Source organism: Grus americana, chromosome Z (genome assembly GCF_028858705.1).
Source record: "Grus americana isolate bGruAme1 chromosome Z, bGruAme1.mat, whole genome shotgun sequence".
In the NCBI taxonomy this organism is placed as follows: Eukaryota; Metazoa; Chordata; class Aves; order Gruiformes; family Gruidae; genus Grus; species Grus americana.
Window position 1 is genome coordinate 18519813 of NC_072891.1, and position 72089 is coordinate 18591901.

A 72089-nucleotide genomic window follows, 5' to 3' on the forward strand; every position below is an offset into this window, starting at 1 on the left:
AGGTAGCTGAAGAAAAATATTCAGAGAAAAGCCACTAAAGCAAATATTCACAGAGTGCAGAGACCACAGATAATGAAGAATTGACCTGAGAAGTACCCTTGACAATGCTAAATTGAAGGGGACCAGGAGAGAGGCTTAAGTTTTTTTGAATTTTGTTAAGTCTGTTCTAGAGGAAATGTTTCAGGCTACCAGGATTTCTGTGTTTTCATTCAGATCTGTGCTGTGGCCTCCAAAAACTCTCTTTGTCTTATGCAAGAACATAAGGAACTACAATACTCAACCTCTGTGGTCTTTGAGTCTGAGGTTGGCATCAAGTATCTCTCTCTATTTACTTTTCTGCCTTTAAAAATCTCTGCATTTTTTACAGATCAAGAATACTATATCCATGCCTACATGCTTCAAAATGTAACTGTAAAATAATGTTAAATAGGACTGAAAATGTGGTGAAAACCAACCTCCAACTGATGAAGCATTGCTTCATGGAAATCTTTTGTCCATCTAGCAGTAATTATTCCTTTGTCCTTTTGTTCCTCATTACATTCTATATAAGGAAATAGTTTCACAAGAAGCTAAGAGCAATTGCCATACTAACACTTGAAATTTGTTGTAGATTTAATGCATCTTCATTAAATAAGTAGACATCTTATTATAAAATTACATGAAGTAGGACAGCAAATGAATATATATCAGGTGCAAGTGATGGCTGTGGTACCTTTGCATATTGGAGAGCAAGGGATGCAAACTGGGTTTCCACTGATATTTCAGGGGCCTTATCGCTGTTCCTATCATTCTTGTTTCATAGGGAGAGACTAGGACCCTGCCTGTGATGCCTGCTTTGGAGCAATTCACACTTATGTACAAGGTATATCTCAATGCTACAGTACCATTATGTGAATTCTGGGCCAAAGGCATACAAATGTCCATGCACTTGCATTTAAACCCATTAGGCGATACACATGCATTATGATCATAGATGACTAAGAGATTAACAGATAACCTGACTTTGGTAGCCAGCAAAAGAGAGTGGACTTCTAGTATGACAGCTGTTTCAGGATTCAGCATCCACAGTGATTGCATTAGAATGAATACAGATCATATCTCAGGAAACCTACTTTCAAAGAGGGATTAATAATCTATGATAAAATGACATGTTATTTACACCAGAGGGAAAGTGAAGAACAGATTCAAGGCAGTTTAACATGATGTAATTCCAGTTAATCCACAGCAAACATTGCATATGAAGAAATCCTGACTTCCCTTCACTATGAGATTTCATATTCTTTGGTCTATTACAATAAACTATTCAAATCCAGCAGGAATATTCTGCAGTTGATTAATTCAGCCTACATTTTGAACTCTTAAATTTACTTCTATACTAGACTCTATTGGGTTTTGGAATTTTGTGCTGAATTTGTCTTTGATTTGCAGAGGAAGGAGTGAAGAGTGCATCACAGCACTCAAGGAAGGAGAGCTGAATACTGCTTGAGAAAGGCTAGTTAATTCCTCTTTAAACCATAAAGACTGTACCTTTACAGAAGTGCCCCCTTTTTCAGCTGTGTCTCTTTCCATTCTCTTTTTGTTTGCTGTGTACCTCTGCAGAAGGAAAAGACACACAGGATACCTGAGACACCCCAAAGTGACAGGCTGCACCTGGGCGCCTGCCTGCACTCGTGACACAGCAGTACAGCCTCATGTCTTTTTCTGCACACCAGCAGGGATTCCCAGGCTCACCACAGCACAAGAGCTGGCATCCGCTTTGTGCCACAGGAAAGAGCATTTTCTGCATTTTAATAGGTGGAAGGACTGATTCCCAGAGGAGCTCATTATAAGCTTAGGATTCAGGTGTTACTTTAGGGTTCTGCTAAATTTTCTCATTTTAAGAATTGCTGAAAACTGTATTTTCTGTTGGGAACGAGCTGAAATAGCTCCTTTCTGTGCAAAGATGCAAATAAAGCCTAAACTTTATTCCCAGATCTTTCTTTCTCCACTTCCTTCCCAGTTCTTTTATGAACCTGCTCAGAAAACTCTTACGAAGGTTATCACTGAATCAGCTAACAACTTGGTAGTCCAGCTGAAAGTTTTAGCACTACTTCCAGAGGAAAAGTTTACTCATTTAAAAGTCTAAAGAAATGGAAGTATAGTTTTAATTTATTTTGCAAATATTGAATGCACAGCCACAGTTTGCTTTGAACCATGCTTTATTTTAGGTCCATAGCTTGTAAATGAACATTGAACTTCCAAACCAGACCTTTTGCTGTCTACTCATTACTTCTGCTATACAGTACTTTGCAGTTCCTGTCTGTGCAATTTCCTTTTATTAATGTACAAACAAAACATGATGAATTAAACATGCTATTGCATGTACTTTTTGGCAAGCATCAAAGATGAGGTAATTGAAGATGGTTATTATTTCCAGCTGTACAGTGCTAGCACATAGTGACATTTAAATAATAAGAGATAAAGTAAAATAGGTGGTTTGGTTTTAACAATACTGCCTTCTAAGCATCCTAACTCACTAATCTCTACTAATTATTTCAGATTATGCTATTGTCACACAAAGCTGTGTCTCAGACTATTTAAATAATTTCTGATATGTAAAAAATAATGGAAAATGCTGTAATACTTAGATATTTTATTTTAGCTAGATACTAGAACCTAGACAAGTCACTGTACAGATCTCTAAGACATGAAGAATGACTTCTCGCAAAAATAAAATTTCTTTCTCTTTGTTAAAGAATAGATTAATCATAAGAAAGTAACTCATCTTTATTTATTATTCTGAAATCTGCAATAAACATACACGATTTTTTTTGTAAATTGCTATTTAGTAAAAGAGACTTGTCAAGGTTTCCCACACATTCTTCTGCTTAACCTTTAGTTCAAGATCATTTCCAGTAAGAAACTATTGTTTCTGTCTTGATCTGTTGTCTGGCAACCTACTGCAAGCTGCATTTTATCTGGTACAGTTTTTCTCAAAAAAATATATTTTTTTATTCCTTAACTATATAGACAGTAGCTGAACATAAAGTAGGGAATGTTTCAGCTAAACCATCCAGTGCTAGAATTGTAAGAGATTACTGGCTCTGAGAGGAGCAAGAAGCTGGTTTAATTCCTGTTCTCTCACTGTAGTTCTGTGGAATTAACCACCAAATGGAGCTTTAAAGATCTGTGGTTGATTGCCACATGTACGCTATTTTTCCATTTGAAAAATAAAACCAGCAAATGCTGGGCTTGTTTGAAGTTGATAACCATTACACATAACAATGGATTGGGCCTGCCAGCCCTTTGTTTCAGTAAATTGGGAAAATTGTAGGATGTAGATATATTTTTTTTTTAAATCTGTGTTCTGCAGAGGCTCTGTTCATAACATGCAGCCCATGGAAATTGCAGCAACTCATAGATTTTCATGTTAGGCAATATTGGTCCTCCCAGGTCTGCACATCCTCCAGCGCACTTATCGTAAGAGGACAGCACACAACTGTCTTCTTCAGTGCATTCACAGTCCTAGTACTGTTCTCAGCAGTGCTGCAGTCCTCCAGTTCCACCCTCATCACAGAAATGCTGAAACAAAGGACTGAAGCTCAGCAATTAACTGTAAAATCTTGTTTAAGACCTCATTTCAGAAATAGCAAACTGTAGAGAAGGTGGTTCCCTTAGCATATTTTGTAGGAAAAAAAACAACTTAAACAGGAAAAAAAGTGTGTGTATATACACAGAATACAGCAAAAAATCTAACTATTGAAGTTCATGAGATGGTGGAACCTATTCTACGATTTCACTAACCCAACTCCCAAGAGAGATATGTCAAGAAAAATCAAATTGCTCATCTTGCATCTCAAAAAGTGAAACATAAACAAAAAGCAAATACTTAAGGCTGGCATATATCTTCAGTGATTCTTACTTCTGTAAACATAAATACTTCTGTAAACATAAACACATAAACACATAAAGAGTTTGAGAGTTCAGGATCAGCAACCTATGTGGTCATCTAGTCCCTCTTCAAATATATCACTAGATTTTACATTTTGTTCTTTTACCACTGTGCTGAGTCTCATGAACTTGCTTGTAGCCAAAATACATCTTCTGAATATGTATCTGAAGTCATCCTGAGATCTGGGAATTAACCACATCCATCTGATGGAAGTTTAAGTGACATTGCAATTCACCATTAAAAATATGTCTTATTTCCTATTTAAATTTTTCTGGCCTCAGGTTCTTTGTGCTGAACCATGTCATTCCTTTCTTAAGAGTCTCATTTTATGAATGTATTATCTCCATGTGAAAACACCTAGACACTGTAAGCAACTCAACTCTCAGTTGTATTTTTGGTGTCCTAAACATACTGAATTGTTTTAAGCCTCCCACTGAGAAGCTTTCCACTCACTCAGTCACACAGAGGCTAATTCCTATCTCCTATTAATTTTTTTCAGCATCCTTTTTCAAATGCGAACACTAAAAGTATAAACAGCATTTCAGCATCAGCAATTTCTGTAGAACTATCATATGCATGACTTGGAATATATATCCAGTTCTTGCTGAATTAAATGGAACTTTAAAATATTCTTTAGAACTCAGAGTGTAGGAATAGTACATTGAAAAGCAAAGGCCACCAGTTTGGATTATTTTGACTTCATAGCTTTACTTTCCAGTCTTATAAAACATATTACATCAAAATAATATCTGGTGATGCCAAAAGAATTCATTAAAATCAGTAGAACTCTTAGGTACATAATTGTTTTAACTTTGGTGAATTGTAAGGGACTACATTTAACTTTTGATGAGAAGCGCTAGTGGAAAAGGTTGCACATCTTGTAGTGAACATGCCTCACTTTTGGATTCTATGCCCAAGCTGTGGGAGGTATCTTTGACATATCTGCATATTTAACAATTCTTGTAAGTATTTGTGTAGGTGACAGTAGAGGTGATCCTTGGTCTTCCAAAGCTGACTCATTTTCAAAGCATATTCTCTTATGTGTTATTTTTATCCTTTTTGACAAATCCATTTTCAACACCATTGAACTACAGTAGCTAACAAGGACTGTAAGTTCTATGCTGCAAATGAAACAATTAAAAAAAAAAAAAAGTACTTTGACTATCATCTACTTATGTATCACGAGTCCAGAGGAGGGCCACGAAGCTGATCAGAGGGCTGGAGCACCTCTCCTATGAGGACAGGCTGAGAGAGTTGGGGTTGTTCAGCCTGGAGAAGAGAAGGCTCTGGGGAGATCTAATTGCGGCCTTCCAGTACCTGAAGGGGCCTACAGGAAAGCTGGAGAGGGACTGTTTATCAGGGAGTGTAGTGACAGGACAAGGGGTGATGGGTTTAAGCTGAAGGAGGGTAGATTTAGATTAGATGTTAGACAAATTCTTTACTGTGAGGGTGGTGAGGCACTGGAACAGGTTGCCCAGAGAAGCTGTGGATGCCCCATCCCTGGAAGTGTTCAAGGCCAGGTTGGATGGGGCTTTGGGTAACCTGGTCTAGTGGATGGTGTCCCTGCCCATGGCAGGGGGGTTGGAACTAGATGATCTTTGAGGTCCCTTCCAACCCAAACCATTCTATGATTCTATGATTCTGTGAAATGTGTGAACAGATCTAACAAGATTCTTTTCCTCACGATTCAGTACATCAGGTTTTCCAAAGTAAGCATATGCTTAAGAACTGAGCTGAAAAGCAGAGGTTTATGCACATGCTCATCACTGGAAATATACAATGATTGATTCAGGAGCTGAAATCTAGCTATTTTAAGGATCTTCTTTTTCATTTGGCCTGATTCTTCTCCCTTACTTACTCAAGTTAGTGCTATAGATTTGAACCACCACTCTGGTATCACTCACGAATGTGATATTAATAAGGACTGGCGGATTCATTCCTTCTACCAGAATTTTTAGGCAAGAACATGCTGTTCATGAGGGAATATTAAAGTTTATGCCTTGAATTTCATGTGACTAATTTAAACGTCATACTTGTTAACTGTTGCAAATTTTTTGCCTATGGAACCTTTGACATTATAAAATGAAATATAATCTTATAACACTCTAAAATTCCTTCAGCCAATGGATTTTGTTTCATACGATGTGGCATTTCACATCTTGAAAGCATGGCATTCCAAGCCCTATTCTTAAGGAAAATAACAGAAGTATATTGTAAACTGATTATGCAGACACCTGTAGAGACTGACCGTAAATGAGTATGTTGTAACCAGGACTGAAAAGGACATGATACTTTTTGTCATTACTACTTGGAAGTAATGGGAAGATATTAACTCACATTTACAAAGGGAATAGACAATATATTGTATGCTGCGGCACATGTACAGCTTGCTTGAGAAGAGGTGAACACCCTGCGGTGGTATTCCTAGTTCATGATGAATAAGTAGTGTCTTGCCATTTTGATTTCTTTCTCAGAAGTCTCTTGACCTGATACTATGCTGCAGGGTTCCAGAGATCAGTTCTCATACAGCCCTAATGCCTAGGTAGACATGTAGTGGTTTTCCCTCAGTAGGTTATGGGTCCTGCATGTTTACAAAAAAATTCTACTCCATAAAAAAACAAAGTTTGTTGACACTAGGCTTAAATTTGCTACAGATCCTTATTTCCAGTCAAAAGATTTTAAGGATGTGAAAACTGCAGGCATTTGAAATTACTGTAATAGATATTTTATCTCAACAAATTTCTGCTTCTCTAAAACTATACTTGTAAAGCTTCAGCTTTTTAATCGTTGAAAATTATGCTAGTGGAGATAATATAGCTAAACACACAGGATACAGTTGGACTGGAAGGTGCCACTGTCACTGCTGTGTCAGAAGATTGCAGCCAGTCATGTCTGAAAATCTGGGACACATTCCTTCTACTCACACCCTTGTATTCTGCATTCTGGCTAGTATGCTAGCAATAATACACTAATATCTTTTAGATGACATGTTAAATCAAAGTTTTCCAGAGATTAGCGATTACATGGTACATTTTGAAAAAGAGAAGGATAATAAATCTGGTGTCCTGACAAATTTCTTCAGTAGTCTTCATAACCTCCCCCCTAAGACAAGGGCATGGTCTCTTTGGAAACAAGCATTCATGCTCAAAGAGATGTCCTGCTCAAAAAGCTGCTAAAAGATTAACAGATATCTAATGCTCTAGGACACATTGCAATATGCCATTTTTGGAATGCCACAGTTTCACGGTTGCATTAAAGCATAATTTTATTTCTATGCTCAGCCTACAGATTGCAGATGGCTCTATTTTCCACTGGTTTATTGGAACACTGGCAATTTGAAATATAGTACCAAAGGCCACACATTATATACAAAATGTATAAATAGCATATTTACATGAAATTAAAATGAGGGTTTGCATAGATTGAAGGTAATGAGACTGATTTGGGAATTTTAACGAAAGAAAATTATGTCCTTTGTTACACAGTTACTACCTACAGAAATGTTACAGTGCTAAAAAAAAAAAAAAGGCACTGCAGTGCTTGATTTCAGTAAATATATTGAAAATGTCATTTCAGTTTCTGTACAGTATTCAGTAGTAGCATTTGAATAGGATGTTTTCTAGCTGAATACGCACCTTAAAGGAAAAAAAAATGTTCTGTGAAAATATTGCCAGTTGTCAAATATAAAGGACTTTTTTTGTCTCTATTTTTGTCTTTGAAAAGTTAACTGGCTCTATCACACTGTCTTTTTCATCAAAACATAACTTATTCCTAAACAGAGGAAGTGTAGATGTTGATTTTCTTGAGTGTTTCCAACCAGCATATTGACACCTCTTTTTGAATTACAGAGGTAAGTAATCACAGACATGTTTATACCATTTAAGAAAGAGATTTTCTAACAAAGTTTTCTAACAATTTAAAAATGCACTTGCTGCATTTTTGAACATTTGGGGTTCGTTAGATGATTAACTTGCAGGTATCCTAAACACATTTCCCTGCTGTTACAGTGAAGGGTCTTTCAAACTGTTGCAGTTTAAAGTATTGTACTCACTTTGACGCTTGCTTTACCCACAGAAACCGGCAGGATTATATGTACTTATGGTCTCCTTGCTGTACCCATGGGCACCAAGTGCCAAGATCTGTAGCCCTGGAATCCCAGCCTGTGTATTGTTGTTGCTGAATAATGCAGTATATACGTTTTAACCCAGAATGTAAACACTAATATGTACTGTTAAATAAAGATATTACGTTTACATATCGGGATGGTAATGTCTGATCCATGTCCTGTGCCAGATACACATTCCTGGATCCTGAAGCCCTCTGCTTGCACCTGGTGTGCTCAGGAACCAGCAGCAATGCCGCCTGCTTTGCACTGGGTGGCCACTGCAGCACCATGACTCCTTCTCAATGATGATTCACTGCTTGTTTTCAGACAACAAGCTTGTTTTCAGAAACAAGGAACCTGTTTCTGAGATACTCTGAAAACCTTGAAGAACAGAGTTCAGGCTCCTTAAAAGGGAGCAGATTAATGTCGCTTTTAGGTCTGCAAGGAATTTGTGCGAGGGCTGCCTATCCACTTGGAAAAGGAATGGTAGATCCAATGAAGGCATTCCGATAAATTACTGAAGAGCCTAACACCATGAGCCTGTGATCCTTTAGGCATACATTGCCACTTGAGATAGATTTTGAACTCATGGACAATGCTGTCAGCCCCTGTAGAGGTCTGTGAACATACTAGATGGAATAATTTGCAGAACCAGAGTCCCAGAGCCCTTCTTTTTGCAATTATATACAGCGGTGACAGAAATGTTACAGGAGTCATTCCCCTTTGACAGCATCTGAAGCAGGTAGTCTTCTGGGAGTTGACTTTAGAATAAGATTGTTAGAAAGTTTGACTTAAACCTAAAATGTCACCAGTTCTGAAATATTCTTAAATATGAAGCACTTTAAACAGAATAATTCTATTATTCCATTCACTTTTCCATCTTCCATTCTCTATGCATGCACATAAGCTGACACTATTTTTAATGACGCATAGTGCCCACACTATGCCTGATGTCCAAAGGAATTCTACAGTACCTGGTAAGAGCTTGGCTGCCTTGGTAATGGGTGCAATGTAGCCAGATATAGATACATGTAAATGGAATGACCAAGGGGAGCAAATTCCAGTCTTTGCTCTACTAGTATAAATCTCAAGTAAATTTCCTAAATGAAATAGCTAAAGAAAGTTCAGAAATAATCAAGGTCAAGCAGTGAATGAATCAGGTAGTTTAAAATCTGTCTCTGTTAGAAATATGGCTGCATCACAAATTTTAAAAACTGCTTAATTTTGGCTAAGCTGCAAACAGATGGCAGGCTTTGGAGACCCAAATCTGTGAACAACTGGCAGCCAGGAATAAAGAGTGTGCTGATAATGTGACCAGCAGTTGTTGGATTCTACTTGGCCAAACTACTCCCCCCTTACATCCACACTGTGAAATCTAGTACAGTGGTCACTGCAAGAGCTCCAAAGCAATCCAGATTAATAAAGCAACAACTGTGGGTGGAGGTAAAAATGTGAGGATGGCTTTAAGGGTCATTCTGTCATGAAGGCCCCTCTGTTCACATGCTCAGTGCCAGTCTGAAGCCATAAGATGATTTTTGTGGAAGAGTAAGAATTTGGCAAATTGTTCTAGCTCTGGGACTTTCTGACACAGATGTGTTTTCTACAGAAGACAGAAATAACAAAGATTGCACAGAGACCATTGGTTGCCATTTGTCTCCACAGTCTGTGATAAAGTCCATGTTTGGGAGACTTTGTTCAAGGTAAATGGACTACATGAGGTCAGATTATGCCATATACTCTCATAAGATCAAAGGATCCACACATATAGGACAGCTTTTATAAAAAAACAAACCACCAATCAAAAGATAAATAATATGACAGAGCCTCTGGGAAGCAAATTACTCCATTCCCAGGAGCTTCTCGATGCCTATATGTGACCTGTACCCCCTTGCTCCTGACCCCTGGTAATGTGGTTAGCATAACTAACGCCATTTTATGAGGCAAGCAGCCATTCTCTCTGAGCAAGTGAGGCATATATTCACTGCCTTTCCCTCATTATCAGGCCCTGAAGGTCCTGTGAACAAAGTAGACAAATCAAACCAATTTCTTCTTCCCCTCCCTACCAGCCTCAAGATTCCTGGGCGCCAAGCAGATTACTCCCTTCCTCACTAGCCTTGAAGGTCCCAGGCACCTGGCCAGCCAGGTGGTGATGACCCTGTCACAGAACAGGGAAGCGTAACTGCACCCAGACCACTGTCCATAAAATCAAGCAGTTACAACTCCTAAGTGGACCAGAACCACCGCTGGACAGTGAGACCCATGAGACCCTGGTGGCCAGGGACACCTCCACTGTCCTCTGCTTCCTCCGAGGACTGAGTGACTTGTATTCTTTCACATGATTTTTGAGTCTAGATTGTGATTGTTATAGTGATACAGTAAACCATGTATAAAAATCTGACATGATCTGCAGAGGGTCTAGGTGATTAGAAATCATAAGTTGACTTGTATGACAAATTCTGTATTATGCTACTTATAGATTGTACTACATTGATTCTGCATGTAGCAATCCTGTGCCATTGTAATCATAAATTCTGTGCTATACTAATCATAAAATCCTGTGCAGAAAATAAAGCTTTAATTGTAACTACGATTTAGTGTTGTCATCATTCTGCTGAGGATCCCTAAAAGAACCTGTCCGTCCCCTCAGTGTCAGATGACACTAAAGCTGTGGAATTTCCAGCTGGAAATACAAGAGTAAAACCAAAGAGCTATTTCCTCATCAAAAAAGAAAACCTGTGGAAGTCACGTTTCACAGGAAGAATCCAGAAAGCCATCACAAAATAGTCACTTTCCTGCACCAACAGGACTCTGTTCCCTGAAGATTCCCATTATACTTAGAGATGTGGGGTGGGATCTAAGAGCTCCTCCTAGGCTCCTTCTGACTCCATGTTGGGTGACAAGGCTCAGACATTAACTGTCTATAGATCAAACTGTAGATCATCACAAAGCAGAACTGTTACAGAAGGCAGCAAGACCCTGTGGCATGTTTTAACAGCCTCCTTGGTCTGGACCGTTAGGAGCCAGGCCTGCTAGAGATGTCCTTTTCCCAAAGCATACATGACTCATGAAACTGACCATCCCTTTCCTGAGCAGGTAATATACTTCCCCCAAAACACATATCCAGGGAAAGAAGCAGTTTGGCATATAGTGATTAATGACAGTTTTGGGATTAAAGCCAGTTTTGAAGTAACTTTGAAGCAACTTAGAAGCAGGAGAAAACATGATTTGAGCCTGTCTAGAGTTGAAGGGGAGAAACAGGAGATTCATCAGCTGTAGTAAAATTGATAAAGCAAAATACTTACTCCAGTAATTGCCCACTGGGAAGGACAGAGGAACAAAATGATAACAGATGACCAGAAATTTTGATACAGACTGTAAAACTCTGTTCAACCTTCACTGTTCTGTGGGAAACAATATATTGCAAGTAACATGCCCTGGGCAATATTGTGTTTTGCCTTCCACTTGCCTCAGCTTTGACCTTTTATTTCTGGTGGCATTAAGCAGCATCAGCATGTCTTAGAATAAGAGGTTGTCTACAGGTAATAGAGATCACTGCGTGGGTGCCTCTGGAGAGGACCTCTTCAAATCCCCATAAGAGCTCAATGGGATAATTTAGACCTTTTTTTGGTATATGCAAGAAAATGGGCAGGAACATTTTGCATTCCAGAAACTTTGAGAAAGGCAGAGGCAATAATCAAGGATAAAACCAATTAGATTTACAGGAATAGATCTGAAGCAGTTTCACAGAGAGGGCATACTGTCTGGGTGACTATAGTCAGCCATAAGCCTCCTGAAACATGAGACAAGAGACACCCTCAGACAATGAAGCAAATCTGTGAGTGGCAGCCATGCAAGCAAATGGGAGGAAAAAGAAAGGGAAAGTAAAACCTAACTTTTTTAAACTCACTTTTTACCTGTCCTAAAAAACCACTTGTGTCTCAGATGTTTTTACTTCAGGAAGCTAAGACAAAACCACATTTCCAGTCAAGACAGAGTGAAAAGAACATGTGAAACTATCAAAAGGTATGTTCAGCTATGTATTATCAGTGTAAAAAAGCTACAGGTTGTTAAATGAAATAACTGAATGTTGGTTTATTTTCAGAAGCAAAGAGCTGAGAATTTAACTTTTAGGACTTTATATTCAGTTCCAATTCCTACAGCTGCAGGAACTCCACTGATATAAGACAAGCTAGGCAAACCCAGTCAAATTATGTTTGGTCCCATATGCCTTCAGGCATAATGTGTAAAGTGGTAGATCTAAAGTAGATTCTTTATAACTGAAATGGACTTCCTCGGAATTTTAGCAATGCAGAACATTTTAAGTTAGTAAATAAATTCATATTCTTCTCCCATATAAAAATGTGAGTATATTCCACTGAAATAATTGTGGTGGGTTGACCCTGGCTGGGGGCCAGGTGCCCACCAGAGCCGCTTTCTCACTCCCTTCATTCACTAGACAGGGGAGAAAAGGCATAACGAAATGCTTGTGGGTCGAGATAAGGACAGGGAGAGATCACTCACTAATTGCTGTCATGAGCAAAACAGACTGAACTCAGAGAAAACATTAATCTAATTTATTATCAAGCAGAACAGAGTAGAGGAACGAGAAATAAAATCAAATCTTAAAACACTTCCCCCCACCCCTCCCATCTTCCCAGGCTCAACTTCACTCCTGGCTTCAACTTTCCCCCCCTCAGCGGCACAGGGGGACGAGGAATGGGGGGTATGGTCAGTTCATCTCACGGTGTCTCTGCTGCGTTTTCATCCTCAGGGGGAGGACTCCTCTCATCGTTCCCCTACTCCAGAGTGGGGTCCCTCCCACAGGAGACAGTCCTCCATGAACTTCTCCAGCATGAGTCCTTCCCACAGGCTGCAGTCCTTCACAAACTGTTCCAACGTGGGTGTCTCCCACCGGGTGCAGACCTTCAGGAGCAGACTGCTCCAGCGTGGGATCCCCCACAAGGTCACAAGTCCTGCCAGCAAACCTGCTCCAGCCTGGGCTCCTCCCTCCACAGAGCCACAGGTCTGGCCAGGAGCTTGCTCCAGTGCAGGCTTCCCGCAGGGCCACAGCCTCCTTCAGGTGCCTCCACCTGCTCCGGTGTGGGGTCCTCCACGGGCTGCAGGTGGAATCTCTACACCCCCTCATCCTTCCTCCATGGGCTGCAGGGGAACAGCCTGCCTCACCATGGCCTTCACCACGGGCTGCAGGGGGATCTCCGTTACAGCGCCTGAAGCACCTCCTGCCCCTCCTGCACTGACCTTGGTGTCTGCAAAGTTTCTCACATCTTCTCACTCCTCTCTCTCTTTGAAAAAGATCTCCCTAAGTTATTTTTCCTTCTTAAATATGTTATCCCAGAGGCGCTACCACTGTTGCTGATTGGCTCAGCCTTGGCCAGCGGTGGGTCTGTCTTGGAGCCGGCTGGCATTGGCTCTATTTGACATGGGGGAAGCTTCTAGCAGCTTCTCACAGAAGCCACCCCTGTAGCATCCCCCGCTACCAAAACCTTGCCACGCAAACCCAATACAATAATACACGCTCCTACAGATTTGCTTTTGGTCTTTCATGTATTAAAGTCACACTGTTGATAATGTCATCCTTTTAAGATGTTGTCCGTAAGACATCAAACTAGTAACTATTTGGGCTGGTAGTACAGTGTCATCTAATTAGGAATAACTAGTTGTCTCATCCATGATGTCAAGCTAAAAGAAACAAGAATACAGTGAGACCAGAATTATCTGCAGAAGCCATGAGGAACTTGGAATACGTATAAGGAGGTGGAAGGAGAAGTTGTCTAGAGAGTGCTCTCTGCCAGCCCTCTGTATCTCTAAATGGCAAGCTGACGGCACTACTCCATAGAGCTATTGGAAACACGCCACCTTTTCTGCACATTGCTACTTCTCTGTTTTATACATGAGCCAACTCAAAGCCTAATTTTCAAAGATCTATGAAAAATACATTTTCACATTTGCATGGCTGAAAAACTCTCTACATCTTTATGAAGATCATACACAGGGACCAAAAACATTGTTCCCTATCCTTAGGATGTGCTGGGAAGTGAGAGAACAAGAATAGCCTTGAACTGCCTCTCCCTTTAACCTGTGAGCTTTGGCAGGACTTCACTGCAGACCTCTGGGCTGTGTCTCCATGCGTCACACTTCCTACACATGCTGTGCCCTGATGGATGTGGTCATTGAGTGAACAACCTAAGCTCTTTGAAGAGTGCCCATGCTCCTTCAGATTCACCTAACTGTATGGACAGCTATGGACAGTAATGGAAGCTAGAACCTAGCCCTGGATGCAGGCTATAGTATAATAACATAAATCTGCATATAAATTTTTCTGTCTAGCCACATTTTTAGAAAAATTTCAGCACTATGATGGTATGAACTTTTATATGACAAAGTTGTTACATTTATTTATTCTTTGGAAACCTTGTGACCTTAAACTTAGGAGATAGTTTTAAGAAGAGAAAGGTAAGAGCTATTTGAACAGTGTCATTTTTCTAAGGTCTAAAGGCCAAAACCCACAAAAAATAACATTATAAAGTGCGTAAACTATGTTGGCTTGATGAGGCAGGCTGGCAAATATAACATTGAAATGAAAGATGCAACAAAATGTTTCATCTCCTGTTGAAAACCTGAAGAATTTTAATTTGAACTTAATTAGAATTTCAAGTAAAGCATTTTGCATTATCCAGTCACCAGGGAACATACAAAATAGTGCTGTTCTGGAGGAAGTTAGTTTGGTTTAGTTCTGTAAAGCTGCCAACTGTCAAACTTAAGTAAACATTTTCTTAAGGAACTTGCATGCACATAAATGAAAATATACAGTAGAAACAAAAATGAGGATGAGACTGGAGTGGCACAGGAAAAGTCCTCTCAAATCGAGCTATAATTTGTCTGGGTGTCTGACAGGGTTTGTCCCTATTGCAGTAAAAACAAAGAAAAAAAGAAAAAAGTAAAAATATATTTTTTTTAAATATATCTCCATCTCTACCGGAATTTTGAGGCCTTTTGCCAAGTCAATTCTAATATAGTCACTGCACACTCATGTCTAACTGTCCTCACCTTTCTAGTGCATTTATTTCTGTGTGTCTCTCAAGCTCAGAGGCAGAAATGGGGCTCCTGCCCCCACCTCGGTGGGCTGATTCACACGGGTGGAGCCCAAAGTCTCCTTCTGTCTCCACGTGGAGGAGGAGAGGAAAAGCCATGTTCACGTGGGGCTCAGCCTGTGTGACTCACAGAGCACGGCTCAGGCTTCCTCCTTGCAGTGTGCTCTGCCATCTGTCTGACTCCCCAGGTTTCTATAACACACTTAAAAGTCCAGTATTTAGGCGCCTAATGGTGGAAAGCCACTACTGTGAATTATTGTTAATGAGATGCAGTGAGAATTAGGTTTAATTAAGCTATGCTGATTTTGGCTGCAGTACAGAGTTTCTGGATGAACCTTATTGCCAGGTCTCAAGATTTTACTGACACACTCACAATATTTCACTTAGGCATTAACTCCTGGAATCAGCGTTAGAGAAGGATCTTGGCTTTCACATACAGAGAGAGATATTTTAATTTTCTTGGTTGTAGACAGAAGTTTAAAGCCGCAAGCTCTTAAAATCTGAAATACCAAAGGTGAATAGAAGGAGCAAAAAGTGTATTCTGCTAAAATCTATTTGTTGGCAATTTAACAATTGTAGGTGCTTGGTAATTGGCTAAAAAGAGCAACAAAACTAAATAAAGTTAAGCAACCCTTTGTTATGTTATGCTATATATAATGTATAACCCACACCTGGTGATGCAGCCTTCATTTAAAGTTAGAGTGGACTCCAAATTATTATTTAAAAAAAGGTTGATTTTTACACAGGGATGCTCTGATGAATGCCCCAACTCTGAGTGAGTGAACAGCACTTTGGTTCAGGCATCTCCGACAAGAAGGCCTGACTGAAATCATCCCTGCTGTGCAAACCATGAGAACTGCGCTGGGTCGTATCTTCTCAGGAACCAAGGAGCCTAAGACATGTCTTGTCAGGAGCTAACGGTGCCAGCTTGAGCTGGGACTAGATAAAACTAAAACTGGTACAGCTGCACAACTGCACACACACAAAAGGGGGTTTGCCTGCAAGTCAATCACTTTACGCTATAAATATCTGTGGCCCCCCGAGCTCATTGATCTCTCCTGTACATCAGCGGGCTGCATGGCGGTGACCTCCCCCTTGAGCAAGGACGTCTCTCAAGGATACTCTTCAAGGCTGAGAGACGCCTTACCTGGCATCTGTTATCTGTAACAAGGTAAGTGACATTTTACAGTAGGCCTAGAAGCATATCATGTCTAGTGACATTTAGATATGGAGCTAAAGCTTAATCATTAGAAGTATAGTAGGTAGTAGAGTGTTTGACCAACATCTAATCACCATATAAATTATTGTTTAAATCATCATTTAGATAATTGTGCAATCATTGTTAAATCACTGTTTAATTACTATTCAGTTATTGCTTATTGTTTGATTATCATTCAATCATCAATTATAATTAGTTTATTGTTTAATCATTAATAAAATCCTTTTAGTTAACCCTACAATGACGTCTTCTCTTAATAATTCACCTGCAACAGATACCAAAGGAAAATGAGTCTCTTCTTGTCCTTCCTGACTTACTAAACTGGCAAGGAATTTCAGGAAAATGGCAAAACTTCAGGTAAAAAGCATAAATGCAAGCTCTAGGTATTGCATAAAAGGCTGAACCTTACTAAAGCTGTGGCACACAAATATTAGATTCGCATCATTTGGCTAAAGAATCAGATTAAACATTCATGCTAAATAACGTTTGGGAGGTAAATTTGAACATAGCCCTGGTGTTCCTTAGCTCATTCCTGCTGCAACTGAAGTACTCTTCTAACAGTTTCTTACTTCACAGGTCACCTTCTTCTCGCTCACTTATTGCTTCACTAGTCTCATTTTCCTTCTTTATATTATAGGCTTGAACATGACCTATTTGATACACTACAGTGTTTATTGATTAAGCAATATGTTATTAAGAATCCAGTAAATAATCTAATTAACTGAATACACAATGTTAGTAATTTATCATTATATCATTTTTCACATTCCTATACACAGTAATATACAATCATGGAACCATAGAATCATTCAGGTTGGAAAAGACCTCTAAGATCATCAAGTCCAACTATTAACCTAACGCTGCCAAGTCCACCACTAAACCATGTCCCTAAGCACCACATCTATGCGTCTTTTAAATACCTCCAGGGATGGTGACTCAACCACTTCCCTGGGCAGCCTGTTCCAATGCTTGACAACCCTTTTGGTGAAGAAATTTTTCCTGATATCCAGTCTAAACCTCCCCTGGCACAACTTGAGGCCATTTCCTCTTGTCCTATCACTTGTTACCTGGGAGAAGAGACTGACACCCACCTGGCTGCAACCTCCTTTCAGGTAGTTGTAGAGAGCGATAAGGTCTCCCCTCAGCCTCCTTTTCTCCAGGCTAAACAACCCCAGTTCCCTCAGCCATTCCTCATAAGACTTGTGCTCCAGACCCTTCACCAGCTTCGTTGCCCTTCTCTGGACACGCTCCAGCACCCCAATGTCTTTCTTGTAGTGAGGGGCCCAAAACTGAACACAGGACTTGGGGTGCAGCCTCACCAGTGCTGAGTACAGGGGGACGATCACTTCCCTGCTCCTGCTGGCCACACTAGTGCTGATACAAGCAATACACTACACTACACTACACTAATACACAATAATATTTTTGTCACTCTTTAATTTGATGATTGCTTGACTTTTCTGAAGTAACCCTTCTATGAGGCATAAGACAGTATTGACATCTCCTTTCAGTTGCTGCCTCCAGACCCCTCCAATCATCTGTTACTGCTGGCTTGGACTATTTGGCCTCTGTTCATGTATTTCTCAGAACAGTACCACTTGCTGGTTCAGTTATGGATTGCAGTTTCATCATAATTTTTCTGGAATATTCAGGATAAATAGACTCACCTATGCTATTTATGTTTATTCTGACAAATGTTTGCACACTCAGTAGCATGTGATCTGCCCTGTTACCCATACTGGCTTTTGAGTATCTACTAACACTTTCCTGCTTAGAATTAATTTGTAGTTTCATGTATGCCAGATAGTTTCTACTTTATATAGCGTGTGCACAAACGCACAAGAATCTAAGAATCTATGTTTAGAAAATTTGTCTCATTGAGTAGCTCTAGTAGTGGAAGTTACGACAGCCTGCCATCTCATTCAGTTTTGGTGATAAACTAGAGCAGCATGATGGGCCAAACACGGCACAGCTGGGATCTTGATAAGAAGTGTCCCCTGGACTGGATCCTGAACACTCACATTGCGGAACAGATGTGCAGAAATTGTGAACTTGCTGTTAAGGTTGACCAACTCCTGAAAATTCCTGAAAATGTAAACAATGCAGTCAGTGGCAAGCAATCTGGACAGACTACACTAGGAAACATACAGAACAGAGCTGGTTAATGTGCCAGTGCTGACCTAGCCTGCATAAGGCTGCACAGAAGCATTTCTGGGATTAGAGAATGAGCCTAGCACAATTAATTTAACGTTAAATGTACAGGTCTGGACTTAGCCCCAAAACTTACAACTTCAGACTGTGAGGCATGACAGAACATGAGTAGAAGAGTCCCCATTACATACTTTGATTGTTGTCACCTTGAGAATCAGAGTGGAGAGTCTGTTTGGGTTCTTCTGAATGGGGTTGTGTTCTCCTATCTCCAGCTACTCATTTCAATGGGCGAGAGACAGGTATAGGAAGGCCTTTGAAGCAGACCCCAATTTATACACACACACACGCACACACATGCATGCACATACCTTTAGGAAGGGACTTAACCAGGAAACCCCTGGAAACAGAAGGGATTCAGATCATGGGACAGCATCCTATATCACAACCTCTGGAACAGCAGGAAAGAGACTTCAAGGCCATAATGCCTTATTGTGTGGACCTGCTTTGAGGAGGACCAGAGGAATGGAGAATCCCACCACAGATCAGAAGAGGAGAGCTTCTGTCACACACAGTAGCAAGAGAGCTAACAAGCTCAGAGCTGTTGAAATTGCAGTAGGGACAGAACTTGTTTCTGAGATACAATTGACTCAAAACATCTAGGAATTTATAGATTAAAGTTGGCATCACGAACTGACCTGCAAGCAAACTAGAAGTCTGCAGGAAAAGACATAATGTACTCCTTATAGACAGCAATTCTAATTAGATAAGAAATTGTGCTTTGAACTATTCCCATACTGTTAGTGGACTTTGAAGCAATCTCAGAAAGAAAGCTCTGAAATCATCCAGTGGAATTTATAATGGGAAGAGTAACTGCACAAGGCCCATATCAGAGCTATGAGAATAAAGGCTACAGCCTCTTACACAAACGGAAACGAGTGGAAATCTCTGATACCTTACAATCCAGGAACAGCTGTGCTTTGCTAATTCTGAAATTCAGTGTGGTCATATGCCTCCAAAGGAAAGAAAAAAAAATTACAGGGTCTTCTAGATGTATTCAGTTGATAGACATCTAATATTAGATGTGAATCTACTTCCATTTGCTGTTCATAACATGTTCAGTCCTAGAAACCGTTAACTGCTGATAAAAGCAGTTACAGAATCAGGCCCCAGATGGCTCTGATGACCTACAAAGTCAATACTGGTTGTGAAATGTTCTAAATGTCAAAGTTAATCTTAGCATCCATGTCAAATAGGAGGTCCTTTTTCTTTACAGAGACATCCTTGAAAATGTAAGCCAATACAAATCAGTGTAGACTGATAGTCCAATTAAAATTTGTCACTCCCCCCCCCCCAAAAAAAAAAAAATCCTGGGTTATAAGACCGATCTTTGTGAGGGCTATGAAACTCCTAACTTCTTCCATCATCTGAGGGGAAAGGGAAGGCTGGGAGAGACAAAAAGATGAGGAGCAGAACACCAAACTAACTGGTGTTTGTAATGGAACTGAGTTGTCCGGGAAGCCACTAATGATGTTAAGGCCAATGCACCCCCTCTCATTTAGCAGCCTGCAGCTGAGCAACACCTTTCCCTTCCTCTGATATAAAGGGGAAAGCTTCATTCTGAGGGAAGTGCAGACCAGGAGCAAAGGTGGCTACTCTGTAGTCCTTCTCCCACTCCTTTCTAGCAATTCACTACCTCCCCTCCATTTCCAGAAGGACAGAAAGCAGAATGAAATTTAGGAATGCTCTGAAGAGACATTGAAAGGTTACAGAGAGCAGAGAAAAAGAATAGGAAGAAAAAGGGATTGACAGTGCACACGTGATGATGGAAGGGATGAGCAGACCAGGAGTGTGTGAATGGCAGAGAAAGACCGGCAGGGAGGAAAAGGAGACATTTCAGAAAGACTAAGGACAGGAAATAATGATCTGTCTCATAAAAATGCCCATTAGCTGGATCCCTCCATCAGCACAAGAGCTGTGGGGTAATACTAACACCATCCACAGTCAATGTTTCTGCTGCATTTGAGGGCTTGGTGCAAATGGAAAGAGATGCAGTCATGGGATTTCCCCACTGTCTATTCATTGCTTGGTACAGTTTCCAAGCTTGCATTAATGTAAAACAGATACACATGAAAAAATCCACATACACTCATAGCACAGACGCTTATTTGTTCCAAAAGCCACATCGGAAGTACTTTGGTGTTGGTTGTTCACTATGCATTTGTGTTCTCTTGGCTTACAAACAATGAAAAACAATGCTATGTGTCACTGACAAACAATTATTTCTCGGAAATATCTGACAGTAAATAAGTGAACAAATAATAAGAATCTTTCAGTTTTAAAGTATTCATTTAATCCTCTGTTATGTCCTTACTGATACATTACTGGGAGTCAGAATATGGCACTTGTACAAAAACTTAACTAAGCACACAGATGATGAGACTTTGGAGTACGTCCACCCCAGCTCCATGTGGTGTCACCTGAACCCACTCTGAGTGGGCGCAGAGCTGTGCTAATGTGTGTGCAGTGTTTCTGATACTTTAACTGGCTTCTTGAGAGATCAGAAAAGAATTTAAGATTTATAGGACCAAAAGATGAGAACCAGAGGAACATGATTCTTTAATCTGCTGGTTGAAGACCAGAGAAGATAATATTTCTAGATCCTTGTCCAACCACTATATGAAGCAACCAAGAACAAAAGGTGTTTATAAGCCTTGAGACAGAGATTACAGCCTAGGGTTTTCTTCATCCAGATCAGTGATCCATCACTGACCTTCAGAATCATGTTTCCTTCTGTTCTTGCTTTCTGTTTCGGCACATCTCTTCTTCACAGTTGTACATCTTCAGTAGAGTGGCTGGAAGACATCTGTCGTTTTCCCTGTCCTCTGCTCCCACCAGGGTAATAATAGCTAGGTGATAGGAGCTCTCTGACGGGACATGGAAGGTGTCATCTTGAGTCTTCTCAGGTACATCTGGGCAGAGCCCTGTAATCCCTAGGTTATTGTGTATCAAGTGCCTGACAGCAGCTTGTGGTTTGCTTTGTTTTCTGTTGGGGTTTTTTTGTTTGTTTTTAACAGGGACTTCTGCTCTGCTTTTTCATAAAAGATATGTGAGATCACTGAGCTATTACTCCCAGCCAGACTAAAGTGCTTTTTCACAGCCATGGCTAAGTAGTCAAAGCTATGAACAGGGAAAGGACTGACAACCTAACAGTTTTCAGGTGCTTCCCACTCAGGAGCTCTATGCATTTCCTTGATCAGCATGCTGACTGCAGGCAGGCATTATTATGGTGGACGTGTGTTTGGGATCATGTACCTCACCCCACCTCTGCAAGCTGAGAGACCTAACCCAGGGTTCCAGATTTTCCTCACAAAAAAAATCAAAGTGTTTTGGAGGACAAAATGTAAATCTACTGTAATTACACTGCTTTTCTTGGACCTAGCCCTCACTGTACTTACAATCACGCCTATTCAGCACACAGTACATAGAGATATAAAATAACATAGAACTCAGGAAGCCTGCATTTCATTCAATGTTCTTTTCATGCATGCTGTTTAATCTTCAGAAACTCACTTTTTGTGCCATTTCTGTTTCCCCTCCTTCCCTTTACCAGCATTATACATTCTAAAAGGTTTGAGGCAGACTTATTTTTTATTATTATGTTTTTATGGTGGCAAACATTCTATGCCTTGATTCCCACTGGGAACTGTAATGCTAATGGTATCTCTGGTGATGTTCAAGGCAACCAGAACCACAGCTTTTAAAGAAGGCACAACTAATATTGCCTTAGTATCTTTCTGTATCCATCATGAGTGTACAGAGACATACCCTGAGGGCCACTTTGGCCCTGTTCATGTCAGTGATGCACAGAAGCCGTTAAACTTTTTATTCAGCCAGATGCACAGAAAACTGAGTAGCAGCTGTGTCTAAGACATGCTGAAGAGACACTCTGTGGTCAGAGCATCGCTGTACTCCAGTGCAGCACACATGCAACAGTCCTGTAAAAAGGGCTATGCATTCTCACATCAGCTCTTAAGACCCCAAGATATAGGAGCTTGAAGGATGGTTGCAAAGTCATAAATTACTCCCAACGGGAGCACTGAACAGACACTTTTGGAAGACAAAAAGACAAAGAGTTTTTGGAAGTCTTTTTATATCTAGTTTTAAATTGATACAAAAATTGGTATTTCAATAAGTTATAGGTCATATATAGTCAACATTTAGGCATTATTTCACCAGAAGAATGACACATTCACATCAGGGTTCAGTTCACCTTTGCAACATCATCAGTAGCTATCAGTCAACAGTAATATTAAGTTGTAGGACTGAACCTGGTATTCAGTGCTTATAAAAGTAGGTCCCAAAAACACAGCTCTGTGGCACACCCCTTTTTTGTTTGGTGGGTTTTGCCATGGGTCAGTGGCAGTAATCAGGAATTGAATATATTTCTCTTTTCTTAATTGATGGAATTGATAACGGAAATTAACAGTCATAGCAACTAGTTTCTCTGTTTCTGCTTCGGAGTTTTTCTGCATATCCCTGCATTACTTAAGCAAAACGAAGTGCATATTGTCTCAGATATTCAGCATTTCATCCCCAACAAAAGCTTGCCATGGTTTTAAGTTAGTTTCACAAGCTTAATGTTGTATCAGCACACTCTTTTGTCTGTGAATGTAATAGCTCTATTACTGACATATTGGGGGGGGGGGAAGCTTCTTTGTGAAAGCCTGCAATTAATCAGTTAAAGATCTAACTGCAAAGTCATAATTTATTGATGGTTGCACAGAGGATACTTAAATGGTTATATTAGTGAGGTGGTAGATTTATACAGATTATATGTGTTCTATTCATAAGCACTAGACACATTTTGTCCCTGTAAGTTTCTGAATATAATTGCATCAAGATATTTATTTAGCAATCCAAAAACTTTCTTAAGAATAATATGGGGTAGTGGGATTATCATAAAAGATAAATATTTACAGTACATGGGAAAAAATGCTCATTCTGTGTTGGAAGTTTTCTAAAAATCTTGTTGATGTTGGCAGATTAATTGCATATTTCATTGAAATTTTTGTAAAAGGACAGAACAAACCTAAAAGAAACGAAGCAAAGTAGAACTTAACTATACTCACTGTTTAGGATTCTGCTACTAAAGCAAATATGCTACTTTATTGGTTCGACTCCTAATTATACATAATTCTACTACAACTAACTAGCCGCAAGATCTTCCTTCTACGAAAAAGACTATAGTTTGTGTATTACTCCACTTAATTCCACTTCACTTCTTGCACCCTCCTTGTTTCTTTTCCATTTTGTTTTTATGTCATCAGAACATGAATTGGAAGACATTAAAGCATTCATAAAATTGTGCTTCATTTGTAATATATATTTAAGCCTAACAATTGAATTTTGACTGTCCATAAATAATTTCCATTGCTCATTTTGTTTTCTATAAAAGTACTTTTGTTAACTGGTTTGAACAAATTGGGTTCATCTTAGGTACAATTTTATGAAGCTTATATAAATTTTGTTTCTGTATCTGGACATAGCTTAGAGACACATTTCCAGCTTCTGAGGAAAAGTATTGTAATGACTGTGATATAATCAATCTTGTTATTTTCTGGGGGGGGGAATCCTTGTCTATAGTGTACATATTAGAGAAAATTTTTAAGCATGTGGGGTTTTCCTCATATGAAAACTGCACTGACCTTAAAAAAACAGCATCTTTGACTAAGGTTTCTGCCACAGCACTCTGTACTGAAACTTTTATAAGAGGTCCTGATTTAAGTGAATAAAACTACACATACCTGTAGCCTGACTGGCATCAATGTCATTGATCACCTGGGTAAGGATTTGTATGTTTAGGCCCCAAAATGCATGTTTCTACATTTCTGGACTGTCATATTTGACTATTCCAGATAATCCTACTAATCTAAGCTGTGTTCATGTACATTCCATCATTCATTTTTCTTCCACTAAACTATATTGAACAGGAGTAACTCACAGGAAGAAAAGATAACAGGAAATGAAGCTGAAACACATTCATAAAACAGAAGCAAGTTGCGAGAACCTTTCCCTAATATCTGCTTGACTTTCCATAAAGACCATGAAATCATTGCTCTGTTATTTCCCTAAATCAAAGAGCAGCCCTTCTGAAGTACATGGCTGTGGGGTTTTTTGAGCTCTTAAATTTATAGAAAACTCTAGATGCAAAATGAGTTTAGAAGCAGCCAACCTGTATAAACCAAAACACTTCTTCCAAAAGAAGGAAAGACATGAAGTCAACTAACAGTTCAAGCTGGTGACTTTCAGAAAGTCCTTTCTTCTTCCAGAAAGTCCTTCCTTCCTCTTCCAGAAGAGTTCTTAAGAGTAGAGGTAAGATTTCACCCAAAACAACTAAAATTAGCCCTTTGTGATGATGATGGTATCTGAGAAATACTGTAAATGACTGAAAGGTGACAGAGGTTCAGGAAGACACCGATTTTATGTGCTTACCTTTAAACCAGTGTGTCAGACCTTTTATGACAATGGACTGATTTGAGTCCTTAAAAATCTGTGAATGCTTAATTGTTTCATCAACAGAGCTCTTAAGTCCATAGCAAGTCCACTTGCATAATAAATAACCTTAGAGTCAAAGGTCATTTATGTGTATTGTAAAGTACATAAGGAAGAAAATACTATCCAAAATTTTGTGGGTTTTTTTACTTTATAACTGCTTGCTAGTAGGCAGAAACAACTGTAAGATTTGCAGATCTTGTTGAATCACAGATGAAAATGTATGTAAAAATATTTAGGTTTATGTCTGCTTAAGTATTAAAGCTGATGCCCCAGTATAATATTGCACACACAGCTACCTTTGGAACATTTATTTGCTGGAACACAAATATGCAGAGACAGCGTTACTTTGATTCTTAAGGCCAAGAAATATGTCAGAATGTTGCACTATAAATCAACAATAGGCCTCCCACTGACAATATTGGCAGTAGAATATCACCCTTTTTTCACTTGAAGGATAGTTCAGTGTATCTGTAAAATGGGTATAATGATTATTTCCTGCCACCATGTTATTTGGCTAAAATCTTTTGACAGAGTCCTGCACATCTCTCTTGTGCACAGACATCTGAGTCCCTAAGGTAATGTCTGTGTTGAGTCTTTGAGACCCTGAGAAATCAACAAATGAGCATCATATCATTATCATTAAAGCAAATAATTACAGTCTTGTTACAAAGTATATTCTAAAATAATTTTCAGTGATGCTTCTAAACAGGTGTTTCATGCATCTTACTTTTGTCTTGTTAGCCATTTGCTCAACTTTTGAGTCATGGGTGCTATAATTGTTCTGGTCGGTGAAGCTCCACCAGGAAACACTGCCAACTATCTCCCAGAGATTTGAGGGAGAGGAAGGACTATTCTGCTCATCTATTCTGACCTCCTGTCATAATTCCTGCAATAAAGCTCTTTTTTCCTTTCTACCACATAAGCAAATGTTGTCAAACTCAATAGTTTCAGTATCGACGGAGTAATATTTATAGTGCAGTCTAGATAAAGAGGCAGGAGGCCTGAAACAAATAAGGCTGACCTCAATTATCTTTGAAAATCCAAGTATGGCAAAATATAGACACATCATAAAAACATTCTTATCTTGTCACAGAGGTGGAAGATGGTTCATTGCAACATGTGGTGCCAGTATTAGGGTTTCTAATGTCACACAGTAAATCAATTTCTAAATTAAAAAAAAAAAAGTAATTTCAGGTTTTAAAAAAATCTGATAAGAGTTCTCCATCTGCCATGTCCCACTGTTGACAGCTGCTTCCTTTTGCATAGCTAAGATCAACCTGACTTTAGCCAGTCAGCCTGTGTTGGGTATGTGGGCATTGTTGAACATATTAGTGGAAAAGTACTAAGGCTTGGCAGAATTTTCTGTTCTTTGCCTTCTGTCTTTTCCTCTGATTAATACCTATCCCTTTCTATACTGTTCCTGTCTGTCTCATATTTCTTCTCTGTGGTAGATGCCTTTTAAGAGGAGCTTGATTCAGCTGTAGTTGACCTTTTATAGAGCAGTGCTGACTCACATCAAGTTTTTATAGGCCTGCTAGTTTCTGCACATATGCGGAACAGGGGTCCTCTTTGACCTACAGGAGTTACAGAGAGGGAGATTTTTGGGGAGGGAGGTTTGGGGTGGGGGGGGGGGGCATTTTCTTTTGAAAGAGCAATGCTTTCTTAAAACCAAAACAAACAAGCAAACAAAACAAAACAAAAAACCCCAACATTTTCTTTTTTAGGAGAAAGAAATCCTATGCAAATCCGAGTGGCAAATAATTAAACAATTACAATGTTACAATGAATATGAACATAACCATGTTTTGTCAAATATATTAAGACTCCTTGTAGCCCTAACAGAAAAATATTTTTGTGAGACTGGAAAACTTTTGCAGTCAAGTGCCAAATCATTGTCATCAGTGACAGCATCTGATTTGTCACAGCCTCAGCATCAAACACAAACACACACAGCATCTCCAAGAAGGAAGCTCTCTTCTTTCTGTTTTCTTGCCCTGCCTCCATCTTCCCACTCTTCATTCCTCATTCTGCCATGCTCATTGTTTTATATTCTTTTCACTATTGGTTTCTTTCCTTCTGTCTTCCTTCCTTATTTTCTCAGTTTCCTATGGCACTGCATTCAATTTCTTAAACATTTCTCTCACCTCTGCCCCTCTCTGATTCTACTTATCCCTCCATACATTTTTGCTTATGCTTCTCCTACCCATTCCACCATGTTTGTCCTTTTTAATCTTTTCCCTAGCCCTCATTCTCTTTACTGTAGTCACTCGTCTCTCACACATTTTGTCCTACCACATGATACAAATGCATATGGTCTTCAGATCATATCTAGCCTCTTTCCAAGGCCTCACATTCATTTTGGCACTCTTGACAACAGTGGGAATGACACAGCCTCTTTACTGATTGCACTTGCAGCGTTGCCCAGAGTACATGTCATCAAGTACGGACCTGGGGCTAGAACGCACTTACTGGCCTGCCTCCTCCTCCAAAGAAATTTTATTTTCTTTCCAACCTTTCATGAAACTAAGTTGGACTAGTGCATAGCAGACAATCTACAGGCAAACTGGAAAATCATTCTAAAGACATCAAATTTCCTCTGATCTGTGGGTCAGATACACTATGTATGCAGATAGGAAGCTGATACAGTCTAAAAATTCCTGATCTGCAAAACATATATTTGGCAGTGAAACTGTTAAAGTATACACCGCACTTGCAGGGTCTTCAGATGCTGAGTTCACCCTGTACATGTTTGTTTACACAGGAAAACAGAAGCTGTGTGCAACAGAGTTGGAAAAGTCACAATATGTGGTTGCAAATAACCATACAGGCAGAAATACACATCCCATAGAGAAAGAGAACAAACGATGACAGGCAGCTCAAGCTCTTGCTACACTTACTCATGATACATTTCTTTTCATGAGCTGGGGCTGAATGCAGGATTCTGAGCAATACAAAGGAAACCACAAGTAGCTTTAATAATGATTATACGCTCCAGATGAATGTTACAAATGTGTAACACATGTACTGGTGGTATCTATTGCATTAATACTCTGATTGTCTTTCTATCTATATACATATATAACCCAATACCACTGTATTGTATGATATACCTTTCATCTTCGTACGTAATGGATGGCACATGTCCCACTAGCGGGAAAAAATGCTAAGCCATAAGTATGTTGTGCATGCTAGTTCTTAATGTAAGATTTATGATTTATTGATGGCTTTTATTTGCCCCGTTCAAAACAGAGACCACTGAACAGTGGACAGTACATAAAAATCCCCCTCCCTTTCTTTTGCTTTCATGCATGAGAAATGATTGTACAAAGGGTCACGGTCCATCTTTAATTCATCCCTCTAACATGCTGATTGCACTACTTTCACTCAGGATTCTCCTATTTTGTATGTAGCCACTTTAACAAGTTTGTGTCTGCAGTTTTGAAACTTGCAGAATTGGCATTATGCAAATCTTGTTAAGGGTTTGGTTTTTTGTTGTTTGGTTTGTTTGTTTGGGGTTTGGGGGGTTTTTTGTTTGGTTTTTTTTTCTGTTGTTGTGAGGCAGCCTCTCCTCGGAACAAGTATAATAAACTGTGTGCATTGCAGGGATATTCATGTAAGAACACCAGATCTGCAGTATTTATGTACACTGAGATAAACAAGTTCCGACTGTTCCCTGTTTAGACTTCATCTCCTTTTTGGGTCTCCCTACTGCTTCTCTGGTTATTAATTTTGCAAGATTTGTTTTCAGAATCTAAGTATTATTAACTAATACAATAGAGAACCGGTTTGTGTTTACACATATCTACTCTCCTTGGCAAATTAACTCAACCTGTCTAACCTCCATGCAGATAACTCTGTTTTTAAAATGTATACAATTTTTTTTCAGGTTGAGGCTGTGGATTTTATTGTGCTCTTTGGGGAAGCAGTAAATACACCTCATAATGACCAAAGACGGGTGGTATATCCTCTGCTAGGTCTAAAGCAGATCACTGCCTGTTAGACAAGTAATCCACTACCAATCGTCAAACTTGTTTTTTTCTAGTCGCTATATTCCTTCATTTGGTGTTATTTCCTGTTCGCTGCTATTGTTATTGGGTTGGGGGGGGGGGGTGCATCGCTTGAAACCCTGTTGCGAAGGTCAGTAAGACGCGGGGGAGGAGAGCGAGCCTCTCGGAAGGACAACCGGGCATTGCCTTCCGCACAGCGATATTCCAAGTTGGTGACACATTAAAGACGTCGCTGTGAGCAGGGTAGGGGCGAGGGTGGCAGTAATGAATGCCTAATTGCCTCTGAGGGCAGGCGCCTTCGCTCAGCCAGGAAGAGCCCTTTGTACGGCAGCTGGTGCTGCTCTCACCGGGAGGGTGTGCAGCTCACCCCGCCGCCTTTGGCCCCTCGTCTTGGCCCCGGGGCGCAGCCGGGCGCCCCCGCGGAGCTGCGCGCAGCGGGCAGCGCCGTCCCGCCGGCTGGGGAGCGGCGTGGAGTCACCCGCTCTCTGCCGCCCGGCGAGGCGCCGCGGCAGTCCGCTCCTGCGGGGGTACACCGGTGCCCTCCGGCCGGGGCACGGTGGGCCGGGAGCGGGCGGCCCTCTCCCACGCCGCGGCCTTCCGTAGCGACCGCGGGCCCCGACAGCACCGGTCCCCCCACGCCCGCCTCGGCTGCTGCTCGTGCTGTTGTTGTTGTTATTGTTACTGCTGTTGATGAGGAGGATGTTATTAATTATTTAGGTGTGGGGGGTTGGTTGTGTTTGGGATTTTTTTTTTTCTTTCCAAAGCCATACTGTAGAGATGGGGGTCTGGACTGTTTTCCTGAAGAAGCGACCAGTGTAGCAGCACTGAGCCGGGACGCTGCTTGAGGTTATTTCGGCGAGGCAAATTTCCAGAGGGAACGAGCCTTTTTACGAGGGGGTAGGAGCAGGGTGTCCCCCACGCACACTCATGGCAAGACAGGCTAGTGGGGGACAGAGTTTTACCGCTGCTTCTCATCGCCGCAATCCCCCCTCTCCCGGCAGTTTGTTCCCCGACGGGGGCCGGGCGCCCTTTTGGGCCGGCACGGGGCCGGTCTCGGTTCGCTGCCTCTCTCCACGGCTCCCCACGGCCCCCACGGTCCGCGGGGAGAGCGAAAGGGCCCGATCCCTCCCATCCCCCCGCCCCCGGCAGGACCCCCGCCAGAGCCGGGACTGGAAAGCGGCCCTTAAACTCTCTCGCTACCCAGGGATTTCTGTTCACCCCGGAGACAAAATCGCCGCTCTATTTCCTGTCCTCGAACACTTCCTGACATGGGGAAGATAACAAAGGGGAAAGTTTAAAGCAATAAATATCCCCGACCCACCTCGCCCCCCGTGTGCACCCGCGTCTGCCGCTGCTGAGGCCAGGCGGCACTCGGCTGAGGAGAAACTGGACTTTTCCAGTCCCGTTCCGGACCGCTCGGCCCGACGCGGGCTCTGCCATCTTAACATCTTTTGGGGATTCCCCCCCCCCCCCCCGAATTTTTTTGGGTTTAGTTTCCCCAACTGCCAAAGACCTTTCTCCCCTGCCTGCACTCCCCGTTACAGCGTGCCCATTTCTGACCAGATTAAAGCGGGGCCGAGGCCGCTGGCCGGTCCTGTGACGGAGTTACTACACTCGAAGAAGGCTCTGGGAGGGAAAGGATGGATGTGATGTTTGGTGGTTTCTGGTTTTTACTGGTTTGTTGTTGTGGTGTTTTGTTGGTTGGGGGTTTTTTGTTTGGTTTTTTTTGGGGGGTGGTTTTTGGGGGGTTTGGGGGGGGGGCTTTGTTTTGTTTTTTAAAGGGGTAGCGCGATTTAATAAGCCAAATGGAATTATTAAAGTCACGAAGGTTTCCTGGGCGCGCAGAAGCCCACTGACAGGTTTTCTTGTGTTTTGATAGATTTAGTGCTATTACGGTACACTTCTCCTTCACAGGCAGTAGCTAGGACTTGAAGATTAAAGATCGCACACCTCTAGGTGAGTCAAAGCCTACACCTCGGAGCAGCTAATACATTTTGTGATTGATTTCCCCTCTGCGTTGTTTTCAGTTTCAGCCTTGTGCGAAACCCCCTTCCCCTCTCGGCACATTGCACGGGCTCAGCCCTGGTCTCCTCGCCGCATCCCGCAAGGCACTGAGGGGAAATGTGACCTCTGGGAGCCCAAACCGAGACTCTTCTTGCAAAGCATCTTTCTGGTCCAAAGCTCCTCAAGAAAAGTTTTAAGCCGGACCTGACTGAAGGAGCCTTTCTGCGTGCCCGAGTGGCAAGGCTCCGCTGAACCACCGCGATGCAGCGGGACAAAAACACCCCTACCAACCGGAGTCGGAATCGCTGTGCCTGTGGGGACCTCGCTGCCTCCCGCGGCCAGGTCCCCGGGTCTGAGCCTCGGGACGGTGACCGCGACGGACCCCGGCGAGACGGGTGGGGAGCCCCGCGCTGATCCGTTCGCTCCTGGGGCTCGGCCGCCGCAGCCCGGTACTGCCCCAGCCCTGGCCGGCAAGGGCATCTCACCCGCCCCGTAATGCTGCCTACCTTCCGACACCAGCACTACCTCTTTAATCATTTCCCAAAGCTGTTTTGTTTGGGTTTGTTTTTTTCCTCTCCACCCTCCCCCCCCCCCTTTTTTTTTACCCCTGGGAAGCTGTCCTAGTTTTCGCCACTAGACAAACTCAGGACCGAATTTATAGCTGTTCTTTACGGGACGGAAAGGGTTAATCGCCGCTGTTGGTTTGGGGTTTGGTTTAGAGTTGGGTTTTTTTTTCCCTCGAATGCATATAATCTCATTTGAGCCCCTCAACGTGATGAAAGCTATTGATTGCTGCGTAGAGCCACCGACTTTTAGCAGGCTCCCCCAGTCCCCACCCCAAAAGTAAATAAATAAGAAAGGAAGGGGGGAAAAAAAACAAGGAAAAAAAGAAAATTAACATATCTTTTCGGAAGTGCCTCAAATATGTACAAATCCGGTTTTATGTCTTCCCATTCACGTGTATATTGATATCATAAAAGAGAAATCCTTCCGCAGGATTTTTCTCTAAATACCTTATTCATTGAAACTGGCAGTTCCACTCATTATTCCACTCCCTTAAACCTGATTCTGATGCTGGCTAAATATAGAGCTTCGCCTTCCTGGGAACGCGAATCGAATACACAGTAAGCAAATCAGTAGCACAGGAGGGGAAAAAAAACCTTGATCAAAGCCCTCCTTTTCTTCCCAATCCTGGTTTGTTGGGGCGGAGACAGGTTTCTCGCTTATTGCATATCATTTGCAAAGATCAAGCTTAAAATACAGTCACCTCTCCCAGAAGTAGTAGTTAAACCCCCCAAAAGTTAGGGCGTGGGGGTTAATAGAATTAAAACCAGGTTGAATTATTTTCAAACAAAGGTGTAACGGTGGAAAATACGATGCGTTATTTCAAAGCTGGGAGGGGGTGTATTTTAATCAGATCAAATTTATAAAAGAAATACAAACATCCATTGCGGGGTGGGGGGGAATGCACAGGATGCAGTACGGACAAACACCTTTCCCGTTTCAGCGTCTCATAAAATCCGCGGGTTATTTTTCTCACTCTTTGGGATTACTTTTTTTTTTTTTTAATTACTCGGATCTTTTGCCAGCTCGCAGCCCGCAAGGTCACACGGGGGTGGGGGCAGAGGAGGTCTCGGCATGCCCCGTGCGGGGCAGAGAGGATGATATTTGCAGAGCGCCAGGCGGAAAGGCACAAAAGGTCCGAAACGCGCCCACCGCGCGGGGCCGCGGCCGATCGCCCCTCAGCCAGCAGAGGTCGCCGCGCTGCCCGCCGCGCTGCCCGCGCTGCCTGCGCGCCCCGGCGCGGGGAGAGGCCGGCTGGGGACAGGGCGCCCGGGCGGGGGACGGTCCCCCGCGGAGGGCGATCCTCCGCCACAACGGTGCCGCTGCTGCGCACGCCAAGCACCGCAATGCGCACCGCGGCCCCGCGAGGGGGGGGCGGCCGCGCCGAGCGACGGCTTATGCGGGGTGCGCGCCCGGCCGCGGCGGGCCGCGGGGACACGGGGGGCACGGCGGTACTCCGTCGGCCCGGGCGAGCGGCACAGAGGGGTGACACTGCAGTCCGAGTCGATTTAAGTGAAATTGGCCATTGCTAAAGGTTTGCCCCAAACACGTGCCAGGCTGTCCGAAGCTGCCAGCATCAGCAGTCATTCCTGATAATTGCTTTTTGGTTTACTCAGCTAACACGCGGAGTTAGGAGGTATACGTATACTTAGTCTCTTATATTATGTATGCATGTACATAAAGACCTCTACATATATGCATATCGCCAGTTTCTTGGGTGTGGGAGTGATCACCTAGCAGAGTTGCATTTCCCACTGTTTATTTAAACGTCGAATATGTAAAGTAACTGTGTGTGTGTTTACAACCATATCTTTGCCTCCTGACACTATCTTGAGATCATTTCAAGACAGCTTAGTTATCTCTACAAGTGGCAACGCTGGGTCTCACTTCTTGTTTGAAATAAAGCTGGAGGGTGTGTTTGCTCCCTCAGCGTCGGAAAGGAAAACATCTTGCAAACTAAGTTAGGACTCCGAGGAGGTCCGTTGTTTAGTAGCTGTCTCATAAGCAAACGCAAGTTTCAGAACTTTTTCTTGGCTGTTTCATTGCAACCAGATTTCCCCGCGGGAAGATATTCCGCGTGAATATGGCTTTGCCTCTCACCCAAATTCGATTGTCTTTTTTAAAAAGTCTTTGAAAAAAATCTGTTTTCCTGATGAGTAGTGATTGGAGAGCACTTACACACTACGTTGATGAGGGCGGTGTAACAGCCCATACGGAACAGAACACAAAAATGGTATCTAAACAAACTCAAAGAGGACGTTTAAGATTGACGGGAGGGGTGGGGGGAGGATTCGGAAGGGTTTGCGGTGGACACTCTCGGGAGTGGGTATAGCTTCGCGGTATAGACTAAAGAAACGGCACCGTGTAGCCTAAGCGGAGCCTGCCCTTTGAAAATCATACACAAAGAAAACCGTGCCCACGGGAAAGTTGCGTTTTGCCTGGTTTAGGAAGCTTTCAGATAACCGTCCGCTGGAGCCCGCAGCCCCGCGGGGGTCGGTGCCCGGCGGGGCGGCCTGCGGGGCGCCGTGCGCCGGTGCGCAGCCGGAGGCGCAGGCTCCGCGTCGCGCCCGGGCGCGGCTCGTGGGTCCGGGCTTCCCACATCTCCTCCAGGGAGCAGCGCCGCAGAGCCGCGCAAACGGCGGAGTCCGCGTCTTCTCCCTGCTTTTTTTTTTTTCCTTTTGCTTTTCTTTTATTTTCTTCTTCTTTTTTTTTTTTTTTAAATAAGAGTTTTAGTGGACTCTCCACGGGGAAAGGCAAAAGTTCTTCACCTTTCTCCGTGAATCTCCTTTCCCGGCCAACCTACGAAACCGTCTAGACACAGGATGCGTTTCTATTTACAGATTGGAAAGGGTAAAAAAAAAAAAAAAAAAAGGAAAAGCATCTAAAAGGGATTGGAAAACATAAATAGAGTGGAAGGAGTGTTGAGAGACAATTTAAGGTAAATATTTGTACCTTCTTCGACCTTGTGTTTAACAGAAATACATGAAGCTTTTATCCACGATTTTAAGAGAGAAGGAGGATGAAGGACAAACATAAACAGTCCCACCTCGCGGCTGCGGCCGTGCCCAGCCAGCCCGCCCTGCCCTCCCCGCTCAGGGCAGCTTCGCCTGGGCAAACCGAGGCAGTGGCTCCCGCCTAGGAAAGAGAAACGCGCGAAAAGGAAATAGTTGGATTAACACCACTACCACCCCCCAAAAATAATATATATATATGTATATATATATATGGAAATGGTAAACATGGCACGGCAAGCCCGAGAGAGGGAAGGAGTGGAGGAGCCCGAGCGGGGCCGGGAAGGAAAATGAAAGGTGTGACGGGAGATAAGCAGCGGGGATGGAGGAGAGCGACAAGAAGAAAGTATAAAGGGAAATACAAATGAGGAGCGAGGAAAAGTTGCCTCCGAGAGCCCGAGCCGGGGCCGCCGCGCCGCCAGACGCTGAAATATGATAATCAGAACAGCTGCGCCGCGCCGCCCGCAGCCAATGGGCGCCGCGCAGGCGTGACGTCCCCGGGCATGACGTCAGGCCAATGGCGAGCGGGCTGAGTTGGAGCAGAGAAGTTTGAGTAAGAGATAAGGGCGAGGCGAGTGCCCGAGCCGCCAGCGCCCAGTCCGGCAGCGCCGCGCCGCCGCACCGCACCGTTCCCGCACCGCGCCGTTCCCGCACAGCGCGGCCGGACCCCGCCGCGCCTCTGGCGCTGCGCCCCGCACCGCGCCTCACCGCGCGCCCCTTTCTCTCTCCGCAGCCCTGACAGTATCTCCCACGCCGGTGGTGTTTTGTTTTGCCTTTTTTTTTTTTTTTCCATTTCGAGTCTCTTTTTTTTTCTTTTGTTATTACTACTACTTTTTTATTTTTATTTTTTTTATTTTTAGCGACAGCTCTCAAACCTACTTTGGGGTCTTAAAACGAAAGCGTACACCATTTCACTGTGGACATTACACCCTCTTACAGATATGGGAGACATGGGAGACCCACCAAAAAGTAAGGCGGAATTTTTACCCTTGTTGGAATAAATGTGCTGTCTATTGTAATCGTCTCATGCAGGCGAACTGATAAAGAGCTGAACTTCATTTGAATGTTAGCGAAGGTGCCTTTGTTGCCATGCCTGCATGCTTGCTGTGTTTTAACCTCATAGTCTTGTATGTTAATAGCTTGGGGTCCTGCTCTCTTTTAAAGTTTGGGGAACAGGCAGGATTTTAATGGGATCTCCAACCACGGAGCTTTAAATTCTCCTCCTGCTAGACTGCGGTGAGACTGTCTAACTATCCAGCACCTAGTACGTCTAGGGGAATTAGCGTTAGACTTGCGAAAGAGAGCAAGTGACAACCGTAATGATGCTTGTTCTTGCCTCGAGTCCCCTCTGCTGTGGCAAAGGGCTGAATGGAAAGCGCACCCAGCCAAGCGTTCATCGTTTCCAGTCAGAGCCTCTTAAAAACTGAAATCAAACATATAAGTGCTCTCTCCGTAGGGAAAGGAATCCAAACAAGCAAACAATAAAATAAAAATAAAACAACGAGGGAGTTTGGAGTTTTGATTCCGTGCAAGGCTTGCGAAATGAGGACCTTCACCCCGAAGACTGTTCACATCTGCATTTTAACATATGTTCCGCCTCCTTTCTAAACGAGGCAAGGTTTTGATGGCACACTTCAATTACCATCCAAAAGTGTAATACTCTTTAAAAGAAAAAAAAAAGGGGGGGAAAGAAACAACAACACTCCCAGAGTACGCCCTATAAGGGACCGACACTAAAAGTGTGTTTATCTCTGTAGGAGAGTAAGCGGTTAGTCAATCATGTATTTATTTTCATTTCAGAAAAACGCCTGATTTCCCTATGTGTTGGTTGCGGCAATCAAATTCACGATCAGTATATTCTGAGGGTTTCTCCGGATTTGGAATGGCATGCGGCGTGTTTGAAGTGTGCAGAGTGTAATCAGTATTTGGACGAGACCTGTACGTGCTTTGTTAGGGATGGCAAAACCTACTGTAAAAGAGATTATATCAGGTACGCCATTTACGTTGTTTAATTCTTCGGTAAGATTTCTTTTTTTTCTTTTTTTTTTTTTTTTTAACTTTATGAATCTGACAGAGACAGGAAGAGGAAAATTGTGAGAAAGAAGGTGAAAAGACAGTTGGTATGCTTTTAAGTGATTTCGCCCCATAGATAGACAGGCGAGGAAAAAAGTTAGTCGTCAAGTTTTTTATTCCACAGATTCAAATGCAAATTTCTGTGTAAACAAAACCACGTTCGGGAACAGCTAGCGACTGTATGGGACCGTCCTGAGGACTTTGGCAATGCATCCTGTGATTCTGACAAAATGGGAAATCGTAGGTAACAGAGATTATTTTCAATAGTGTAGATACTATGCACAACACGGAACTGATCGCTTTTTAACGCTAACCTGAGAAACGCATCTCTGTGTGTTTTATGCAAACGCATAATGACATTGATTGGAAAGGCACTTCAAGCGTTTATGCCGTAAAAAGAAATACATGGGGGAAAAATATTTAAACTAGGCCAATCAAAAACAAAAAAGCAAAATAAAAAGAAAACTGAAGTTTCCTTCAGAATGACGGGTCCTTTTATGGGGAGGTTAAAACCTAGACCGAAACGTTTCTTCGCTAAAATAACTGACATTTAATCTTTTTAAATATTAACCCCTTTGGTGATATCTGACTGCCTTTTCTTTCTTATCTTATCTGTACTGATGAATTAGACAGAGCAGATCAAATTGCCCATCATCTGTTCGCGAACAATTGGGTATATTTAGATAATGGAACCGCTTCCTTCCTCACATTAAAATCTGGTAACTGATAAAATGTGAGAGTTGCCAATCCTGACACTATAGAGAAGCCAAAGCAGGAATTTCGAGTGTGTTTATTATTTGTGCTCCTGGGTCATGCTGATCCTTTTCAATGTCGTCTACTGGGTTTGCCAAACCAGAACTTTGTATGACACTGAGGTACGGACAGTATCTTTTTTTTTTAACTGAAAGTTTTGGGAGCAAGTACTTACCTAGCTACCTAAGACATCTTTTATAGTTTATTTGTAATTCTGAATTGAAATAAAGCACTTGAGTCTTTCTTTCTCCAGTGCACAGTTCATAAATAGATCATTCCTTCAAGCCGTGCTGTGAGATTATTCTCAAAGTTTTACCATGGCGAAAAACAGCCCACTTCCCCCTCCTTCCTCTCCCCCCCCCCCCCTTTACTTTTAAACGCACTTTGGAGCCGTGTTTTTTAATGTTGTCCTTTCACTAATTTCAAATTAAAGGAAAACGTTTGGATTGAGATATGCTCACTTACCTCCTGCTAGAACTCAGCGGGCGAAATTTAAACCACAGCAACAACAACAACAACAAAGTTGCAGCTCTTTTACGTTAATAAGTAATATATTTCATTTGCTACAATTTTAAAAGTAAGATGTATGTTACGTGGAAGTCGACTTTGAATTAGACCGTGAGCCAATCTATAATTGTCAGACATGTGGGCAATCTCCACAACTTTTGTACCTATTAATGCATACACTTTGCTATCGCTCTATTCTTTTGTCATTTAGCTGTTTGGGTTTTCTTCTTCTCAAAACCTTATAATTCAGAATTATGTAGCTTTGAATATTGGATTAGTAAACCTCTGTAGCTAAAGATGTGTGTAAATAAATATGTCTACCCACAAGCATACATCACAGACTGTATGTCTAAGGAAGTGTACTGGTGAGGAATATTAGCACAGTTTTAGGAACAGCTTTTACAGTTCTGTGGACCGTGTGCGTGCATATGTGCGTGTATCTGTACATTTGCGGGAAGATGTTAATTTTACTTAATAACTTAATATCCTTGCCAGAACCAGGACAATAACAAAGAGGCTGGCTAAGGAGCACTCGGTGGGAGCCGAGGGACTGTGTAGTTCTAGACGCCCAAGTTGGAGCGTTTTCTCATGTTCATCTACTGATGCATGAACTGTCCCCCTGTCCTCCAGGGGAGATGAGGAGCCCGCCACCCACTCTAGCGTGTAACCCCAGAAACCCATTATTTGCCGTGTAGGGCTGTCAGCGAGAAGTTGCCCTTTCACTCCTGATGGAGGGCTTGAGCTCCGGCTCAAAGGTGGGAGCGTCAGCAGGAGGGGAGACGGGGCAGGGAGGCTGAGGTAGGGGCAGTCTGCAGAGCCAAAGCACCTAAAATGGCTTTTGGTAGGGGGCGGGGGCGGGGACTTACACTGCTATATATGTGAGAGTGTATATCTATAAGGGGAGGTGTGTGTATGCCTATATTATTGTATAAAATGAACCTGGTGAGAGCGGGTAAGGGGAAGAGCCCCGGCCGCTGGCAGAGCCACCCCTGCTCTAAGGCTAAGCTGCCGGCAGCCCGCGTGCGCATTAAACGGCAGAAGTCCTGAGTGGGTTCCTCGCAAAAATAGCACTACTTGGAGAAGCTGGCACGTTTGTGCGTGGGGAATGAATGGCAGGTTCGACAGCCTCGCCTTTCCCCGGTGTACCCAGGCGGTCCAGTTCAGCCCCGAGCCAGGCTAGGTCAGGCCCCCCCGCCGTGAGGAGGGAGGGAGAGGGCAGGGACGGCCCCTCGCCTGCTGCAGCTCGGGCGCTGAGGCACGAGGGAGAGGTCGGCATCTCCGCGGGAAGGAAGGGGGTCGCTTTTCTGTTTCTACCCCTGTTTCACCTTCCACCTCCACTGCCCCTTCCCTCCCCCCTCTCCTTGTCCACCGGTGTGTCCGTGTCCCCACCGCCTATTACGGCGTGGGGATCCGGGCACTGACAGCAAACGAATCCGTTTTATTAATTTCCTCTTCTGGCTTCTGTATTTTCAAGGTTTGTTTAACTAGTGAACTTCATGTGGCGCGTCTACGCGGGGCCACGGGGCTGCCCACGAGCGGGAGTGAAAACCTCTCTCTTTTCCCTTTCCTTCCCCCCCCACCCCCTTCCCTGCCCTCCCCTTCCCCCTCCTGTGCTCTCCCTCCTTCCCTCCCTTCTCCTTCTTTCTGGGCTGGGCCCTGCTCAGGTTATACGGCATCAAGTGCGCCAAGTGCAGCATCGGCTTCAGCAAGAATGACTTCGTGATGCGCGCCCGCGCCAAGGTGTACCACATCGAGTGTTTCCGCTGCGTGGCCTGCAGCCGCCAGCTCATCCCCGGCGATGAATTCGCGCTGCGGGAGGACGGCCTCTTCTGCCGGGCGGACCATGACGTGGTGGAGCGGGCCAGCCTGGGCGCCGGGGATCCCCTCAGCCCCCTGCACCCCGCCCGACCGCTGCAGATGGCAGGTACCGCCCGCACCCGGCACTGCGGAAGCCCGCAGGGTTTGGCGCCGCCCGGCTCGGCGCCTGGCGGGGGCGGGGGGGGGCGGGCAGGCCCGCCGCTTGCAGAGGGTCCCGTGCCCCCGTGGAAAGGCGGCCCCGAGCGTGCGCTCCCGCGGAGAGGCGGCGGCGCGCCCCACGCCCGGGGCTGCCGCGGGTCCGAGAAAAGCCTGCTTACGCGGTACGCGTGAGGCGGGGACACCTGCGCAAGGGGGCCGCACCTCCGCAGCCTGCGCCCCTCCTGCTCCGACCGCGCACCGGTGCCGGAGTCCCCCGCCCCGAGGCCGGCGCAGCTGGGGCCCTAAGTCGGAGAGGGATGAGCCGCTGCAGGGAGCAGGTCTGCGGCAAAGTACAGACCCCTCTGCCTCCGGAGCATGTGGAAAAGCTGCTTTAAGCGCTGGTGGAAGCGGGGGCCTAAAAGAGATAGACTTCATAACTACAGGCGAGCACTTAGGCTGTAATTTAAAACTGTCAACAAGCTAATCTTCAGTAATTGCTTTTTAAAGTGACTCTGCCTTCTTGAAACGTTTTATGTGATTTGATGGGAATTTCGTCTTTAAAACTCAGCATTGAAACTTCAGAGTCGCCCCATCGTACAACTTTATTTAGACTTTTAGTTCTCGACGGGTACATCAGATACTCAGAGACGCTTAGCTTTAGGAAGGGACACCTCTCTGAGGCAAACTAAGCTGGACAATAAAAGGTTGGCCGGCGTTATTGCTGTGCAAGCAACTGTAACTCGAAGGATTATTTACAAACACAGCTATATTTCAGCGCGCTCGTTTCCCGCTTCTGAGCTGCTTTCAGATGACATATCTTATATAGAGAGAAATAATCCCGTAACTGATCATGGCAGAATTTTAGAGAGCTTGTGCGTGCTCCTTATATTCTGTTCGCGCATGTCTCCGAAAGGCATATTGTGTCGGCAGGTACAATGCTGCTAAGATTTGAAGCCTTGTATTGTCTTCATCGCATTTGCAGATTTATTATTATGAATAGAAAAATCAGAACCCGACTGTACAAAAGCAAGCACTTGTGAATATTAGCTAACCAGCGTTTAGGAAAACAAAACCAAACCAAAAACAAACAAAACAAAACCAAAACAAAAAAAACCCCAGAAGCAGGTTTGGTGTGGTTTGGTTTTTTTTTAATTTTTCCCTTGCCTGGATCAAATTACATAAAGATAGCTACAGCTACACAATACACAGAAGAACAGCAGAATCACACGAATACTTCTAGCTCTTGATGTGACGCCACCCGTAGGTTTACATTTCTTGGCGGTTTCCACTAGTTGCTAGGCTTGTTCCCCTTTTAAAGAATTGGCGAAACATTCATAATTTTGAAGTATTCATCAAAAGTCGACATAAATTCACCCAGCACCTCCACTTTTTAAGATAGACCCCCGTCTTCCGAGCTCTGAGATACGGGGCTCTCGCTGGATTTTCCTCCACGATCACGGTGCAGCGAATTTGGCTTGTTTTGCTTTGATTTGGAAGCATCAAACTGCTGGGAGCTGTTGCACGTTACTGCTGCCTCTGGCTAAACAAAGCTAGATTCACTATACAAGAAGCAGACCCAAATTATGATTAATTCAATAAGTATTCTTTCATTAATTTTCGGGCCAAAAATCTGTTTTGGTGATTTGTCAGGAAATAAATACATAAAACCCTCCCCCTCCTTTCCTAGCGCACGCACACCTTAGTGAACTCGCCCTCCCCTGTCAAGTCTCATACAGGTTCAAGCTTCTGTCATTAAAGGGTTTTAGGGGGTTGGTTTGTTTTTGCAAATTAATTATCTCTGGAGTCAGAAATGTCAGTCCTGTCACTCCACCAGCGCATAAAGCAGAGGAGGCTGCAGGAGTTCCTATAGATCTGACTGCTTGAATGGCCTCTGAAAGAGGGTTCATCACCCACTCACCCCCGCCTCCCCCTGTCCCACCAGTTTAGATTCTGCAGACTCCTTGCTTCCTACTCATGGGGATCCTATTCCTCCCTTCCCTTACAGCAGAACCTATCTCTGCTAGACAGCCAGCTCTGCGACCCCACGTCCACAAGCAGCCCGAGAAGACCACCCGAGTCCGGACTGTCCTTAATGAAAAACAGCTTCACACCTTGAGGACCTGCTACGCTGCCAACCCCAGACCTGATGCACTCATGAAAGAGCAACTGGTAGAAATGACTGGCCTCAGCCCGAGGGTCATCAGGGTTTGGTTTCAAAACAAGCGGTGCAAGGACAAAAAGAGGAGCATTATGATGAAGCAACTTCAGCAGCAGCAACCCAATGACAAAACTGTAAGTGGCTTCAGCCTCTGACCGTGCGCTGCCTTTTTTCCCAAGGAGAAATGCCTGGGCTGTGTCCAGCCCGGCCAGCCCCTGGGGTCGGTTTGACGCTTTTGGTTTTGTGGGAGCTCCCTTAAAACAAAGAAAATGATACCGCTTAACTATTATCCGCTTGTTCTGCTGTCAGTGCAATTAAAACAGACCACAGCGAGAAGCCGATATAGGCAGCTCAAGCGAACACGTCTTTTTTTGGGGCTAAGGATACGCAGTGGATTAGACTAACCTCACTGCAGGGTGAATTGCGATCTGCAGAGCTTATGGGATGTAATAAGCCCAGCCTTGTGTAATATTTATATTGCAAATGCAAAGGACTCCTTGAGAGGAAAACGACGCTTTCGCCTTTTTCAATAGTTTTACACAGGAGTAAACCCAGAAGTAAAAACCATGAGTAAAAGGGAAATGTGATGTATTTTCTTAGCACTTTATATAATCTAATGCGTATGTGTGTGTTTGTCAGGGCAGTTACCGTAGAAAAAGCCAAATGCAATGCAAAATTTTTTGAATTACCATCTTGTTTACAGGCTACTTAAAATTGATATAGTTCTTGCGCAGAAATATATTGAGGTTTTATCTGCGGACATATGCACGTGTAATGCAAGTAAGCAGAAAGTGCTGGGTTCAGCAGAGCAAACTGGCTATCTCCTTTTTAAGCCAACTTTTTTTTTTTTCCCCTCTGTTGTTGTTAGTCCACTTGAAGAAGAGACTGTTATTCTCCCTGTGTATATTGACTGACCTGAGAATGACTATTAATTCATAAGGCTGCCTAGTTAAGTGGAATTTAAGGAGTTTCATTTTACCCTGTTGGAATGCAATAAAACACGATGTTATTAACCCGCCTGAACAATCTGTTCGTCGAGGCTTGGAGTTATTTTGTACACAGTGCCTGCACCACAGGGCATATTGGGAGGGCTGAGGGTTCCTTTTTTTATTATTTTTCTTTTTTGAAAGACGGCGGCACTGACGTACCCCAGGTTTGCCGTGCAGGGGATATACGATCCAGTTAAGGTCACGCAGAACAAAACCAGCCTGGATGCAAAATAGAAAGGCAGCATGATTAACCGCTTCTTGTGCTGAGCCGTACATCAGCAGCCAAGATACAGAGTGCTCGTTTTAAGAAAGCTGGGAGGAGGGGTATGCCTTGAGAGAAATAGGAGGATTAAAGGGAAAGAAAGTAAACTTCCACCGTGATAAATGCGGCGGATAGAAATAGGCTGACCTAGAGCAGAATAGAGTAAGACATTCACAGCAGATTAACAAAGCAAATACAAGCGACTGTATAGATAAGATAGAAAGCAGTTTATTGACTCAGCGCTTATATACAATAAAGTTAACCAAGCTCATTAACATCTTTTGCTGGGCTGTTTACAGAATATCCAGGGGATGACAGGAACTCCGATGGTGGCTGCTAGTCCGGAGAGACATGACGGTGGTTTACAGGCGAACCCGGTGGAGGTGCAGAGTTACCAGCCGCCCTGGAAAGTACTGAGTGACTTCGCTTTGCAGAGTGACATAGACCAACCTGCTTTTCAGCAACTAGTAAGTGTCGGTTCCCGGCCGGAGCAGGCCAGCCTGTACCCGGGGCAGAGCAATGGGGGATTCCCTAACCGTGATGGATGCCCTCAGAGAGATGAACAACCCAGACGAGCCGGGTTTTCCTGAAATTGCAAGGTGGGCATGATGGCACTCTGTAAATGCAGAAAACTGAATGGATTTAATAGGCCTGGGTGTAAAACCCACCCTAGTGCACAGCAGAGCTCTTGCCGAGTTGAGTGGGAGCTGGATAAGGCCAGACCTAGGTCTAAGACTAACAGCTCACACACTGCTGAAAACTTAAAGCACCTCTATCCAGAGAACTAAAACATTCTTCACATGTCATTTAATTGTATGTACATTTGTGAAAGTAGTTTCTAAAATTTGCTTCTCTTCCCTTTGGGCCAATTCCGCCTTTATGCGATAGGGTGGATTTAAAATATATACTTATAATGTCAGCCTGGGCCTTTGTTTTGTCACACAAACATGAATAGTTAATTATATTTTTGAAGTCCTTGTTTTGCGCATATACGTCTAGATATAAATAGATATCTAGACCTCTAGATATAAATATATATCTGTATCTATATCTTTCTCTCTATATATACATACATAGACACAAATATATACATAAATAGCGTGCATTTAATGTTATGCTTTAGAAAGGGAACTGTTAGTACATATTCATGTGAAAAATTCAAACAATATAATAAACTGCCTTAAGCTGAAAGAAAACAGATCTTTCAGAATAAATTCTGTTCTTAACTCACTTCCTTATGCCTACGTCATTTGGCAGCTCATATGGGACCATATCATCTACAATACTTAGGCCCAACAAGGTGAATTAAGGACAGAAGTTCAGCCTTAACTCAATTTCCTGGCCTAAGTGTGTTAAAAGCAGATCTTTAAAATAATAAGGTACATTATTAAAATAATGGTAGGGTATATGGTTTTTCAGTGATTCAAAATAATGCTTAATGATGAAAAATTAGTATATAGGCTCTTTTTTTGATCTGTTAGGCATTTTTTTTATATGAAGCAATGGAAGACAAAGGTGTGTAGCCATGTCTAGAATTGTTTTCAGACGTTTTCAGTTTAGTATCATGCTCTCTTGCAGGATCACTTTTATTTTGCCTAGTGGCAGGCTGCAGCGTGCTTCCCTCCCCTGGCACAGTGTGCTTGCTCGGGAAGCTGTAGCACAGCAGCAGGACTGTTTGCATCATCTTACCTCTAGAGTAACCACCGGTACTGCTGCTTTAATCAAGCTGTCAAACAGACACAAGAAAAATTGATCTTTGGCTGCTTTACTTATTGTGCGTTAACAGAATAGGAGACTTTAAAAACCTTTGATGCAGTGAGTTTTTGTATAGAGTAGTTCTTAATTAAAAAAAAAAAAAGACACAATGGAAGATGGATAGCCCAAATACACACATGCATATAGGTAGATAGATCATTAGATAACTGAATATTGATATATATATTGGACATAACGTCTGACACCGAAAAGAGTTAAAAAAAAAAAGAATAGTGGATGGAACAGACAGTTTATCGACCGTTCAAGGCACGTCTCTAATCTGGTAAGGGCCTTAATCACAGGATCGGCCAGCTAAATAGGTGCCAAAGAAATGCTTTTGGATTAGCAAAGCTCCACCCTTCAAATCATGCCTTTTCCCAACGCTGCTCCTAAACTAACGGGAGCCGCGGGGCACATTAGGATGGAGAAGTGTGACCTTTTTTATCAAACTGACTCTCGTTAAAAAGAGATAGCACCCGCTTTAAATCACAAATCAAAGAGGATGGCTTGTTTCAAATGCCTTCTGCTCCTGGATTCTCCTTCCAGGTTTATTTTAGTGTATGCACAAAAGAGGAAAAAGGTAACCTTGCAGTTTCGTGTCAAAAAACCCACATGTGCTCTTAAATAATTGACTAGAACATCCTGTTGGGATTGCCACTCTTGCAAGACAGGGAAGAAGGCCTCATTAATAAGTTTGTTTGTGTATTTGCTTGATTTTTCAGTCTTTTTTTAAGTTTTAGGGTTTTTTAACCTTTTTTTTCCGGTGATTTGGCCGAAGGGCTGAAGATTCCTGTGAAGCCAATGGGGAACCTAAACAAAGCAACAACTAGTGACACAACCTCCCGTGGAGACGTATCAGCCTGTTCGGCTGCATGCCTGTGTATCTATTTTTGCGTTCTTCTTGGCCTTCGCTGGCTACCTTTCTTTGATTGTTACATTTGTAACAACACTTCTTTTTCTCATTTTTCTTCTTTTATTATTTTTTTTTTTTTTTTGGCAGGTTAATTTTTCAGAAGGAGGACCCGGTTCCAATTCTACTGGAAGTGAAGTAGCATCAATGTCCTCTCAGCTGCCAGATACGCCCAACAGCATGGTAGCCAGTCCTATCGAGGCATGAGGAACATTCATTCAGATTTCTCTTGTTGTTTCTGCCCTTACCCTCACCCCTGTTGGAAAGAGTGGGAAAGTGATCACGTTGGGACTCCGAAATTTAGGGGAAAAAAAGTGTTTAACAACCCTGTAAGGAACCTAGCAAGGAACTGCTCCATGAAATGAACGGAGTCATGTTTGAAAAGACAAGGTAATATGGTAGCAACACTGTGAAGACAATCATGGGATCTTACTAGAATAAAAAAAAAAAGAAAAAAAAAGAAAAAAAAAAACACAAAAAAACCAAACCCCGCACTATTCAATGAGCGGAAGGGGATCGAAAAGACGTTTTCAAAACGTAAAGCATTTGTACTCGTGGATCTAAAAAAAAAAAAAAAAAAAAAATCTTTTCATTTGACTGCACATCTTAGGGAAAAACCAAGGTAGAGGGACTCTCTATCCAGTTCCTCCCAACCCGAATGGTGCTGTTTCTATATTGGTGATTGCCTTGCCAAAAGGAGCTCCAGTAGGTTTTCCATCATCAGGAAAGAGACGATTTAGCCCTGCATTGTTGAAAGATTCATTGCAGGAAGGTGGAGCTGCATTGGTTTGCAATGTTGTTTTTAGTTGACTTTTAACAAGGGGTTGTTTCCTGGGTCTCTTCTAGCATGTACTGTAGCGGGGTTTTGGTTTTGTTTGGTTGAGATCCACCCTCTATCAAGTCTGAAGCGATTAAAAATAGGTTTTTGAATTCCTCTTTAAAAACCAATTTATAAAAGCATTGCAACAAGGTATACCTCTATTTTGCCACAAAGCGTCTCGGGATTGTGTTTGAAATGTGTCCGTCCAAGAACCTTCCCCTCCCCCAAAGATGTGTATAGTCATTGTTTAAAACGACTGCTTTTCTCTCTTTCTCTTTCTCTTTCTCTTTCTCTTTCTCTTTCTCTTTCTCTTTCTCTTTCTCTTTCTCTTCCTCTTTCTCTTTCTCTCTAGAAATAAAGAGGAAAAAAGTAAAAAAAAAAAGTAAAAGGAAAAAGAAAAAAAACACCCTTTTTGTTTGCATTACAAAATTATAAAGTAATTTATTATTTATTATCGGAAGACTTGCCACTTTTCATGTCATTTGACTTTTTTTTTTTGTTTGCTGAAGTAAAAGAAAAAAAGGAAAAAAAGGAAAAAAGAAAAAAAAAAGAAAAGGTTGTACCGTGGTCTTTGAATTATATGTCTAATTCTACGTGGTTTTTTGTCTTTTTTTTTTTTTCTCTTAAATATTATGTGAAATAAAAGCGCCATATGTAGAATTATTATATCTTCAGGACTATTTCACTAAATAAGCGTTTGGAATAGAGAAAATAATAATAATATTAATATTAAATAATGAACAAAGTTCCCTCTTTTAAATATTTACAGGTTAGCAGCTAAAATACCTGAAATAAAATATTGCATGCAAAGCAGGTCGTTATGAATAAAAGGAGTGTGATACTTCATCGCCAGTATTAACGACCAGCTTGTAAATTTACGTTTCAACAACTATATCAGGGCTAGTTGGATGCCTTAGCTTTCAATCGATAACGTTAGAAACTCTCTTGTTCCCTCCCCACCTTGCCCTTAGAAGTGATATTACTCTAGGCATGATCTGACGTAACGTTAAGACATCTAAAGAACTAGGAGCTCAGGCTTTTTGCTGAGTTCTATTATTTTTTAAAAATACTAAAAAAGAAAGTGCTGTATACCAAAGCCTCGTTGTTGAGATTGTTGAAGTGACCTGTACTTTAAGTATAAGCTCCTGATAAAAGGGACGCTTTTTGCTTAACAAGTCAAGTATGACCATTATTTATCAGTGTCTGCTGTCAAAACGATTGAAAAATGCTGCAGGAGGAATACTTTGAGGGGATATTGCTATGAAATTGCACGAATGCTGTTCCTTATTTTCTGTCGACTTCCCTCTCTTCACTCCCTCTTTTCTTCCTTTTTTAATTTGCGGGGGAGAGGGTGGTGAAAGCTAGAAACGTGGGCGATTTCTTGGGGAAAAGTAGAAAGAAGAAAAAAAAAAAAACATAGGAAAGGGTTGTTTTTGCTCCTATCCAAGTGCTCCCAGCCAGCACAAGACAAAGGCTCGCTTTAAAAAACCCTTAACAACTGGAATATACAGAAATTTTTAGTCTGACAAAGACAAGTTGGTTTGCATGACAGTTACTCCAAACCCTAATGTTTTCTTAACATAACCTTCCTTTTCCTCCCTTCTCACCATCTCAGCCCACCCTGAGCAAGCTCAGCTATAGAGACAAACCATTTCGACAGTAAAGAGAACATAAAAAAGGTTAAAAATCTAATACAAGGATTTCAATCATCCTGATTAGAAACTGGATTCATTTTGTATGCTCAAGTGTAATACATTTTTGAGTACTTGATAAATATTTAAATAAATATGAAATCTACCTTAAACTGTGTCATCAGTAACGCTTGTGTTTTCATGCAGGATCAGAGGCTTGGTACGACGCTTCGGGGGGCGGGAGGGAGGAAGGGTGTCATTTCTGCCCGGTGGTCTAACGTGTAAGTTGCTTGAGTCGCTCCTACTGACGGGAGGGGGGAAACGGGGAGTTTGGAGACCGACTCTCCGACTCGGGCGGGTCTTTAATTGGCGCTGAAAACCTGTAAGGTCAGGGCAACACGGGGGCCTTTGGGTTCGTCCTTTACCGCCTGGCGGTTAATGCATAGGTGGGAAGCACGGCCACTCCGCGGGGAGAAGTGCAGGGTTACCGCCGGAGCGGGGATGACTTCCGCGGGAGAGCAACCTGCGCGCCAGGGGCGTTGCTGAGAGCCCCCCAGCAGGGCAGGACCTTCGGGCCGGTGAAGGTCTGGCGTTACCGAGGGCCATGCAGGAGGGAAAGGAGAATTTTCGCTGTCGCTCCTTGCGAGGGAGAAGGGCTTCCCAGCCCTGCACGGGGTCGGAGCTGCGCGGCGCCCCGCGGTCCCGGCGCGCCCTCCCGGCGGCTGGGATTGCCGCCGAGATAAGCAGCCCGCCGGGAGGCAGGGGTTTGCGTTTGGGCTGCCAACGGAGCGTCTCGTTCCTCGAAACACACAGGGCAGCCTGTCGTCGGAGGGCTGCAGCCGCGCTCGGGCTCCTCGGTTCTGCAGCCGGCTGCGGGCGGGAGCCCCCCCTCGGGCCATGCCTGCTCCCACACCTACCGCCGGGCTCCTGCCTGCGCCCCCACGAAGGGCCTGAGCACCCCCCCCCCGAGCCTTCCCGGTCTCCGCGGCGTCCTCCCCGGCCACCGCCACCCCGCTCCGGCCCGACCCTCTACGCAGACCTGCAGCCCCGGGGTCACCCCGGAGCCTCCACTCTCGAAACTTCAGTTAAAAAAAAGAAAGTTTTATTTTAAGATTATTTCTTTTGCGGGGCGGGGTGTGGGTGTGTGTGGTGTGTCTTATATGGCCTTTGGTTCCCTTTTCCTTTTCACATATTTGTGCCATATTTCTTTCCTCCCCCGAAACTTTGAGTATTATCCGCCGTGGAGCAAATAGAGACAAACTTTGGAGCGGTCCCTCCTAGTGCCTTCAGGAGAACACCCTTCCTGAGCTGGAGCAGCAGGATTTGTGCAAGCGAGAGAAAACATCCTCTTCATGAAATGCATGTCATATGGTGCTCTGTGCAGGTTCCTGCTCTGATTCCTCTTTCCGATATGGGTGAGGGCGGTAATTAGCAGTCCCAGGTCCGCCGGTTTTCTTCTTGCTGCAGCCTCTCGTAATAATGTCAAATGAGGTCTGTTAAAGCCTGCTGTAATTTCTCTGAGAATTTTGTTTGCACATACAGAGACCAATATGCAAACTCTTCTCATTTCAGTATTTGTACTAGGTTAATTAGCTCTCAGCATCTCCAGCCAACGTAGCAGTGAGAAACAGAAGCCGGGGACGTGAATCCCACCGTTGAGATCAGTCGAACATCTCAACGGTAAGTGCTTGCCTTTATATACATATGTAGACATACATATTTTAACAAATCTACGTTGGGTCACCCAAAAGCGGGGAACGGGGAAAAAATGACACACACACCCGGCGGTGCTTGCCCTCGGGCCGCCACAGCCCCAGCGCAGCGCCCGGGACGGAGCGGGTTCAAGGTCCGCGGTGCCGGGAGAGTTTCACCGAGCCTCCCTCCCTCTGCACGCCCGAAACGCCGGCAGCGTTTTACGGTGCGAGGTGCCGCTGCTGGGTGCTTTGCGTGCTTCAGCGGAGCTGTAAGTAGTTAATAAAGGGGCTGGAAAGAGATCCTGTTTACTGATTGTCCCTGATTGTTGTTTTCTTGATAACAGAGCAAGCCACTGAATGACTGTTTGAGCTCAGGCGCCACAAACATAAACTTAACAGCTCCCAGTGTGCCGGCCCTGCTGGAGGATCACTCCTCACCTCCCGGGACTTGTGAAGTGCAGGCGGAGAAGGCAGCTCCCAAGGAGGCAGGCACCGGAGGGGCGGGGGAGGCTCGCCTGCATGACCGAGCTTTCCATATTGCACGGTATCAGGCGTCATTAGCCAGCGAAAGGGGTGTAAAATTAATCGGTGCCTTTCCCCGCGCCTCCCGCACGCAGGTCGGGGCAGGCTCCGTGCACCGCTCTTTGCAGCATCCCAGACGAGAGATGCGGCTTTTACACCAGGCTGCTTTTTCGTTCGAATTTTCTTGCCGCGGCTAAACGCCACCGAACAAGTGCTCTGTGCTCGTCCGGGGCCAGGGAGGCAGGGAGGGCGCGCAGCCCAGTCGCGCCCGGCCCTCACTCTCTGCCGGGCCGGGTGTCCCGGGACCGGCAGCAATGGGGCAGCAAGCCGGCCGGGCGGTCCGGTCGCTCTCCGCCGCAGCTGTAGCTGGATTAATTACCTGCAGCTCCGGCTTTCTCGTGGGGTGGGTGGCGGGGGTGGGGGGAGAAGGAAGGAGGAAGGTTGCAAAACAGGATTTTTGCTACAGTGTCTCTTTTGCTTTTTTCTTTTCGTTTTTTTTTTTTTTTTTTTTCCTCCTGGCAGACAAAACAGGGCAAGGTGTGTTTGTGGGAGAGAGAGAGAGGGCGGAAAAGTCTTCCAGAAATAAGTGACACAGACCAAAGCAGAGCTCGGCTCCTATCTCCGGGCAGACCACGGGCGGCAATGGGAAGAGGAAAATAGGGTGTTACTGTGGCTTTTCTTTAGGAGGGCTGTTCAGGTCGGTAGATCTCCAAGGCTAATCCAAACAACCCGTTTGACTTGTGAGGTCCGGAGTCTAGACAGAGCTGGTGGCTCGGCGGCTCCTTATCTGGTTTTGGAATCAGCCAAAAGAGACTTTTCTTAATGTCCACAGCAGCACTGGGATCTGCCGGGGCCGGGGAGCCACCGCACCTCGCAGACAGGACAACAAATACACCCACCACCTGGAGGCTTTACAGCCCGCTTTGTTGTTCCCGGGCCGGCGCGGCTGCGGCCCTGCTTGTCCCCCGCCCCCGGGCAGGGGTGACGGGCGGGCTGCTCAGTAAAACGTACACCCCGCTGCTGGCCACCGCAGTTGCCCCTGTCGCCCCCCCACCCCGGGCACCAAAGGGCCACCTCCGCAGCAGGATGTGGCAGTGGGCACTCGAGCCCCGCTGGGTTCAGAAGTACTGTTTTTTCTACCACCACCACGCCACCCCCCCCACCCCCCCCGTGCGTTTATCGTTACTGGTATTTATTTATTTATTTTCCCAGTTGAAGTTTTGCAGAGAAGGGAAAAAATATCCAAATTTGCTTTGGTTCACCAACATTAAGGAATGATCGAAGCAAATCAATTAAGAGAGAGGAAGTCAGTTTAGATACAAGATCTTCTTCAGGGGTAGAAAATTGCCTTCTGTATTACTCCCTGTATGCTGGGTTTGTGGATACTGCAAGCTGTAAAGCTTGTTTGAGACGGTTGGGATCAATAAAAGCATTCAACTCAATAGCAAGCAACATTTTGGAAAGTAGGGAGTAAGACACATCCATTGGTTGGATGCCACTCTTTCTATGTATTCATTTATTTCCTTGAGCGTTCAGACTCTGCTGGCACATTGGGTGGGTGGATGGTGGATTCCAGGGTTCCTGAACAGTACATGAGTCCATCCACTGCCTCTGCTGTTTCTCTACTGTAATGCACAATGATTCGCTGTGAGTCTGTGTGATTCCTCTCCAAACTCCTTGCTGGTTCTCACTGTGTTTGAGTTCAGGGCCATGATAACCCACTTCAGAAGAAAGCAAGCTGATTGCTTTAACTATGAGGCAGTGATACGCTATTTGCAGCGGATATTGTAATTGAGTCTGCTAATGTGGAATTATGAAATTTGCCAGTGGTTAGGACTCTTTCTCCATGCAATTTAGAAGGTTTGTGGTTTATGGATAAATGCTGTTTTCTAGATTTAGTAGTTGCAAATTTCCTCCTGTATGGAGCAAATTATGTTGCAAAGCTTTTGTAATAATTTTCCATCAAACACATTTAAACTATTTTAAACTCCCAGTAACTCAGGGAATTCAAGATCAAGAGAGCAACATTTCCCTAGAAAAGGAATCTTAACCATGATCCTGGTACTCCTCTTTTTTTTTTTTTTCTCATGGGTAAAACTTTGTGTTTATTTTTAACTGTCACAAATACAAGGTGTTGCTTGAAAAGTGTTAAACTTAGCAGGTATATAGAGATAATACTGACGTGTCACTGTTCATGATAAAGTAAAATATGGTGGGAATTAACTTGAAAAGTTTATGAAGGTTTTAACTACAGCCCATAAATTAGGCTTTTTTACAAAGATACGATGATATGTAGAAGATCTTACAATATATATGACGCTTAAAAAAATACTCCAATATTTGGAGCCCAAACATTTTTTCCCCAACTTGAAGACACAAACTGAGGTCCTAGTGCTTGAAGAGCTTACTGTAAGTAATCTGAAGTAATTAATATTAGACCGCTCTAGTGAATCCCACATTGCAGGAGCAAACTTTCTAGTTCATGCAGGGCCTTCTGTGAAGGTAGTGAAAGATTTGCTGCTAACCTCTGGTGAAGCAGGAATGCGTAGCTCGGAAGGCTCAAGTCCAATTCTCACTGAAGTTAGTGGCAAAAATCCTCTAGACATGGGTATAAAATCAGTGCTGTGATTTTGTAGGGAAGAAAGTAATTTCCTTTCCACCACCCTCATTTTTTTTTTCCATATTTGACCTTAAATGACTGCATAATTTTCTATTATAAAGAGAAAAACCCTCTTAAGCTATCGGTGCATCAGTAAAACCTTCTTGCTTGGTGTGGTAATCAGAAACAGGAGCCAATAGCTCATCTTAATGTACAGAATATTATAAAATAAAACAGCCACTCCCTGTCTTATTTATTTGCAGCCTAAGGGAAATTTCATTCATTTTGAATTCTGGAGTAGGAGACTGCATACAAATTACTTACATTATATTTTACAGAAGAGAACTCTCAGCAAAACTTAATGGAATTAGCCCCACTCCAGCTCTGAAATTCCAATTTACATGTATTTCACCTTCATGATACGAAGCAGGGAAGGTTTTGCAGGATTTGGCCCTACCAGTGCAGGGCTCATTCTGAGCCCAGCAACTGCCCGATTGGCTGTTGCAGAATGATCCCAAACTTCACACACAGCACAGGATTTGAGGTGTGCTAAAGGTGCAGGGTTTCCTTTAGTGAAAATGAATTGATTGTAAGTATTATTATTTTTTTTTTAACTTAGATTCTTTTTCTGCAGCAAGAATTTAATGGTTGTAGCACTTGAAAGGCTAGAGCTTTTTTTTTAGTTATTCACATAACCTTATTCAGGATTGGACCTTTTCTGGCTGAAAAGCCAGGGTAGTTTTGATAATTAAGTCAGGATGAGCAGAACTGAACATGAACACTTAGTGGCCAGAGACCTCAAATTGTTGTATCACTTTAAATTAAAGAGGTATAGTCCAGCAATCATTCCAGATCTTTCCAGTTCCTGTAAACTGGGGAAACGACTAACTCCCAGTGTGCATTCAGGAGCAGTATATTCAAGACATTAGGCACATCTTCTTCATCACATTTTTTTTAAATGCTGGGTTTTCAAATCTCTATGGTTTGCTGTTTTTCTTCTAATGAATTAGTTTTCAAGGCATCTTTGCCTGTTATTCCAGTAAGCACAGCTGTTTTATGCCCTGATCTTAATTTTTTTTTCTGAGTAAAGCCCCACTGGACTTTAAGAGAGTCATGTGTCCTCAATTCAGTTGAGCCCATCCCATTTCAAAGTCAGTAATTTCTGCCAATTAGGTAGTGGCAAAGGCAAGAACATTTAGATTTTTGCAATGACCACCACATATCGTATTTCTTTATGGTAACACTATTATTATGAGGTAATTCAGAGCAGAAGATTTGGTCATTAAAGTAGTCCTGGAAGTGAAGTTTCACCATTTGGGATCTCAGTTCTGAAGTACATTGGCTCTTCAAAACTGATTACATTAGGGAAATGTTTTGCAGTTTTAATTTAACTTACTAAATCATTATCACAGAAAAAAAGAAGGAAAAAAAAAAAACCCAGCCCAGAAGATTAAGAAAGGCAAATACTGCTATAACATCAAAATCATTCTTTGTCAGTTTGCCATTTTTTCCTGGTGAATATTTTGCTTATAAAAAGACTTTTCTTTCTGAAATCATTAGGTCACTCAAGCAGGGATTCATTTTAGGCTGCTTACGGCTAAGCAGTGCCTAATACAATGGGCCATGCTCCTCACAGGCCCTTAGAGCAATGTTGTAACCAACATGGTCAATAATAGTAAAGAAAAGACCATGGTGATGTTAACACAACTCTACAGTAATAAGCAGCTAATTTGGATGTAAAGCCTTGTGTTTTATAAATGCTAAATTCCTCCAAAATAATTTTTCAACATTACACTTATTCCTGTTTCTGTAGCAAAATTGTTGCTAACTTCCACAGGAGAATTTGGTCTTTTCATTCAGTAAGTGCCTCAAAGAAAAAATGGAAATTAAGAATGAAATAGCATGACAAGTAGCAGCATTGCAATTAGCAGTACAAGTGTTATGCTGCAAGGACTGAGTCTGGGTGGAAAAAAACCTGAAAACTGAAAGTCTCGTACCACAGGATCAAAGGTTTGGCTGACTATTACAGTTAGTAAAACAATATATTCAATTTTTAGAGTTTTATCTGCCTTTAACTATTTAGCAAGGTAACTCTATACCTTATGTTTCATGAAGTATTTTTAGTTTTGACATACATTTGAATATGCTGCTGGAGCAAAGGCAGTAATTAAAGCAGCTGTTGATCAAGCAGAGAACGCAAAAATTTAACCAGTTAATGATCAGTTAAGTATGGTGAGCTATCTGTTCCATTTCTTAATCATGTCTTTTAGTCAGGTAGTGTTAACGTGAGTTGCCCTTTAGTTAACGGTTGTGTTATACTTGTCTTTTTTTAATATTGCAACGTATTTCTTATTTGGGGATAAAAGTGAATAGAGTCGGGGAGGTACGGACTTTTGTGAACGTCGGGTCTAAAAGGAACGAATAATTAGTGCTTCCAATTAGGTCAGTGAAACTCCCAGGGGCAGTAGAGTGGTACATGCAATTGTGAGGGCAACATGGAAGAGAAAAAGGGAGGATGGAGGCAGTTCATGTCTACCTGTGACATGACATAGAGCCTGTGACACCCTGATAACATTCTCTGATATTGAAGCCCTTGTTTGATGGCGCAGCCCAGCCTTGCATGGGCTCGTGAAGGGGCTCAGCGCTAACGAGAGGCAGCAGAGCTCCTCTGGGAAAGGACAGTTTCCCACCTCTTTGACGGAGGCTGGGGAGTCCTGGGTGAAGGTTGTTAGACAGGTACAGTCTTCCTAGGAGGGATGCTGGAAAAAGTTGTGGCAGAATAGTTCCCAAAGCATAGAGCTGCTTCAAATTCACATCTGCACAGGAAGAGGCACTGACCACAGAGAGAGCTGATCTCTCGATGATGGATAGAGATCAGGCGTCTCTGATGAACTTCCTCGTGCCTTTGTTACAGTTGAACTGAAGTACTGGTAGTTGATCTGCAGGGCTTATAGTGGAGACTTGGGCTTGTGTTTCAGTCAAGGCTTTCTCCCTATGAAAGCCCCTCCAGAGCAGTTGCAGGGAGGCCAAGGCTGGGAGCTGAAACTCTCCTGTTCTCAGGAGCGTGGCTGCCTGCCCTTGCCTTAATGCATCGCTGCTCTTCCTGCCCCTGCACCGCTCAGGCTGTGACCTGGAAGTCTCCAGATGTGAGAGAGCCCAGGCCTGGCCGGCTCCTCACCCCAAGTTCCCACACTCCTCAGCCCTGCCTCCGGCACAGGCTGTTCTCGCTCTGGCGGTGCAGCTCTGGCTACGTGCAGGATGCTACAGCCGGCTTGGGCGAGGCTTCACCTGGGCCCCCTCCATCTCCTCAGCCAGCATGGGATCCGTGCACGTGCTTCGTGACAGCATGTAGGCCTCCGTCCAAAAAGCTGGGACGTGAGACTTAGCACATGGCACCCGCCGTGTAAAGCCTGTCATGGGAAAGGGCCAGCGTGCTTCTGCAGGCGTCCCACCCGAGCACGGGGCTTGTGAGGAGGTGCAGGCTGGGGCCTTAATGCACCTTTGCCGCATGCTGCCCGGAGAGGAGCTGCAGCTCCACGCTAGTGCTGTGCTCAGCATGCCCCAGAGCCTGCACCATGGCCAGAGCTTGGGAGACAGCAAGGGCTGCCCACCATCAGGGGCCAAGCTTCAGTGGGGCAGAGTGTGTGCTGCAGCAGCTACTTTTGGACACCTGGCTCTGTAATGGAATACAGGCTGCGGAGCGACATCTTGCGCTGTGGCGGGTGGATGGGGAGAGCTGCGTGCTCCTGAGTGGGGTTCACAGAAAAACAGCTGCTGCTTATTGAGCAGAGGGATATATTGCAGATGCTACCCTTCTTCAGGGCGTAGGCCCCTGTGCTACTAGAAGTCATCTCTCCCTTCTCAGAATTTACTGCCCAGACCCTTTCTTAATAGCAGGCACTTAAGTCTTTTTTTTTTTTTTCTTTTTATTTTATTTGAGGGATGCAAGGTATCATTTTTAGCTTTCAAAAGATGCCTGGAGTGATAGCTCCCCCCTACTCTAAAAGTGATCAGCGGTTTCAGCCTTTATTTAGGACACGACAGAGCTGGTTTCAGATTCCCTCCGTGCCTGAGGGGCTGCAGCCATTCCACCCTCCCCCAGCCAAGGAAGCCCTGTGTATGTATAGGGCCAGCCTGTGTGTGTGGCAGCGTGTTTCTATCCTGCCCACTGAAGCTGTTCGGCAGCACAGGGAAGACTGGAGAGAGGAAAGGAGAGTATGAGGGTTGAAGCCTGTGTCATGGGAAGCAAGTCTGAGTCTGTTTGGAGGATGGGTTTTGTCTGGCCTGTCAGGAACAGGTAGGCCTGGCATACACACAGGCAGAGCTGTGGGTGTTTGAAACTCCAGGGTACAAAACTGAGGCCTCTCCAGAGGTCAGATGCCCCTGGGAATGATCATCAGCTGAGCAAAGTTTTGGTCCTACGTCACACCCAAGCCTCACGCTGGGCACCTCAGCCCCTTTTTGGAAGGGCGCCGGCGTGGAGGCTGTTTGCAGTGTGCTGACAACACCCGCCAGAAGGGGCCCAGAGCCTCCACAGGAGGAACGATCTGGACAGCTTCCATCTTCCTAGCAGTGTCAGAGCAGTGTGGCGGGGGTCGTGCGAGGGAAAACTGAGACCCTCGATCTCTGCCTCATTTAACTCGCTCACTGCTGTCAAATGCCTTGCCCAGTGTGTGGGTGAGATTGAGAAACAGCTGAGAGCTCGCTGGCCACAGCTCAATCCGCATAAGGCTTGAGGCAATGCTGCAGGCTGGAGGAAGCTGCCAGCAGGTAGGTAGGGCAGAGCTCATACCTGCCTTGCTCACCCGGGGCTCTGCTGGCTGTCAAGCTGGGGGCATTGCTGAGGTTTTGGCTGCTGCTAGGTGATCCCATCTCAGCGGGTGGAAGGTGTTCTTCCCCACAGCACTCCCCCATCACTTTCTGGTGAGATATGTGTTATTAATAGTTTTGGATGAAGACCTTGCTGTTGTGGTCTGTGTCCCAGCACCTAGGTTCTTGCAGTGGTCTAGCAAATAGATCAGTCTGTACTACAACTCAATCAGGGTGCAGCCTCTCCTCACTATGCGTCGTAGCTTGCTGGGAACATGAGACCAGTGTTCCCAGAGCTCTGCTAGCCAGTGGTTGATCTCCGAGTGGAGTTTTAAAATATAATTTTGACCTGCGAAGCACATATAGCCTGCATATATGAGAACATGGCATCTCTCTGCACAATCTCTCCACAGCTGCAACCTGCATTAGTTGGTGCTGAGTTGGAGCAGACACAATATGAAAATGGAAGAGAATCACCTGCCAGCAAGTTTCTCTGAGTTTCTGCTTCTCAGCTTATTCTCTGATCTTCCTGTTGTCAATGTAGCCAGAATACGCAGACCTGCAGCACACGACGAAGTTTTTTGGGAGGGTAAGAGAAGATTGCAGAGGAAGAGGCATATATTCGAGAAAGATGTGCATGGATAAGGTTTTGAGCGAATCTGTGGGAAGTTATTTTCTAAGCTGGAGGTTAATCTTTCTTTATATGATTTTTAAAAATACTATATTTGTATCTGTAATAGCTGTAATCCCAGATTTTCTCTTCAGACTGTGAGTGACCATAGTGCTTCTTCCTAGCGTACTAGTAGATATGGTCTCATCCTCTTGAGCTCATCAGAAGCTCCCTGGCATATTTATGTCAGGGATGCCAACAGTTTTATTGAGAAGTTCCTAAACTGTTGTACTTGCTATGCAACTGATCCGTGCAGTGTGTGAACAACCGAGCAGTTCCTGTGCAAGAATGTGACCTTGCACAGAGCTCTACAGTACTCTTACCTCTACAAATTAAGTTTGGTAATCCTTGCTTTATTCATTTCTACAGAGTGAGTCAAACACCAGCAGCTTTAGACAAGCAGACTTGTCTCAAAGCACATTCTAAGTATAATTTGGATAATAATTGCAATTTGTAATGCAACTGACTCCATGAATATTAGGAGAAATCTCTTGGCAATGGAAGGCTGTATCAGAGAGTGTAGAAGAATCGCACCAGAACTTTTAATGGAAAGTGTTGCTTAGATAATTTAAAATGCTCATTTAAAATTTGATGGAAAGTAGTGCATGTGGGGGCTGCATGGTCAATACAGAGATTCAGCTGCAGGTGGAAAGACATGCTTTATTTTCACCATTATTCATTCAAAACTAAACCAACAAAAATAAAGACTGTGATGGGAAGAATAGAAGAGCAACATTATTTTTTCCCCAGAACGACGAGGTTTTAAGGATTATGACTTCATTCTGATCATATTTTTTATCAGCATATAATACAGATGCTACAAAATAGTTCAGTGCCATCTAAACTAGAGTTTCAAATGCAACTGAGGAAACCGTAGCAGTTTTCCTTCCTCTTGTCATTCTACCTTGATTAGGTACACTGCTCTGTCCTGATTCACAACGTACACAGTGTGGGCTCATGGAGGTGCGACAGAGCCCTACAAGGGCAGCTTTTTGTCTTTTGTACCACACCCACAACACAAAGAGGCTAGGGCATGGTTTGAAGATCTGATCCAGGATGTTTAAAAATACCATATGTCTAATGACTAAGCTAACCCTCCCCAAAGACATTTTGAAAGAATTTATCCTACACTTAAATCACCAAAACATTTTTTCTGCTTGCCCCTAGCAAGATTCAAGGTCGTAAAGAAAAAGTTAAGGATTTTCCCACAGGAAGGCTGTCTGTCTGAGGTTTGGAGGTTCTACCTGGTATAGCATTATACAGCAGAATATCAGAGTATGAGGCTTTGTATACTTTTTTAAGGATCGAGTGGAACCCACCTAAGCTGCAAGGCTGTTGTGGGCTTGATTGTGTTTTTCCTGCTCTTTAACACTAAATAAATTTCTAGCTGTTTCTTCTTTCAGCTCGCTTGTGTGCTGTCATTTGAGCATGTTTGCTTTTTAAAAAATATTTACAGTGTTTCTATCATTTGTCCATGTTATGACACTATTAATTCTTTGTCATGATATGTTAGACTGCAAGTTTACTCAAATGTGCAGACTAACATGATGTATTTTAAATAAAACTACACAATCAAATATATTCTAATTTCTCTATGTCTGGGGATCTACCAGAGACAGATGGTGACTTACTACTCTCACTTTAATACTGCTCAGTTCCACTGGTTTGAATACAATTTGATGGGTATAAATCAGAATTTGACCCTGAAATATCCCTTAGCCATCTGATGCAGTCATATTTGTAAGAATGTATAATGTAAAACAAATGTCCACGGAGACATTTATTTCATTAAGCAAACCAGAATGGTGTTTCCCTCAAAAGCAGCATTTCCCTGCCTGTCTGGAGCAGGCAGCAATCATGCTTCAGCTCCATACAGCAGCAGCGGCACAATAAATCCTATATCTTGTGAGTCCCAATACAGGTAGGGAAACAGTAAGAAAGTCACTGACAGAGAGCAGCCACACACTGGCATGACCAGTTACCATTACACTTCACACATCCTCAGCACACTGCTGCCTTCTGTGCGGGCAGTGAGGCCTGACAGAAGCTGTTGCTCTTTGCAAGAGTGATAGAGCACTGACCTGCCACTACTCCTGTTCCGCTTTGGATGATCAGTTATAAACATGATCCTGCACAATGCCTTACTGGAAATGGGACCCACTGGATGTTTCTGAAGAAGAGATGACTGAACACACGCACTTGTGCTGCACTGAGCCAATTACAAAACTGAAAATAGTATTTATGTTGTTTCTCATTGGAAATACCTGTAGAGTACATTTGCATTCTTAGCAGATACACAGGTTCTGTGCCTGTGTTTCTGTATGTTGAAGTTTTAGTAACAAAACAACTTTGCCTTAATAGTCTTTTTTCTTTAAAAGAAAATAATGCTGTACTACAGTACTATGTGTAAAATTAACAGTAAAGTATGAAAGGTGTGTTATAAAGCCCCAGAATATTTTTAGAGGGAAACTACATTTACCGTAATAAAAGCAATAGTTCCTAAAATATTCTTATAGAAGACTATGAGAGTTCTTCCACCATAAAATGATAGGCTTATATTATGATATAGGATAAGTCAAAGATAAAGAGTAAAAAGCCTGTTTGTCACTTCAGCTACTCCAGTTTATCAGGCAGCAGGTATAAAAGCAAACAATATGTAACATTTTTTCAGGCAGCATATAATTAATAACTATGTTGTGCTCACTGTCACATGATTTTGCGGGTGCTGAGAGGTAAATAGATTCCAAAAGGAGCAAAATCAGTATGCAGACAAATTTTGGCCTCTAGAAGGATCTGTCAGGGATGGGTCACTCTGTATCTTGTTTTCTTAGGCTTTTGCCAGAGACAGGTTAGTAGGACCTTGTCTGATGTGGTGCTGTAGTTCTTACCATTGTCAGGACTCAGTCTTGACTCACTGAATGGTACGGAATTTCAGTCTACTGACTTCACTGTCAGGATGATTGGATTCTTGCCATTTGTAGGCTTCAGTCTATTAAAATAAAGTTTTGACTTTACAGATGTACAGATGTGATGGTACTTGACATCACCTCCTTGTCTTTCACTGAAGATGATGGTTCTTGACATTTCCTTGCAGTTCTTCTTTCTTGAAAGACTGGGATCTACTTTTTTTCAGCCCATATAATTCCAGTTTATTTGTTCCCAATGAGGTATACAACTGTTAATAGAGATTAACCATTCTGTTTGAAATTAAATTTAATATTTCAGTGTAGTAAAATATGTCTAAATCTTTTCAAATGACTGATAGTATAGTGACATTATGAACAATTATCTTAATCATTTTTTAATATTTCCTTATATATGTGTGTGTATATATATATGTATATATATGAAGTATCATTCTAATTGAATTACCCATGAAATTTTAGTTTGAACTCTCCAAGTCAAAAAGAATTTGGGGGTCAAAATTTACTATAGCCTCCCTTTCTCAAACTCTGAACAACTTTGCTGCTGTTATTTCTAGCAGCCCATAAAACAGCAGGTAACATTATTTTGTTAACTTTTCCCTTTGATTTTTATTTCCAATCAAATGGTACTAGATTTTCTAAAAACACTTCTTGTATGGTCAGTTACTTTTCATTCATATCACATCATATATTAACGGTTCGATGCAGCTCTTTCAAACTACAAAGCTTTGTCTACCTTGTATGTATTTTTCAAGTCCTACACTGTATATAATTTATTAATGACTCTGCTCTTTGTATGCACATAATGTACCCTCAGTGAAGGTCATTCCTAAGGAAACCATATTTCAAAAAACATGATAAGGGCAACGCCTCCTTCTTATCATTCAGGATTTTATCCAAATGTATGAACTTATGTATGAACTGAATTGGCATAAGCTGATAGGATTCTGCAAATAGAAGAGTTTGGATGGGTTTTGTCACCAAAACAAATCAACTGGATTCCTCCAAGTCAAGCAAATGACTGGATCAAAAGTAATTCTGAGAAGAATGAAACCCAGGATATGGGATGTGATCTCTTCAACATCATGGTACGTTTAACGCTACCTCTAGCCTGGAATTTTTCTGCACTAACTATAACAATATGCTCTCATGCACTGAAGCAATAAAACACTAGGACAAGAGACAATTTCAAATGAAAACTGCATTTTCCCTTCTATTCCCACTGGAGAAAAAAAGAAAATATATTGAATTATGGCATTTAGAACTCAACTAGTAAAATCTTTACAAGAGGCCACTATCACTATAAACCACCCAGACTCTACAGATACACTAAGAATAATTCTGTGGCGTTTATGTGAGTTCTTGTTTGTTACTGAACTTGGCCTTTTGAATAGATCCCTTTTTAATAGCTGTCACAGTTACCAGGATAATGGCATTTTCTCCTCATCCTGTTTTGCTCCTGCTGGAGGTGGATGTGGTCTCAGTCTACATGAGGAAGCTGAGCAGAGGTGCAACATTGACATACACGTCCTTTCTGATGTTGTGATAATGAGAGAGAGCAACTGACCTAGGAGCAGGGACAGAATTCCTTAGGTCTTCCATTTCTATATCAGCTCTCAATCAATATTTCTCTAAGTAACTTGGTTCAGTACTTGCATTATTCTTTCCATGACTTTGCAACCACTGGTCAGCCTTCTTAAAGAAGCATTTCTTTTGTAGCAGGACCAAAGCAGTAGAGAAAAGGAGTTATGGTATACTCAACACCCTTTAAGTACAACATTTAACCTAATGAAATGTCTCTATAGCAGACAATTTCCTCAGATGACCCCAAGGCATGTTATGTCTGCATATGATTCTCTCACACTATTCCTTATTGTCTCAAAAAAAGAGATTCTCCTTTTTTTTTGGCTCTTCAGGGTTTTGACACCTCCTCTGGGATTGTTTTGTAGGTATTTGGAGAAAATGTAAAATCTCCTTAACTAATAGTTTAGATATATTATCTTTTAACTATCACTAGATTTGTGTCATGTAATAGCTCATCTGATGAAACAGCTTCCTTTACTGTTCTTCTGTAAATCCTTAGTTTAATAAGAACTTCTAAGCCAATATGATCACAGAACAAACATCCTACTGACCTAACTGACACATATTCTTGATGAATTATTACAGGCTTGATACCTTTGAATCCAATTATAACACAAAAATAAAACTGTGGGTCAATATCTGCCCCTTTTTGCGGAGTCCCAGTGTGTAACAGGAGCCATCCAAGGACATACTGAAGAACAGAACTAATTCAAAGTATGAATCTGTCTCAAAGAACATGAACAGGGGGTAGTAATGCCATCTCCTTAAATTCTTTTCTTCTACTTTGCTCAATATTATGCTTTTCAAGTCCTCTTGCTAATGGACTCCTTCACGAACCTGGAGTTTACGCTTTTTCTTGTCCTCTGCTGAGAAGAAGAATATTGCGCTATCCTAATGAAAAAATGTCTTAGGCAGTTTTCCCGAGTAATGCTTTGGATGAAATTACACATTTCTTAGAAAATTTGTGGAGAATGCCAGAACATGGCGTGAATAAAATTGTTTTCAAAGAAAAGTACAAAGAAAATGTCTATGTCTGGTTTTCTTTTTTTTTTTTTTAAATCTATCAAGGCATTGGTGGTTCTTACACATTATGAACGTCACTGAGATTTGTTTATTTGGTATTTCCCCAAAAGACCTAAGTGCATTTCTGTGTCTACCTATGGTACAATACCACAAACTCCAGCTAGGCATAATCAAGCCCCAAGTGAATAAAACAGCAGGAAGAGTAATTAAAGGTATATCACAGGGACCATAGTTTATTAATGAGTAATATTTATGACCCTAAGTCAGTGCTGCGAATTTTTATTCACTCACTTGCCCTGTGCAGCATTTTTTGGTTTTTTTTTTTTTGGACAAGATTATAAAACACCACTAGATTTTTTTATTGGCGCTAATCACAATGGTAAAAGGTAGTCAGGTGTGGTAAATTTTAGTGACAGCTGTGTGAAGCTGGGTTAAGATGAGTACTATTCAAACATTATTTGCAAAATTATTTTCTCAATGATTTTTTTCTGCCTTTTAATAAATACATTATTTGTGAATGCATTGTCTGGTTCGCCTCGAGAGATGATTAGTTAATATTCCCCTGTCATACTTCTTGCGCTATTTTTCTTATCAAATAGATTGATTACTCAGTATTAATTTTTTGCTGTTACTCAGTGTGTTCTGCCTTTTTTGCATGAAAATCAGAATCTGAATTCATCATATGCTACAGAGCAAGGGTGTGATGCTTTCTCTGTATGCTGCTGGAGAAGCAGCTTCAGATGGCTTTAGCAAATGCTAGTGAGATTCAGGAGCGTTTATCACCAACCGTGTCACAGCCTGGCAGGGACACAGCTTAGTCCTTCTGGTTTTCCTTAAGTAGTTGCATGATTCCTCTTGTGCTCTGCAAAATACAGTGAAGACACTGTCTTTTTTTTCAGATAAATAATTTATCCTCTGCTTAGTGATGTAAGTTAGCCTGCACTGGACAGCTTCTAGGTCCCAGCCTGGCCCTCTCAAAAGATACCACCTCACTTCAACATAAAGCTAGGACTCTTTGCTTGTCTTCTTCTAACATTCCAGTTTTAATTGGCCTCCCTTGACTCCTCTCCTGATGGTTTTGGTAAGGTATGCAACTTTCAGGTGGCTGATGCATAGTAGAGAGATGAAGCTTGCCTCTGGAGGCTCATGAAAAGTATAGAACCACAGTATTACCTAAGGCAACTGTTTTCTGACTTCTGACTATTTAAGAATATGGTCCAAGTATGGCTTGAGTATAGCTTACCCTAACTTTAAGATGTGTCACTGATGTATCTTTATTCCTAGCTTTGAATTCCATTTTCACCTTCCCAAGATGTAGCACTAGACTCAGGATGTAGAGGCAGTCAGTTCTCAAAAGGTGATAGTGAAATCACTTGATTAAAGTGCTACAGGGATGTTTCTCAGGAAAACAAAATGTATAATGAGAATGATTTTTGCAGCATGCAATAGCTTTAATACAAGTTTACATGAGTTACCTGCATTTGCATTTTTCATTTTGAGCAGATCCCTACTTCATTGCCAGATTAATTCCCCTTGCCCTTTGCGTTCTCTCCTTAATTTGAATGGCACAGTGGTCTGTAGCATGGCCATGAGTGAGGTTGCAGTGTGCACTCTCTCTGGGGGCTGGGGGGCTCCTGTAGGCACAGCCAAAGCTCCCCACTCTGGGGTGACAGGCAGCTGGCACTGCCCATCGCATGATTCATTCTGTCAGCATTGCTCATGTGTTCACATAACATGGACAGTAGAGGAAGAGCTTCTGCATGTGATGGTGTCTTTTAGAGCAGATGAGCTGATCCTTGACAGAAGATAGGTTGGACAGAAGTGTTCCAGTCAGCTGTTTGCTTTTCTACTGATATTTTTCCCTTCCCTTCTATGTGACTGTACCTCAGCCACTCAAGATACAATCTATTAGCACTGTGGCAAATTGCTGGTGTGAATTACTATTGTTGAAGTTACATTCTTGTACAGACATTGATGAAATTTACTGCAAAGTCTGTCTGGTCTATTCCAAATGAGAGATCCCTATTGTGAGTCATGTTAAAATCCCCTTTACTTAAATAAAACTTAAAAAAAAAAAATCTTCATTACCGTTTTATTACACTTGCTAACTATATGAAAACAGAAATGCACAGATAAGCAAAAAAATCCTTTAAGACAAAAAAAGTGAGACATTGACTTTTAAAGCTGCAAGAATTAAAACAGAAGGATATAAAGTAGTTTTGAACACAGCCTGACACTGCAGGTGCTGTAGTGATGGAGGTGACACAAATGCTTCAACAAGCAGAGAAATTGTAATCTCACCTTCCAGAATCCCACCTTCACTTTTCATTGTCTCTCACTGTAGGTTTGCTGTATTTTGTAGCAGTTGCAAGAGGATGAAAGTGAATCCAGTATGGACGAAAGATTTACTTCTGAATGCAAGGCAGTAGATTGTGGTCCTATTTAAAGCTCTGTTGCTTGCCATCCACAATAAAGTGGCTGTTTAAAAATGAGGTGCTTATGGTTAGTCTACACTTGCGGTTTTTCACATCTGCTCCATGTCACAAAGGCACTCTACCCCTGGCTACACCTGAGTATCCCCATTGAAGTCACTGTGACGGTCTCGTGTGTAATTGAGAGTAGAATTTGGCCTCCTGTGTTGAAGTTGCTCCTTTGAAAGCTGTTCCACCTCCTTTGGCTTAATCCTGCGCCATTAGAGGAATGTAATCCCACTCTTGTATAAGTATAATGTGACTCAAGTTGCAGCCTGATAACTGGAGGGGGGAACCCAGAGGCAGTGTAGCTTAAATTCAAAGCCTCATTATACGTTTCTCCTGTGGAAATTACATGAACAGTTGAGTCAGATAAAGAGCACATTCTCATTTTTCTTTCATATCTCCCTTTCATGCTCTTGCAAATTTAGCAGAGGGACTGACCATCAATACACCATGCACAGTTTCTTCCTGAGATACTTTAAATACTTTTTTGATTTTAGAAAGTAAGTGTAATTTTAGGAGAAAGATAAGATCTTCAAAAGTGGAGCAAGGATACCAAAGAAAAGAAAAACTGAATCATTAAAAAGTCATTAAAAGGTTGGAAGGGACCTCTGGAGATCATCTGGTCCAACCTTCTGTTGAAAGCAGAGCTTTAGATTAAGTTCTTCAGGGCCCTGTTAAGCCAGGTGTTCAATACTTTGGGCAGGGAGTTTACACCACTTCTTTGGGCAGCCTACTCCGATGTTTAATTGTTCACACAGCGAGAAATATTTTTCTTAGATCCAGAGAGAATTTCTGCCAAAGCAACTTGTTCCTGTTGTCTTGTCACCATGCTCCCTTGTAAAGAGAGTACCTCCATCTTCTCAGTAAACATACTTAATGTTTTGGTGGAGTGTGATTAAGTTCCCCCTGAACCTTCTGTTCTCTAGGTTGAACAAATTAAATTCCATCAACTTTTCTTTATATGTCAAGTTCTCCGGCTCTGTAACCATCTTGGTGGCCCTCCACTGGACCCTCAATTTTTTCAACGTCTTTCCTGAATTTGAGGATGAAAGATGAACACTTCTCCAGGTGTGGTCTAACAAGTGCTGTTTGGAATGGAATAACCATATCCCTTGATCTGGTGATTCTCTTGCTGATGCACCACAGGACGCTGCTGGCCTCCACTGCTGCCAAGCCCACAGTGGCTCCAGGGCAGCTTGCTGTCTCCCAGCTATTAGATATACTATTTTTCTAGTCCTCGTTTTCTATGTTTTTGCAAAAATATGAATCATATAAGCTGTGTTGGCCATACCAACCATGACATCAAATTTTAATTCAATCGAGATTGAATTAGGTATTTGAATGCGATGCAGAAAATGAATTCCTTCTCTTCAGCCTTGCTTAAAGTAGCATTATTGAAAAAGATAGATAAAAAGAATGTTTAAATAACTTGTAAGGAATTTAATTTTAATGTGATTTAGATGCCTTAGTCATTTCAGTACTGAAGGATGACCAGAATAACAACTGGATGAGTGATTATGAGTTCAAACTGGCTGCGTCAGGCTATGAAAACATAATGAAAACTGCATCTTGGTGGGTAGGTTTTCTTATGCACCTGCTTTTTTGCAACCAAATATTAAATCTGCATTTATTTTTGTATACAGATTGTTTACAAGCAAATAATTTGATAGAGTATTTAAAGCAAAATACACCTGGGTTGAGGACTGGAAAATCTTTTTAAAGCGGCAGTGACCCCATAATTAGGGTTGAATACACCAATGAATAGGTATCAGCATAAAAGTATAAATATGCATAAGATTGCAAAAAATTTTAAATATTCCCTTGTTCTGAGAGTGCATGATGGAGAACAGGACCTGTGTCGTTCAGAGGCAGGAACTGGGTTCTCATTCCAGCTTCCTTCCACTTGCTTTTTTCCAGTTGAGCCATTATAAAGAACCATTTTAAAGAACCATTTTGTTGGTGAATTTGAGGTGGTTGGGCACAATGCCAGTTATTTAATATGTGGCTCTTCCATTTGCTACAGAAATTGCCTTTACCTGCTGTGGCCCACCCAGCTGTTTAGGCTCAGGGGAGAATTTTTGACTCCTTTCTTTTCTTTTTTGAATGAGGTGAAAGTGAAGAATCAGGGCACCTTGGTTATACTTTTGTCATGATTTTTTCTTCCGGAGTCCAAGGTGAATTAAAGAAAACCAAACATATTTGTGAGAAAAGTTAACCAACCAACCATCCCCTTTAGAAAAAGTATGCCAGGATTGTTTGCTGGTTTTACTTCTGCACTGTAGAGGTGGGGTTTTTAAGATTTTAATTTTGTTAGATTAAGTGATTATTTTCTTTCCCTCTTTTTTTTCTTTAAGCATTTACTTCATTACACACATCGTCATAAAGAACCTGTGTAAAGATGAGGTTATGACCAGTTACCTTAGTAAAGAATCAAGCTGTGAAAGAAAAAGAACTTCTGTATTTGAATAAATTTGGAGGTATTTCTTCCTTTTGTTTCTTTGGTTCCTTTGGTGGTTTGTTTGTTTGCTTGTTTTTCCTTGAAAAACTCCCTGTCTTATCTAATTTTTTTTAAGGAGGAATTTATGTCTCTAGGAGATTTGTTGAAGGTGTTACATTTAACCCTTGCGCAGGGACAAAGCCAGGTAGGTCTTGTGATGTTCCTTTGCTTGAAATGGAATTTCACTCAAGGCTTCAGCAACTATATATGAAGGACAGTGCCTCAGTGGTGGCATAGGCAGTCTGAAAAATGACCTGAGCCCTGGGCTGGAGAATCTACTTTTTGTATTAGATTCACCCTGACCCAGTTATACCACTGGAGCTCTTTTCAGTCTCTCTGAAGAATGTGCTAACTTTATCTTGAAGACTGGCATGTTTACCATTAGTTGATTATCAAAGGACTATCAGTCCAATTTTAATATTTTGTCAGTTTAAAATGCTGTCAGTTAGGACACTAAAATGCAGCATTTAAGTGAATGGAAGTTTTAGCAACTTCAGGGGTGGAGTTTCACTGATCTTACAGGGATATGTCTCGCAAGATTCAAAGTTTTTTCTTAAACTTCCAGCTGCTTTATACAATTTCCCTAGACTATTTATCATCCAGCCAGTCAATCAGTTGAGCAAACAGTCATAAAAGCTTTCAGTTTCTAGTACTTACGGCTGTAGAAAAAACCAAACCAAAACAACATGTGATATGGACATTGCCTAATGATTTAGAAACCAGAAGGTGAACACAAAGAAACTAACTGTATTCACTAAAAAAAAGTTGGTGATTTTTAATGGTAAGTCAAGACTCAAGATGCTTAGATTCATGCTTTCTGAAGGTTTGGAGTTGAATTAGGTTAAACATTAATCGTATCCTGGATTACACTTCAGATAAATGCACTCCAGACCTTGATATTTTGCATATCTGAGTTCTTGAGTAATGTCAACGTATACAGAACACCCTACTTGTTCTGTTGTGAGCAGGTTGTATCAGTGTTCTCTCCATATACCTCCCTCCCTTCGACTTTGTTTTGCTCTTCACAAAACTTCTATTAGCAAATACTTTGTGTAGTAAAAAAAAAGCAAATCTGCATTTTTTTTTCCCAAATGTAACAGAACCGACAGAACTCCTTGCATGTTTCTTTGTGCAAGTAATGACATCATTAAAGACTTCAGCTTTGGGAATCTTATGAATTCCAGGGAAAATCCCAGAACCAGAAAACACAGAGGAAAGGGTAGCTGTATGTAACTTTAAAAGTCCAATGAGGTTGTGAAGCATCACAGGAGAGATGAAAATAAAGAACTCTGCCACTGGCTCTCAAAAAAGACTGATTTTTTTTTTTTTTTTAAAGGCAAACAGCTTTTTCTCTTCTGATTGCTCTACTGTGTCTGCAGGTAGGAGACAGTCCTTAGAGCATTCATTGTCTCCTACTGTTCACATGTATGTTCTGAACAGTAGGAAACTCACTCATTTCCAATGCACACTTTATGGTAAAAAGAAGATTTTGCTCCATTTTTGTATTCTCACTCCCATAATTTCCTTTCTTATGATTTGAAAAATGTCTACGCAAATGTTGGCAAAAGGATGTTAGTTTTTGTAGTGCAGACGAAAAGAGAGCAGTTTAGATGGAAATCATTGCAGCTCTTCAGCTCACTTCCTTCCTATTATGAGACATGGAGTTGGAAAAAAAACCTTCAGTGATGATGGAACATAAAATAACCAAAGGAGATGAAGAGGTGTGTGCACAATCTCAGCATGCCTGATGCTTCAGCTCACCAAATTAACAGCTATATTGTGTATGAATTAACACAGCAAGTGAAATGAACTGCCTATTACTGTCTCATGATGTCTGAATTTTAAAACAGGAAGGTTAGACTCATTCAGAAGAAACTGTCAGATTCAACACTGAATGGTTATTCCTTGGTTATGGCAGAAATCAAGGGCTCTACAGCTGCCATGCTGCTTAGGGCAATACCCACATAGAGAAATAACTACCCACTTTTTATAGTACAAAGACAATGTGTTGGTTGGTCTCTGCCCTCTTGTATGGACATATTGCCCCTAGCCTGTGACTGGTGGCATGTCTGTTTTGTGATAATAGTGAGGGATACCTGTGTTTGGTTATGTGATGGATGTAACTCCAGTCATTTGACAGAAGAAGGATATGTAAACCATTGGGAGCAAAAGCAAAAGAGGGTGGACATCCAGGACATGGTATGAAAGAAGGCACCAAGGGGAGAACTGGATAAACTGGTTGAATTCAGTCCACAAATCAGTTCACCACTCTAATATTGTAATTTGATATGCTGTTTTCTTTTTAAAATCAGTAAATTCAAGTACAATTTATATCTTTTTTGAAAAAAAGGGAGAAAACTTCTTTTGTGGCCTTTTAATTTTCTTTTTCTTTCCTATCCTCCCCTTCTTTTCCTTCCATGATTTTGTGAGTTGCCTTTTTAAAAAAAAAAAAAAAAATCCTTCCATGTAAAATTTTTTAATTCTTCAATGTAGAATTCCCTCCCAGGCCAGTCTAGGCACAAAATGAAGAGTCATTCAACAATTACGGTGACACTGAAGTGTAATGGTTGTGCCTCAAGGCTAGTAAAAGCATCTTCAAGGCTAGCAAAAGTCACATCTCTAAGCCACCGTTTCAGGCTATCTTCAGACTCAGATATCTGAGCATCACTTTCAACAAAGAATGGATTACCTCTGAGGTCAAAAGGGCTAGAAGTCATTAGATTGTAGTAAGTCTGAAAGTTGGAAAAGCCACAGAAATACATGATGTAGGTCAGCTGCAGCATATGGATGTTACACACTTGCTTAAGAGCTTACAGA

The 72089-nt window shown here is 42.6% G+C and overlaps 1 protein-coding gene across 2 annotated transcripts; it reads left to right on the forward strand.

Annotated features, from left to right (window-relative positions):
• The first annotated feature begins 35186 nt into the window (after positions 1–35186).
• Positions 35187–46503, forward strand: ISL1 (ISL LIM homeobox 1). 2 transcript variants are annotated; one of them, XM_054810043.1, is made up of 6 exons: positions 35187–35628; positions 36460–36649; positions 39657–39916; positions 41957–42240; positions 43657–43824; positions 46113–46503. In XM_054810043.1, exons 1-6 carry the CDS (start codon positions 35601–35603, stop codon positions 46227–46229), a joined length of 1047 nt encoding a protein of 348 aa, XP_054666018.1. In that variant the 5' UTR covers positions 35187–35600; the 3' UTR covers positions 46230–46503. The 2 variants fall into 2 exon arrangements, with proteins under 2 accessions (XP_054666018.1, XP_054666017.1); XM_054810042.1 differs by having other exon boundaries at positions 35422–35628; positions 41954–42240.
• The last annotated feature ends 25586 nt before the right edge of the window (positions 46504–72089 follow it).

What these genes read in the sequence shown, in the direction of transcription:
- ISL1 (XM_054810042.1), top strand. Translation starts at nt 35,601, where the DNA reads ATGGGAGACATGGGAGACCCACCAAAAA. An exon ending in CATGGGAGACCCACCAAAAA is followed by an intron (nt 35,629 to 36,459) that starts GTAAGGCGGAAT and finishes TTTTCATTTCAG; the next exon opens with AAAAACGCCTGATTTCCCTA. An exon ending in TGTAAAAGAGATTATATCAG is followed by an intron (nt 36,650 to 39,656) that starts GTACGCCATTTA and finishes GGCCCTGCTCAG; the next exon opens with GTTATACGGCATCAAGTGCG.